The sequence below is a fragment of the Saccostrea echinata genome, unplaced genomic scaffold, assembly GCF_033153115.1.
Source record: "Saccostrea echinata isolate AGI-Se365-2 ecotype Australia unplaced genomic scaffold, CSIRO_AGI_Sech_v1 ptg000017l, whole genome shotgun sequence".
NCBI classification, from domain to species: domain Eukaryota; kingdom Metazoa; phylum Mollusca; class Bivalvia; order Ostreida; family Ostreidae; genus Saccostrea; species Saccostrea echinata.
In genome coordinates, this window is record NW_026889766.1 from 3924484 (window position 1) to 3996572 (window position 72089).

At 31.6% G+C, this 72089-nt stretch overlaps 2 protein-coding genes across 2 annotated transcripts; one reads left to right on the forward strand and one right to left on the reverse strand.

Moving 5' to 3' along the window:
- Window positions 1-1506: 1506 nt before the first annotated feature.
- Window positions 1507-2553, reverse strand: LOC133189247 (uncharacterized). The gene has a single exon (XM_061324650.1). The coding sequence runs from the start codon at window positions 2551-2553 to the stop codon at window positions 1507-1509; it is 1047 nt and encodes a 348-aa protein (XP_061180634.1).
- Window positions 2554-28652: 26099 nt separating this feature from the next.
- LOC133189181 (uncharacterized) lies at window positions 28653-33109 on the forward strand. Its single transcript, XM_061324590.1, has 3 exons — window positions 28653-29135; window positions 29992-30300; window positions 32655-33109. Exons 1-3 carry the CDS (start codon window positions 28784-28786, stop codon window positions 33107-33109), a joined length of 1116 nt encoding a protein of 371 aa, XP_061180574.1. The 5' UTR covers window positions 28653-28783.
- The last annotated feature ends 38980 nt before the right edge of the window (window positions 33110-72089 follow it).

Below are 72089 nucleotides of genomic sequence, written 5' to 3' on the forward strand. Positions count from 1 at the left end.
TTGCATGTGAAATTACACCCCCACCCATTTCTGTGACAAATTTTGAGATATTTTTGTTAATTCTTTTACGTTTCTTGTCTATCTTTTTTCCACTGTTCAATGGAGCTCCATGCCAATAACGGCGTGGTAGAATGTGTGACCACACCAGTTTAGTATTTGGGAGAAGAGCATTATATCGCAGGAAGCTGCACTGAATCTCTTGTATGAATTTTTTGCTAGTTAAGTTTGGAGTTACCAAATCGTTGGATCCTAGATGAATTACTAAGTAATTTGGGGGTACTTCATGCTTGATGAGCTGTAGGATTTGTGGGTCTAATTCCTGCCAGTGCATCCCCCTGCGTGATCTCCATAGCAGTGTGGCAGGGAGGTTCAGGCTTTGTCCCCCTGGGCAGTGTTTGGCTGCTTCCCCTGCCCAAAAAGGAATGGATGATCCTATGATCCATACTTTTAGACCTGCAATGCTTTGGGTTGGTTAGTTTTGGATTTTAAATCGACTATACACATGTCCAAATATCCCCCGCCCCCCCCCCCCCCCGGCATCGATGGGTAGATGTCTGTAGTCCTAGTAGGCATGGGAATGTTGTTGTGAACCAAGTTACATTATCCTTATGTATTTAAGAAAAGCTACTGATTTCCATCTACCAAACTTCTGAATTTCAGAATCGGATGTGCCCTGTAATGCAAGGTCTGTTGCCCTCCCAATTCGAAAGCTGTGTGTGCCAAAATGGCCTGGTGTTGGTATTATGTTTTCAATAGCCTTTTGAAGGACTGCGTTGAATTGGTATCTCGTCAATGGTTTTGTATTAAGATGAATTAGAAAACTATGGTTAACAGGGGTATTGGGCCTACACTCGATAAAATCCAAGGTAGCTTTAACTGGGCACAGGGTAGCAAGTGGCTGGCTATGGATTATAAAGGTGGTATTCTTACCAACCTGGTCAGTTTTGGAGTGTGGTATGGTTAACCTTAAATAGGGCTTGTGTGGATGTGCTTGAATGTGTTTGAGTTGTATGCAATGGGATGAATTCGATGTGTTTGAGTTGACTAAAGTGAATTCCCCTACACGAAGTAATGCAAAGTATGCTAATGAAAAAGCACATGTGAACAGTTTGACCTCGTAAGTGGAGCAACTCACTGACTGTAGCGATATAACAAGCTTTTCCAAAATTGGTAGGGTTATTGGGAGGCGACTGTCTGGAACAACTCTGTTGTTGCGCTTTAAGCCTTGAAGTGCTTTGTTAATTTGGAAGGACTTGGTAGGGTCAGGAAGATGGTTTATTTTGTGGAAGTATGACAATGCACTAATGTAAAGGGACACTGAATTGGCTGACATTTTTTGGATGGATAGGTAGGCTATAAAATATAGTAATATGTTGCTGTGCAGGGGCCAGGTTTGCTGTAAGCCATAAATGTTTAAAAATGATTGGAATTTATTCAGTGCAGCCCGGTAAGCTTTGTAGGTGTTTTGTGACAAGGAGCTATGAATAAGGCGTTTGGACTCAGCAATTAGATTTCCCATATCTGCTTGGGGAGCTGTGTGGGCCACATCTCTGCCTCTGGAGCCAGGTTGCGAAACTTTCCCCACTGTGAACGAGAAATACTGTCAGCTATTTTCTTCAGTTTTGTTGGGATGTGTTGGGCTTTAATTGTAATGTTATGTTGCAAAGTGAGGAGAACAAGTTTTCTGACAGTGTTCATTACCCTTGTTGACTTAGATGTCAATGTGTTGATGACTTGTACAACTGCCATGTTGTCAATGTGGAAAAGTATGCGTTTGTTTGATAACCATGGGTGCCATAACAGGAGTGAAACATATACTGGAAATAGTTCTAAGAATGTCATGTCACGAATAACGTCAGAAAACACCCAGTGGGTAGGCCATTTTGAGTGAGCCCAGCGGCCAGCAAAAAAGATTCCAAACCCCCCATTAAACCCCCCTGCACTATCTGTGAATAGCTGTAGACTGTTATCTGATGACCAAATACCGGAGCATCTGACTGTGACCCCATTAAAGTGTTTCAAAAATTGCTGCCATACTGCAAGGTCTGCTTTCATACCTTGATTAACTCTTATCATGTGATATGATTTTTTGATGCCAATAGTGGCATCAACTAGTCGCCTGCAAAAGGCTCTTCCAGGTGCTACTGTTTTGCAGGCAAAATTGAGGAGACCAATCAGTGATTGTAAGGCCTTTAAGGAGACCTTTTTACTTATCATGACTGTTTGAATGCTTTGTCGGAGAGAAACTAACTTATCTTGCGGAAGTCGCATTACCATGTGGATTGTGTCAAATTCAATTCCTAGAAAAAATATAGTTGTGCTGGGCTCAGTGGTTTTGTCAAGAGCTATTGGTATTCTGATATGGCTACAGATATTTTTGAAAAGGTCGAGGGTAGATTGGCACTGATTAGAATTTGGTGGTCCCGCGAAGAGAAAATCATCTAAATAGTGTAGAATATGGGGGTTACGTGAGCTAGATTGAATGATCCAATGTAATGCAGTTGCGAACTTCTCCCAGATTGCGCAGCTAATGGATGCACCGAATGGCATCATTTTGTCAAAAAAGTATTTACCCTGGAATTTAAACCCCAATAGATCAAAATCATTTTTTGGCCACAGGAATGAGCCGGAATGCAGATTTTATGTCGGATTTAGCTAATAAAGTACCTGCCCCCAGTGTCGAGATGATGGCTGCTGCGTCGTCCACTGATGCGTAGTGTACTGAACATGCAGCTGGATCTATAAAGGAATTGATCGATTGATGTTCTGGGAAGGACAGGTGATGGATGAGTCTAAAATCTCCATCTTTTTTGGGGACAAGTCCTAATGGTGAAATTTGAAGGGATGGGAATGGTGGGTATTCAAATGGTCCCCCTACCCTCTGGAGCATGAGTTCTTTATGTATTTTGTGTTCCACTATACTGGGGTTTACTATAGCACTTTTTAAATTTTTTGATTCCCTGTAAATTCTTGGGCCATTGTACTGGAGTTGAAAACCATGTAGGAAACCGTTTATGAGAAAAGATTTAGCACTGTAACCTTGTAGATAAGTAGACAAATTGTAGACATCAATTGGAGTTTTTCCTAAACTGTTGATATCCTCGTTAGAATCGTGTATTTCTATTCCTGCATTTGATTGAGGGGTGTGATCCGCCACATGAATTGCACGAGTGGACAAACCTGCAATTTGGGTAGAATTTGCATGACTTGCCTGAATTAAAATCATAACAGTAACGATTGGGTGCTGAATTTACATTTTTCTTAGCTGCTGGTATATTGGGCTGTTTATGTTGGGGGAAAAATTTTGTGTGGGAGATATGGGCTTTTCTTGGGCCTGCATGGTGTAATTGTTGGTGACATGGATCAACCAGAGTTCAGAGTTTATGATTCCCCAGGACGAGTGTGGGTCTGACACTTTGCAAAGCCGAAATTGTTCATCATATGTGAACCAACCATTCCCAGATCTGTCTGCTGCCATTCTTACATCCCTCATATATTTCAAAAATTCTTGGGCTCTAGATCTATATTTTTCTAACATAATACTTGTGAAGATGATGAAGGCTGAAGTCCATTTGTCAATTGACAAAAAGGTGTGGGGTTTATGCTTCACAAGGCACATTGTGCCGTTGCGTATTTGTATTTGGCCTTGTGTATCTAAGTGATCTGAGATTTCCCGCGCCGATTTTAGAAGTATAGATAGATCGACAAATTTTCCCTCCCAAATTTTTTGTTTAATTTTTAGTGGAACATGGGCGCTAATGGGATCTAAAGAACTGGGTGTTTGAGCAGGTTGGTAATCCGCAATGCTAAATGGGGGGCCACCGAATTCACTATTGTTTGTATGGTGTGTTAAGGCATCTACTGTGGGGAGCAAAATGTCACACTCACCCGAGATGTTGCTCAACGTCTCCTCGTCTTGGTCCTCCCGACGTCCTGTGGGTTCGTATTCGTAAGCCTCGTGTGTTGATTCCGCCACCGTTACTGTGGCTGGGGACGTTGATGTTGCAGTACTGGTCCGGTTTCCCCTAAGTCGTGGTCTTGTGTAGGTGGGATGTCCCGCCTCGTGTGTGGTCCGCTTGGATCTCCTTCCTCGCCCTCTGCCCGGCGAAACAAAATTACGATCGCGCTCCTTTCTGGAGCGTGAGGTGATCGTCTGTCTAACTGGCGGCATAGTTGAGTCCAGGTAGCGTGTAAAATTGGTTTGACTTCCGTCGGATGATTGCGATAATAATTTTGATGTGGATCTCCTGCCTCACCCTGTTGCTGGATGGCGGGAAAAGGAAGTGCTATCAATTAATCAACTCGTACCAATACGAGTCTTTTGCCTTTTGGATTATAACCAATTCATTCCACTATTAGTTTTAACGACATTGTAATGTGCTTCCGTCAATTAAATGAGATTAATTTGGTATAAGGGCAAATTAATCTGCCATCAATTACAAAGATACTCGGGAGTCATTCCGCTGAAAATTTTGTATAATGAAATGCATTTTATACATCAGCTTTTCTCAAACAGTGGTTTAGTAGAAGAATCAGGACTTGCATCAAGAATAATCCTGGGTGCCTTTGTTGTAATTTAAATAGTCTTTCCGTGTCCTGCTTGGATGCATAACCCTAAATAGTCAGACAATATTTAATAGAGGGTAGAATATAAGCAGTGTAAAATAGTTTTCTGGTATGTTGGGGGAGATTTTTTTTATCTTACGTAGGGTAAATATCTTATAGTTTAAGGTTTTGCAAACTGAATTAATATGTTTTGCATTTTGTAACCTATAAACAATATGTATGCCAAGAAGTTTCTCAGTTTCAACCATTTCAGTTGTTTTGTCTGAGGCATAAACTTGTAAATTTGAATTTTTTAAGTTTTGATTTTCTTTGCTGTGTACCCATTAGCATACATTTTGTCTTATGTACATTTAATACCATTTGATTTTGAGCACACCATTTCTCAATCTCGCAAAGATCTGAATTCAGTGTATTTTCTAAACATCTTGCATAATGATTAATAGAATACAGAGTTACATCATCAGCGAACATATCAATATATGAATTCTTTACATGTAATGGATGTTCATTTATGTACAATAAAAATAAAAGTGGACCCAAAATTGAACCTGTGCTACTCCTGCTGTGATGGGCGGAGTATTGGAAACACATGTTCCAATTTTAACATACTGGGTCTTGTTGTAAAGATATGACTGGAACTTTATAGCTGTATGGTCAAATTTGTAATGGATTAATTTCTCTAGAGGAATATCATGATTCACATAGTCAAGTGCTTTACTAAAATTTATAAATGTAATACCAATTAGTTCACCACGATCCATTGCATTAAGCCAACTTTCTGTTAGTTTTGTAAGTGAAGTTTGACAAGAATGGAGTTCTCTAAATTCTTATTGGGATTGCGTTAAAAGATGAAATTCATAAGTGAACTTTTGTATTAGATTAGCTACATGTTATTCAAACAATTTAGATATACTGTAAACGTCTTTAATTTCACGTCTCTAATATTTCATGATTTCCTATGTTGGTTCATTTCACGGTGGTTTTAATTTCAAGGACAGTTGAGCACGTGGCGCAGTGGTTAGAGCGTTCGCTCTAGAGTCGTGGAGTAAGCAGTTGATCCTTACGTCGCGGGTTCGAATCCTATTGTGGGATGTGGAGACCGGTCCTTCGGATGAGACAGTACATGTATAAACTGAGGTCCCGTGTCGCAGTAGGTGCTGGCACGAAAAAGATCCCTCACTGCTCAATGGCCCTGAGTGTCGAGTATAGGTCAAAATTTTTAATTCTCCTCCGGCAAGTGGTGGCGTCTCCATATGAATAAAAAATTCCCGAGAGGGACGTTAAACAATAAATAAACTAAACCAAGAAAAAATGTCACGGTCACTGAATTTCTATTTCTATTAATTTGCAATGTTATTATTATTATTATCATTATTATTATTGTGAAAAAAATAATTTACGTAAATTATTTAATATGAAGGTACCCAGTAACTAACGTTTGCCGCCTTGGTATTAAACTTGTGAATTTCCCAATAATTTCAATGAATTTTCCCCGAAAATTAACCCAACGTGAATATTGTTGACAAACCAATGTAGCACTCAATTATCCATAAATTTTAAATCCTGCTTTTATGTTTTGTAGCGAAAAATTCTTTTATCGCAAACTCAATGAAGTTAAAAACGCCGCAATGTATTCCACATTTCTAGTTGTTTTTAAAATGGAAATTTTTATTTTTCGTGTCTGCTTTGTCACCTTTCTTAAAAATAGGTGTTACTTTGGCTTGTTTTAAACTTGTTGGAAAAATAACATTAACTAGGTAATTTAAGCATTAATAAGACGTGTTACAGGCTTACGTATATATTTAGATGCGACTTTCAAAAGACGAGGACCCAAAAAGTTAATGCCAGCCGAATTTAACATGTTAAGAACTTCACTTTCCTCAATTAGATGAATACTAAAATAGGTTTAATCATTAAGCTTAGACCTAACAAAATTACATAATATATTAGGGTCATACTCCACGTTTGGCATTTCCAAAAAGAAGCTTGTTGGAGACATTTGTAAAGTAGTTATTAAAAGTATTTGCTATATCCTGTAAATTATCTAGAGGGAATACCAAATGAATCTTATCAATGTTCTGGGGATCAATTATCTTCCTTGTTTTTTTAATAATAATAAAGGAAATCTTCTTGAACCGAGAAATAACATTTCTCAAAGACTTGCAGTTATTTCCCTTATACATAAAAAGGGGAAAGAATTTCAAAAAAGACAAATTAGCCTTACTAACATAGACTATAAAAAACATGGCCTTCATTTTTGCATAGCATATGAACAAACAGCGTATATAAAGGGTGGAAATATAGTGATTAATGCCCACCCAAACTAAATATGCTTAATTATTGTTAATAAAAAAAAACACTAAAAAGATAATTTCGAGCACAATTTCTTAAAGTGAATAAAAAAACCTTGTGTAAGAGCCCAATATTTAGGTAAAAGCCTTATGGATGGATTTCGAAATCATGCAAATTGAAAAGAGGAATCAAGTAAAAAAATGTCCAATATCGGCCATTCTGTATCTTTTTATTGCCGATATTTTGTCGGTAAAGAATAAGGAAAATGAAAGTATATAACGTTTCCAAGCTGATTATATGGAAAAAGAAATAACACGGAATTTGCATCATGCTGACGATATGGCATTGACATTAAAAAACGTAGAATCTATTCAACATTCCTTGGAAACTGTAAAAAAAAAATTGTAATTATGCAGGTTCTAAAGTAAAAATTGAATGTAAAATGTAAAATGGAATGTTTTTTTCCCTTTTCTTCCTGATCCTTTAACATTTTGTTTTAGATATTGATAGAGCATAACAGTAATTGAGGAAGTAGAGCGTCTAGGTATTCGTATAGGTCACTATTAAATAGAATGCTTTGATATCTGGATAAATGTCTATCATGGGATAAAGACTATATTCCAATCTTGGAAGAAAAAGAAATAAAATAACAATATTTTGGAAATGTACTGTAATAAATTCATTTGTGCTGACAAAACCTATTTACATAGGAAATGTTTTGGAAACACCTTATGAAAGTAATATCTTTAATATTAATAATATCTTTTAATAATAATAATATCTTTAAATGTACTAGATTGATATTCAATTTCACATGGAATAAAACAGATCGGATAAAAAAAATGGTTGTTTTTTTTAGGATAGCGGTAAATGGGTTACTGATATCGAATCTAAGATAGAGCAGAAATAGCCACATGGGTACGTAGATTGAAATAAACAAACCACTGGATTAAGATTTACTTAAACACTTATTGTACTCTGATAAAAATAGATATTGATAATGTGATAAATACTATCGAAAATAAAATAGAAAATTACATAATTAACAAAGATGTCTTTATTCTATAAACAAGTATTCACCTGCATTAACGCATGCAAACACAAGATATTATCAGTGCTGAAACATTTCGTAAACAACTGATATAGTCAAAAATAAAAATTTCATGTAAAAGAAAAACAAATTTCTTTAAAACTTGGCTCAAGTGTAGGATATTGTTTGTTAAAGACTTACTTTTCCAAAAGATGGGACAATTGCATCACCCGACAACATCCTAGGAAGATTGTTAAGTAAGAGTAGTTGGTAATGTGAATATTAATACCACTGATTTAAAAAATGAAAAAAAAAATTCGTTATTTTCAAAAATGATATATACAAAGTCTAGAAGTGTATGTCTTTGAGGTGGATCAGTTCTTCTGGACCGACATGTACATACGATCGTACGTAGGGAGGTAAAATTAGAGATTCTGAGGTGCTGATAGATTTATCTCCTTATTAGAATTTCAACATATTGCTTACTTCCATATTAATACTACTGGTATATGGAATGAATTTCTTCATATTCATATAAAAGTATTTGTGAATTTAACATGGTAAGGTGAATTTTCTAATTGCTTATTTTTATGTTACATTATCATATTCTGTGAATTCTGTGAATTATTACTCAATAAAACTAATAGATACATGTATCTATAATGTTATACTTGTAATGAAGCTAAGTCAAGGCACAATATCTGGCAGCTGCTTACTTGTTAGTATATACATGTATATGTAAAGATAAAGATGTTAAAGAGAAGAGCAGGATGTGTGAAGTGCCTTTGAAGATTGTTTTTCTCCTTTTGTATTGAAAACAACGAAAACAGAACCCAAATGAAAAATAATGATTTTACAGTTTATTTAAATTTACAAATTTGATATTTTGACTGAAATATTTGAGTAATATCAATACAATGTTGTTTTTTTTTTCTAGCTGGTATATTCAACCAAAAGCTCAGAATTTAATTTGACAATCCATAAAAGCCCGACACAAGGTATACGAGGTATACACAGGGTAGCAAAGCTAAAAGTCAAGTAATTTCTAGTATCCCATTGCTTGTTTGACGGGTATTCACAGACCAGGAAGATTTGAATGAAACGCTCCTTCTCTCCTTTCTATGTTAAACTTTATTGATATAAAGTCTTATTTAATGTGTTATTCTTAATAACTTCTTTATTCTGACTCGTCAAAAAAAAAAAAAAAAAAAAAAAAAAAAAAAAAAAAAAAAAAAAATTGCACGTCTTTAAGTGCCTTGAAAAAAAAGACATTGCACTTGTGCCTAGTTTCCGTAAAGCTATTTTTAAACATATTCACCATGCATTCGCGTTTAATTAAACATCTGAGGATCAATTTACCGAATTATTTTTGCTATGTCTTTGTAATTTCATTGAAACAGGTTTATAAATTTAAGTTATTGTTTAGGTAAATATATGTATTTTCCATTTACTCAGTTATCTATTTTATTGTAGCTCATTTCCTTTAAGATTGATTTCAAAACCATTTCCTGATCAATAAATTTTGAAACATTCTTTTTTAAATAACTGACGTAGGACAAGAACTTCAAATACTTATGCAGCAATATACCTTCATCACCTGCATACGGGGTATATATCTCTCAGTTGATTCGATACGCAAGAGCATGCTCTACGTATGAACAATTTCTAAAACGTGGTAAATTATTGACAAACAAGTTGATGAAACAAGAATATTAGCTGTCTCGTTTAAAGTCATCATTTCGTAAGTTCTATGGTCGATACAATAACCTTGTCAGCAAATACAATTTATCATTGAGTCAAATGCTGACTGACGTTTTTCATACTAATTGTTAGGCCATTATTTACACACTGAATTGTCGACGGATTTTTCCGTTATTTCCCGATCATGATAAGGAGCACACGGCGGGTGTGACCGGTCGGCAGGGGATGCTCACTCCTCCATGGCACCTGATCCCACCTCTGATGTTTAGAGGTCCGTGTTTGCTCTGCTCCTATTTTGTATTGTTTAATGGACTTTTGAGCTTGAATACTGTTCGTTATCTCCATATATTTCATACTACCGGTTGCTCTTCATCTTTTCACAGATCGCTGACGAAAATTGTCACCTGCAAAGCAGTTTTCTTTCACAACACACACTGGGTGAATAAAAAAAAAGTTTTAATTCTGGTTTTAGCGAAAGGTGAGTTGACAATTTCATAAATTATGTAGGGATAGCTGAATTAAGCGTATAATTCTATCTACTTTATTTGGATAATTTTTTTTCCATTTGTAATAATTTGTACTTTTAGAGAGTACACTTCATGTCCATTGGTTATAAAATAACAAATTTCGTTAAACTCTCCATTTGGATGATAATATAATTCATATCGTATAAATGTTTACAGGAAATCAAATTCGTTGTTCATATTGTACCTTATTAAAATTTAGGCTTTAGGCTATACATAAATATTTTGGTTGTTTTTTATCTTTACAAAAGTTTTTTATGAAAACTTCAAAAAAAGGTTGTATACACTAACACCATCTACTCCTGATGTATGAGGTATTCAAATGCAATCAGAACAAAATATTTTGTAAAACAATTATTATCACCTTTCGAAATTTTAAATACCGATTGAAACAAGTGTGTATATTACATTTAAATTCCACAAGAAAAACGAGTATCTTGTAACTCAATTTTAAATTTGTGCTTCATTAACTTCTGATCGATAAAATGTTTAATATGGAAAGATAAAAATAAACATTAACATTGAATACTACGATGAAGTTACCAAAGAAGAATTTCACCTTATTTAATCGATCTACAAATCTTGTAGAAGTCTATAAAACTTGATATTTTTTTTTTAAATTGTCTCTTTCTGTATTTTTGTATGCACATGAATAGAAATATGTGATTCAATGAAGGCGAAAAAAAAAAAACAAAAAAAAAAAAAAAAAAAAAAACAAAAAAAAACAAAAAAAAAAAAACCAATAACTGATTCTATGGAATTCCATATACGACAGCCAACTGCTTACTGCCAACTGCCACTGCTCATAGATGATATTGCCTGTTTTGTTATCTTTAATACGCATGCTTAATTGAATAAACCCTATGATAGATTACAATAATAACAAAAATTGGCGGATTCAGGAATTTTTAATTAGTGAAGTCAAAAAAGGAATAAATAAAAGGAAAGAATATTCCCTCTAAAATACAAGACATCTAATTCCCATTTCCTTCCAGGCAAATAATTCAATAGATTTTTTGACGGGGGGGGGGGGGAGTATTAAAGGTTTATATACGTCAGAAAAAATCGTAGGGGGGCTTTTAGTAGGATCTTGGGTTACATTTGTTTTATGCCTGAAGTCGTACATCCCCATATTTGTTATTCCTTCAAAATTTGCAATAATGACTCTTAATTTGAATTTTAATTTTAATTACTATTATTCTGTCTTCCAACACTCTTTAATTTCCAAACGTACATTAAAAATCCTTTCCTATCTTTTGCATAATCTTTAAATATTATTTGTTGTAGCAAATTTTTACCAACAACTGACCTCTGTTCACTTTAATACTATTGGTTGCTTCCTCCTCCTAGCCAAATATATCTTTTGATAAACAAGTAACCAACCGCATTCCAATGCATCATTTTCTTGGAACCGTCCAGGTGAAAAGGTCAAACCCTAGTGGCCAGCATATATGTTTTTTTTTATCTTCAGAGCTTCGCATCTGTTATCTCTCTCAGCCGAATAGTGCAAATACACCAAAACATGTTAGATTCTTATTTTAATGCAATTTTTGTTATGATAAAAATCTTTAAGTAAAAAGTATTTCACCCATCTACATGTTAGTCAACCTTGGACAATATTTTTTTTTTACATAACCTGTATTCTAAAGGAACATCAAACTTAGTTTGTAATCAGGATTGCTTCAGGAAGTTTTAACTGAACTCGTTTTTTGAAGAGTTCTAAAAAATGAAAATAAAAATGTACGAACAATTGAAAACGAAAGTAATACAGTGTATTTCTGTCATTTCAAAATCATGATCTGTTTTGTTCCCTGAAAAAAAAAAATAATTCGATAATCAAACTTATCAAATTCTACGGTATATTACTGTTAAAAACTTTACTTGAATATTGAACCTCCATCTCTTAATTTCATCATACATGTAACTAGCATTAAATAATTTTCCACAAATCCGACTAAGTCTCTCGAGTTTACCTCATAGTTTGATGATTATCCCCAACCTGTTTTAATAAAACAGGGCTTCTCTGTAAAGCCAACATTGGGTGATACCTTAGCTCTTGATAAGATGATAGTTTATATAATTTTGTAATTTAAAATTTCTTTCAAGAAATTACTACAGCTATAACAAAGTTTGTCAAAAAAAAAAAAAAAAAAAAAAAAAAAAAAAAAAATACAAGCTTCCATAACCAAGAAAATCATTCAAACATACCACTAATCAATATCCTTTTCTAACTTTTAGCAATTACTAAATGTGTAAACATATATCATATGTTTGTTCCTTTGTTTGTTTGTTTGTTTGTTTAACGTCACAACTTGCCGGTGTATGGCTGCAAATTTTATACTTATACTCGGGGCCATTGAGCAGTGAGAGTTTATTTTTTCTTGCCAGCACGAACTGCAACACGGAACCTCGGTTTAAACAGTCTCATCCTAAGGACCGGTCTCGAAGTCCCGAACCTGCGACGTTTGTTTGTTTATTTGTTTAACGTTCCTTTGGAGAATTTTTCACTCATATCGAGACGCCACCACTTGCCGGTGATCGGCTGCAAATTTAGACTATACTTGGCTCTTAGGGCCATTGAGCAGTGAGGGGTCTTTTTTGTGTCAGCACCTACTGCAACGCGGGACCTCTGTTTATACAGTCTCTTCCAAAGGATGGGTCTCAACATCCTGCAGTATGATTTGAATCCCCGATGTAAGGAACAACTCTTAACACTGCTAGAGCAAACGATGTAATCACTGCGCCACGTTGGCGACAACCCGCGACGTAAGGATCAACTCCCATATATCATGTGTATATCTAGGCAAAATCCATCACAAATATTTCAAAAGTTTCAAGTGATTTTGTTCACTGGCATGTAAAAAAAATATGGTTTACATGTCAACGAAAAATAACATCTTCGATCTTGACAAAGTCTTGGCATATTCTTCTTACTTGTAACAAGATACTCAAATTAAAAAAAAAAAAGATATCAAAAGAAATTCTTTTTAAGTTATATTATTATATTAATATTAGAATGTTGACAATTTTGTAATACAAAATAAGACATAAAATCATATTGTTGCAAACAATTTAAGCTTACAGATCTGAAAAAGAATACGTTAAAATCTAGAATGGCCATAAAACGATAAACTCGTAACGTATTAAAAAGTTTATTCACTTTCTATTATTTAAACATATTCAATACAAATCTTAGATGAAAAACTATCAAGACATATGTTTTTTTTTCGAATTATTTATTATTCAAAACTTCATCTAGTATAATGTGTCTCAATAATACAAAAAAAAAAAAAAATTCTCTGTATTCGATGTTTTATATTCATCAATCTATGACGATTATGTATTCCATTACATCAGTATATGTATTGTGTATATCTCTTTCAGATTTCGAGTTTTTTGAGTGTAAGTATTAACAAAATATAGTTATTAATGTTATATTAAAAATGAAATGTTTCTTCCTACTATCAAAAAGGGTTGTTTTTATCCAGATTTTATCATTATCATTATCATCATTATAACATGTATTATTATCATTATAATCAGTAGGAGTAGTGCAGTAGTAGTATTGTTGTTGTTGCTTTGGTAAATACATGTAGGCTTATATACATATAACCAATAATGTTGATAGAGAACTGTTTTTGACTTTTTTAATGTATAGAAATGTTTGAAATAGTTACTGTGAAATCACAGTTTTCTAAGGCAGCTACTTTTCGTTGTATGCTGCGATATATGAATTCATATCCTCTGCAAAATATTAACATTATCATCCGAGATATCATTGTTCATTGTTTAGCTACCAAATCAACCCCCATGAACACAAACACAAAACAAACAAATAAACAAAAATAAAACAAAACAAAACAAAATCTTGTTAATTAAGAATTTATAGAAACTTTTGTCTGTTAATACGGAGACAAACTTCGAGAAAAATGCAAAGATCTACACAGGTTACGAATGATTTTTTCTTCAAACTCTGAACTTGGTATTCAAGTTTTAAAAACGGAAAGACATTTTATTTTTATATTTGTACCTTTTAGTGGGTGAGTAAGTGAATAATGATAAATAAATAATATATTTTGATCTGTAAGGTAGCTTGAAGGAAGCACTCACTTTCAAAAACTCTTTCACTTATATGGTTTCAAAAATCCTGATATAACGAATTTGAAGCTAATAGGTTTATAATAGGTATAAGGTTTCATAAATAATAAATGATAAGATATTCCGTGGAAGATTACGCTAGGCGATGGGCCAGACATGAACAAGAAGACCTTGACACGTTATCAGAATGGATGACATGTATCAGATCTATGTTAAAATCTCGCATTGAGGCACAAAATGAAAACCAACTATCCTTCTGTATTTAATCAAAAATATGGAGATAACGAACAGTATTCAAACTCAAAATCCATAAAACAGTACAAATTTTGGAGCAGAGCAAACACGGACCTCTTAAACATCAGAGGTGGGATCAGGTTCCATGGAGGAGTGAGCATCCCCTGCCGACCAGTCACACCCGCCGTGTGCTCCTTGTCATGATCGGGAAAAAAAACCCGGAAAATCCGTCGACACTTCAGTGTGTAAATAATGACCTAATGATTACTATGAAAAAGTCATTCAGCATTTGACATAATGATGAATTGTATTTGGTGACTAGGTCATTATATCGACCATAGAACTTACGAAATGAAATAATTCAGAGGTGGAAAAGGAATTAGATAGATTACACGATCAGTATGTACTGGTCTCCGCTGAAAAAAGCAGGTAACAAGATTGTCTTTTTCCGAAAAGCTCATTATTTAAATTGTATTTTAGAGGAACTGGGATTTAATTCTACGAGTGGTAATCCATCTTTTACCCATAGCTCCCCCATAGCTCCCTTTCTAAGGAGAAAATTCTTCAAAATCTTATATCAGTTTTAGATATTTTAAATATTTCTAACAAACAAAATGAATTTGATTTACCATATCTATATTGGATTCCGAAACTTCATAACAATTCTTACAAACAAAGATACATAGCGGGTTCCAGTAAATGTTCTACAAAGCCTCTTTCTTTACTCCTCACTAAAATATTAACTGTACTGAAGGAGAAACTTCAGGAGTACTGTGCAACAATATATTTGAGAAGTTGTGTAAATCAGATGTGGATACTTAAAAATTCCAAGTAACTTTTGGAAAGTTTTAAATCAAGATTTTACCAAAATCAATAGCATAAAATCTTACGACTTTTCAACTTTATTTACAACCATTTACCACGATGATTTAAAGTCCAGACTTTTTGACATCATTGACAGCTACTTTTTCAATAAAAATGAAACTTTACTTACCTTGTCACTGGTCATTTGCAAAAGTATTTTGTTAAAAACAATCAAATTGTTTTTAACAAAATATCTTGATTTTCTGTTTGACATCTATGTGGTATTTGGAGACCAGGTTTTTCAATGCAACAATGTATTGGAATCCCCATGGGTACTAATTGCACCCCGTTATTAGCAGACCTATTTTTGTATTCAAATGAAGCAGATTTTGTTCAAAATCTTTTACGTGAAAAGAAGAAAAAACTTGCTCTGGACTTCAACTTGACATTTAAATATATCGGCCTATATTGACCTATTGTCAATTAACAATGGTTATTTCTATTCTTATGTCGATACGATGTATCCCACTGAGCTTGAAATAAAAGATACCACAGAGTCTGACACATCTGTTTCATATTTGGATATTTTACTAGAAATAGACGTTAATGGTATTTTAACAACAAAGCTTTATTATAAACTTGATGACTTTAACTTTTTAATCATCAACCTCCCTTATTTATGCAGCAATATACATTTATCACCTCCATACGGGGTTTCTATATCTCAGTTGATTCCATACGCAAGAGCATGCTCTACGTATGACCAATTTAAAAAACGAGATAGGTTATCGACAAACAAGTTGTTGAAACAAGAATGTGAGCAGTCTCGTCTAAAGTCATCATTTCGTAAGTTCTATGATCGATACAATGACCTAGTCAGCAAATACAATCAATCATTAAGTCAAATGCTAACTGACTTTTTTCATACTAATTGTTAGGTCATTATTTACACACTGAATTGTCGGCGGATTTTTTTCTTTTTTCCCCGATCATGACAAGGAGCACACGGCGGGTGTGACCGGACGACAGGGGATGCTAACTCCAACATGGTACCTGATCCCACCTCTGATGTTTTAGAGGTCCGTGTTTGCTCTGTTCCAAAATTTGTATTGTTTAATGGACCTTTGAGCTTGAATACTGTTAATTATTACCATATATTTCATTTAGTGGATGTATATTAATATATGATTTCCAATTTTTTCCCCGTTGCTTTTGGTAAAGCTAATGGGCATAAAATCTCGTTTGTCTGTTTGTCAGTCTGTCTGTCACAAAAAAACAAAACAAAACTTTACATTGGTCATAAGTTTTGAATATGAAAAAGTGGGGCTTTCCTATTTCTTATATACATTATTTGTGACATTCCTTTACAGAATCTCTTTTGACCTCATGGCCTCGAAGTGTAACCTCTTTTTGAAAAATTTTAATGTTGATATTAACTGTTGAATGGAAAAATATAATACATGATCCGCATAGGTATTAATTGTAACAAAACTTTTCAGAATTTTTGTCTGATTTTTTCACCTACATTTCATTATTTGTAATAACTTTTGAATGAGAGAAGAGAGTAAAATGTTCTTTCCTATTTTTTTCACATATGTTTTAGCTGTGTCAAATCCTAACAGTAGGTAATGTGAATTATGTTTTGCCTGATGGTCTTGAATTTTGATGTATTTTCAAAAAATCAACTTTGGTCTTGACTCTTGCACCAGAAAAAATTAATTCTAAAATATGTGTTTTACATGTAACATGATGGACAAACAGAACAGGACAGACATGAATGTTACAATATGGAATCCTATCCCATAAGACCTCGAAATCGACGGACAGCAATTTTCTTAATTTCTCGGTTTTTTTTTTCCAACTCATTAAGTATTTAGTGTGCCAATAGTATCACACCAAAAGCTGTGGATGTTATTGCCCTTTTCTTCACATTAATTAAGATCAAGTATGTCATTTGTCTATTACAGTTCCCGATCGTTCAGACAGTAAGTATAAAAGTTGATATGAATTATCTTTTTGCTTAATAAAAGGGAAAACAGCTGCTGCTGCTTCCAACAATTCTATTTGAACTGCAATGAATGCATTCAATATTTCCTTAAATTATTTTTTTCAAAGTTATTCATTTAGAACGTCAAGTATGAGGAGATGCATGTCAGCTGCAACCCTTGTGAAAAATCCTTTTCCAGCACATCATAAATACTTTTTTCATGTCTCTTTCAGTTTGTCGGCTTACACGCTGTGAGTTTAAAACTTTTGTCACGGTGGCTTATTTTCCGTTCTATTAAAAGACAAGGAATTGTTTGTTTCTAGCATATTTACATTCTTATTAGCTGAAATGTAAGAAATGTTTTTAAGGAATCACTGTCTAGCTAGTAGAGTATGCCAGGGCATCATCGATAGATGGAAAAGTGGGATAATTTGCATAACAGGCGAAGCCCGTTATGCATAAATTATCCCACGTTTCCAACGATACCCGTTATGCATAAATTATCCCACGTTTCCAACTATCGTTGATGTCCCTGGCATACTCTACTAACTAGACAGTGATTCCTTATATTTCCATTTTATTGTGAAATAAAATTGTAAATTTAGATTTTAAAAATTTAGACTAATACATTTATATTACACGAGGCCTCACATGTCAATTTCAATAGTCCCCACCCACTGACGTCAAACACAAAGACAGCCGCACGAGAATTACGTGCATATTAGGCCTTCTTAGCTCTTGACCTTTCGCTTGGCGAAATTTGCATTCCGGTAGAATGATCAAGAAACCAACTCTCGTGACTTTCAAAGAGTTATCACAGAGAAAACAAATAGAAATGGAAATATTTCATGATAAACTAATTTTTGTTCTGCATTTTGATCATAATACTCACTGAGAGCAAGAAGTGGTTCAACTTTGATAAAATATGTATTGTTTGGATATTTTCCTGATATTGAAAATCATGGGAAAGGATTTTTATAATATATTGAACTAATATATATTTTTTCTCGAAAAGTGTTTTGCACTACTTTTACTGTATTAAGCGGAAAATTATCTACTTTTACTTTATAAACAGTAGATCATCTTTCAAGCTAGCCCTTATATAGAAAGATATTCAGAAATGATCAGAAGACAATCTGTTTTCAAAAATATTTATGTTCAGTAAATGTCCAAAATTCCGATACAATTTTCTAGAAAATATTTTTTATAAAGCATCCTTTATATACCATCTACAAAGATTTACTAATATACTATGATACAGTATATCTAATTTTCGTGGGGATTATTATCGTTGATTTCATGGTATGAAGAGACTTATGAAATCCTCCATAAAATTCCAAACAAATCATAAGGCAACATTTTGAAAACTAGGAAATTAAATCTCAACGAACCAGTAGCCTTTTTCACAAAAATTCTTACGACTAAGATTAAAATTTGACAAGTTTGTAATTTTTTTGTTTAATGAGGAAATTTATTATTTTAGAAAAAATAATTCACGATATACTATCATGTAATTAAATATAAGATTTTTTGTAACCTGCTACAATTTAGGTACATACAGAAGAATTGGAAAATTTTAATTTTAGTCGTAAGATTTTTTGTGAAAAGGTCTACAGATTTCTTTCTTCAAAGCACAAAAAATTGACTCACGGGAAAAAATGTTCGTATGGTATGGTATTGTAATTCAAATAAAAATACACTTTCTGTGTATTTCAGTCAGCTGAAGTTCAATTCGTGAGTATTAACATATTTGGATGACTTCTTAGGATTTTTATTGTTAAATTAAATTTTCATCAATAGTATGAATTAAAGAAAGAAAAAGCTGCTGTTTTTTTTTCTCTTCTTCGATAAATTGTATTGTGTTTTATTTTGTCTTTCGTGCCCAAGAAAAAAAAAATCATTCCAATAGCATTGTGAGACTTGATAAAATAAATCATGATTTTAAAGGTTATTTTTCTTGCCTGAGAGCTGAACATCTATGAAGGCATGCAATCATATGCTGAAAATAACATTAAATTTTCAAATTTAAGGAACGGTTTTACACAAGAGAGAGAGAGAGAGAGAGAGAGAGAGAGAGAGAGAGAGAGAGAGAGAGAAAATATTACTTTTGCCATCATATATAAAAATCTTTCATACTTTCTGAAAGAAAAGAAATATTTTATATTTTATTTTATATTATATATATATATATATATATGACCAAACACAAACTAACAGAATGGGGACCCCGAAAGAACCTCAGGCTCGTTTTCCTTGTTCGATTTGGTTCTGCTAGGGTTGGCCCGAGCGAACCCGAAGAGCACCCAAAGCGGGCTCAGAGCGAAAGCTGATAGCAAACCCGATTCCAGTAGCGCACCCAGAAAGCGCATCTTGTCATCCTTATTACGTAAGAGAGCTGTCAATCAAGATAACGCGCTGATCAATCAGCGCATCAACCAATCAGAAAGCCTGTTGACATCTGATGTTAATTATAAAAACTGTATACATGTACATTGTACGTACACGTACAGTTGTAAATTTATAAGCATTGCGTGTTTAAAAACAAATACTAGTATGTAGATCTACTTTTATTTGTCGTTGATATTTATAAATTATATTATTCTCTAGGTAATATCAATTGTTTATCAATTGACCAAATGATTTGGTCATTATTTATTGTTATGAATTATTTCTATAAATATTTAGATAATGCATTGTGATAATTTTTCAGACACGTCGTATGAAAAAGATAATAACAATGGTTACAAATTGAAAACACAATCACCATTAAACTTTTCTTTTCTATTTCATTGTTTAAGAAACTTGTTTTCATTAAATATTTTGTAAATTATATTTTTTTTACATTTCCCGGTCACGTTTATTACAATTAGATTCTTTTCTTCAAAGGAGAAAAAAAATTGTTTCTATTAATGCACTAATTATTCTTCGTAATTCGTATTCATTTTTTTTTAATCTTTACAAAAATACATAACTTGTTTTAGAGGCAGAGCATATTTTCTTCCTAACATTGAAGTCCTTTTCTTCTACGCCTTGAAATTTTTGTTCTTTCCTAAATTATATTAATTTATCCATTAATTAATTATAAACATTGATTGTTTAAAAGAATATGAAATGTCATCATGTATCAATATCATGAACCTGTTGAAGATTTATTTAGGGGTGCAAAGACATATTTAAATGTTCCTTGTTTTTTTTTATTTCATGTCATATTTTGTTTTATCTTGATCTTCATCAATTCATAATTAATGTGTTTATTTAAATATGCTGCTTATTAATTAAACTAGCGATAATGTTCCTCGTTTTTTATAAAGTCGGGGGTGGGGGTTAGGTGTGTAGGATTAGGTGTTATTAAACTGTTGTTTTGTTTACTCTAAATGCACTCTAAATGATTACATCGCTGCAGACGATAATTTAATCGTTACAAGGAATATGACTGAAAATGATGTAATTGAGCAAGTAAAAGAAAAATACAGTGATTCAAAATCAGTAGACCGCTACGACAGCGAGGACAACGAGCCAGTGCCCGACACGTGTATACGATCTACCCAGACGATCAAAGGGCATTTGTCCGAAATCACAACTTTCGTAAATTCATTTGAAGGTGTGGACGACAGTATTTTCTCCGCACTGGCAACTCGCGAGACTTTTGTTAATAAATGTCGTCAGGCAAAACAGAAAAACATTTCGGACTTTTTTAAATGATCTGACGATCATCAAGATTGTACAGCACTAAATAATTTATACATATAGTTTGTGAAGATAAAATGTTTTTGAATATTTATCTTTCTTAATATAAGAAAAAAAAACCCAAATAATACCTTTAAATCATTCATATACCTGTAAATCATTTATTTACATAATATACATACTTTTTAAAATATAAATAACACACTAGCGGTTTGAAAGTTGTACTGAGTACTTCCGGTCTCCGTTTATAACTACACCTGTTATAACGTAGAATATATCACAGTCTCTTGAAATACGTTATAAAAGATGTTTACTGTAAGTGTTTGTTATATATATAATTAATAGAACATAAATTATTCTATATCAATATTTCTTTCAAGGTTATGGATGTCTATGGTGATAACTTTGAACCTATGAAAACTTTGACTATCTCAAGTGAATACTATGAAAACTTTGATTTACTATGGTGATAACTTTGAACCTATGAAAACTTTGACTAACTCAAGTGAATACTATGAAAACTTTGATTTACTATGGTGATAACTTTGAACCTATGAAAACTTTGACTAACTCAAGTGAATACTATGAAAACTTTGATTTACTATGGTGATAACTTTGAACCTATGAAAACTTTGACTAACTCAAGTGAATACTATGAAAACTTTGATTTACTATGGTGATAACTTTGAACCTAAGGAAACTTTGAAATACAATAATAATTGCTATTGTACATGTTGTATTTAAGATAATAACTCTATACGTTTTATTTGATAATCTAAAAGAAGCCCATTAAATGATGTACTCTACTGATTTAAAAAAAAAAGTCAATTGAGATAAAAGACATACAATATTTATTTAAAAAATGTTATTCATTGGAGATAAAAAATCATAAAGAATAAAACTAAACATATTCGAAAAATGGATTGTATGCAAAGTGCATGGAATTATTGGAAATAGAAGACGTCAACATATATCCTTCGTAAATTGAGACAATATACAAAATTGGATAGTTGCAATATACCATGTTATGCAATAAATGACTTCTATCACAGAAAATTATTAGCTGTAGGAATAAAATTGAAACTTTGAATTTCTATCGTTATTCTCTTAAACTTTTTTTTCACCATAATGCTAACTTCAAAACTTTATCTATAGTCTGTCCCACGACCGGAACGTCACTACTTTTTGCAAGATATCTCAAAATATATAAATACCTTGGCTTTCAACCTAGGTTCGATCGGTAGATTGATTTCTTTCCAAACTTCCTGCATTTATACGATCCCTCGAGGTCACCCAGTGTATTGACACGGCGGCAAATTCAAAGTCTACGGGGATTTAACATGGTAAACTCGTCTATTAGCGTCTGGATTACGGGGCGGGGAACCTGTTTTTGAAGGGAGTAGTCGTTCTTTCCAAAGTAAAATTCCGAAAAATCTGAGAAAATCAAAGGACGTAATTTAAAGTGTTCTTATTGATAATGTGAGTATTTATTTGAATTAAAATATATTTTAATACTGTATAACGAGTTTTGTCATAAACGCCGAGAAAATAGTCCGCGGCCGAGTTTAATGCAGTACAAGTTGTGGATACAGACGTTGAAATGGCCATGATGATGCAAGAAAGTGTTTTTAAAAACGTAAGTTGTTTATTTTATTTATTTTTTGCTGTTGTTGTTTTACTACCTAATGTACACACAAGAAAGAAGTGTTTCCAAATTGTAAGAATATGCCAAAACGCGTGGTATACGTATATTTGGCATTTTAACAGTGCCCTATATACAGAAGTATGTGTTTAAAAAAACGTAAAAAGGTACATATGACACAATCAGCTGATCAAACAATTAGGAAAAAAGCATTAAAATAACACCAAGATTACATGAAGAAAATAACAGCTGGTAAAAACATTATTTTCAATATATGAAAGTCTATACTTTCTCTTTCAACATTTCATGCTTTTGACGGTGAATCACAATCTACACGATGTAAAATGCATTTTCTTTTTGCATTTATTTGTAGTGTCAACACCCTGGGGAATCAATATAGAATTTTCTATATCATGTATATATAACACATATTTTTGGCATTATTTTTTTTTATTGAATTTTTATTGAAAAATGTGTATTTTTTACAAGTTCTAACATCTAAAATATACCTTTAGCCCAAAGTTTTGTCAATTTTACAGGACCGAGTTCTAAGCGTCATTTATGTACATGTACTGATGTATAGCACAACTATCTTGGTAGATGAATATACAGAGTGTTTCAGCAATCATGTCCTGACTTTCCAGTTTAAATAAAAACATAAGCAAAAGAGGAAAAAGGATAAAAATAAATAACAAGTCATGTCTATATAATTTCATCAGTATAAACGTTAAGATAAAACTGAATCATTTATTCTGAATACAGACATTTTTCAAAAAAAAAAAATTGACATCAGAGGCAATTTTCCAATTAATGTCATGTGCCACATTCAGTGTTTCAAATTGCTGTGTTGTGTTTCTCAGGCAGCAGCTTCATTTTGTCTCCAAGTTCCCATACTGCTCAAATGTGGACTTAATTTGAAAAATCTGTTTCCTAGTACACTGTAGGGTGTCATCTGAGTATTTCTTTTTCAAAACTCTATTCACTGGTATATGCAATTTTTTGTTTGCAATAGTTTAGTGCAACAATGTTCATAAAGAAATCTTTTAACACCCATATGAAAGAATAGTTTTCTATTGTAATAAAAAATATATGGTAATTGTATCCATAGCATAATATATATTTTCTGTCGGGAAACCTACTATGAAAGAGAGTTATGTAAATATTTTTTTATTCAACAAAAATTTTAACTTCTAAATTCAGAACATTTTCAAATTTGATGAAATAGATGCCCTGTATATACAGGTATGGCACATTCTCTTGATTTAGCTATGTAGCTTGATTTAGCGATGAGGGTAGCAGATCAGAAATCATGGCAATAAAGCAACAAGAGGCCCATGAGCCACAATGCTCACCTGAGTCAATATGGCCCTGCTGTTCTTCGTCAGCAGATTTCTTCTCTTATATATTCATATGTAAAGCTTTGATCACCTGTTCTAGGCATACCCTACCCCCAGGTGCCATGTTTTGAATGAAATTGAATCTAACTTTCTGATGATGCTTCTATATTCATATAACTAATCATGGTTTTTCTGTTCTTGAAAACCGAATTTTAAAGATGTCTGCCACCCTACCCTGGGTGTGAGGTCATGATTTAAACAAACTTGAATCTACACTACCTGGGGATGCTTCCATATCAATATGACAAATCATGGTTTGTTGTTCTTGAGAAGAAGATTTTTAAAGATATTTCCTATATATATTCTTTTGTTAAACTTTAATCCCCCATTATGGCCCCACCCTACTACTGGAGGATGCCTTGAACAAACTTGAATCTATAATACTTGAGGATGCTTCAATATCAATATGACTAATCATGGCTTTCCTGTTCTTGAAAAGATTTTTAAAGATTTTTCCTGTATATTCCTATGTAAAACTTTGATCCTCATTGAGGCCCCACCCTACCCCCGAGGGTCATGATTTGAACAAACTTCAATCTACACTACCTGAAGATGATTCCATATCAATATGAATTATTGTGGCTTTGTTGTTCTTGAGCAGAAGATTTTTAAAGAATTTTCGTATATATTCCTATGTAAAACTTGGATCCCCCATTGTGGCCCCACCCTACCCCTGGGGGTCATGATTTGAACAAATTTGAATCTACACTATGTAATGAAGGTTTCACATAAGTTTCAATTTTTCTGGCCCAATGATTCTTGAGAAGAAGATTTTTAAAAGATGACACCAAATTTTCACCAATTCTTAATTATCTCCCCTTGGGAGAGGGCGTGGCCCTTCATTTGAACAAAATTAAACCCCATCACCCAAGGATGCTTTGTGGCAAGTTTGGTTAAAATTGACCCAGTGGTTCTGGAGAAGAAGTCGAAAATGTGAAAAGTTTACAGACGGACAGACGGACGGACAGACGAATTACGGACAAAATGTGATCAGAAAAGCTCACTTGAGCTTTCAGCTCAGGTGAGCTAAAAATGATTTACATAATAAACCAGTCAGACTATTATATAATGTCTAATATCTTCAAATTATCCTGTCTTTTAAATATTGAACAATCAAAATGAAACTTTTAAGCTTAGAACATTTCATGTCCACATTTTACAATCTTTTTCTAATCTCTCGTGTATTTTTTTTTATCCCTCAGCAAACTCAGTGCTTTCATTTTTCTCTTTCAATCAAGAGATTTTGAATATAAAATTTACAAGTCATTTTTCTTTATTCAAAATAAAAAAAAATTAATTTCAAGAAACATAATACTATGTAACTTACACAATACACACAAAAAAAGTAATATATCCTGATACAAAAACCTTATATATTTTTGTATATCGTGATACATAACATTTTAAGCCGTGTCATTTTTTTTTTGTTTTATCTTCCTATTGCAGTCCTAACTATTTAAAAGACAAGTCATTGATCAAAGAAATGTAATAATAACCAAAGCAAAAACATGTGATGATGCCTTTATTAATTACTAAATAACATTTTTGAAGGTATAATTAATTGGAGTGCAAAGTTCTGATGACAAGACAGTGTGACTTGGCTGAACGAAAGATTACAGTCTGCTAGTGGGTTGATCATTGGATGAGCCAGACACCAACCATTTACCACAGAAGTTTTAGTGGAGACAAACAAAAACACTCCTTCTCAATCTTCATTCATGACTTGTTTCTCACTATGGATTCTGAGTTACGACTTCTTTTTTCAAAAGCATGGACACCAGCAGCATTGGGCAATCAATTTTCATAATCATTTATTCTTCCAAGTTTGATCTGATATCTTTAAATAAAGGAAAGTCAATTCATTAACCATTTGCAATATTTTCTGTAATCTCACTAAATGTGTTTAGAGTTTGAAGCAATTCTATTTGATAATTTAAAAAAAAAAAAACATATATATATAGCTGTTAAACAAGCAGTAATAAAATTTTGAAAACAATTATCTGAGTTAGGATTAATTACTTTGCCCATTTCAGACAGGTAGCTTACAAAAACTGATTGACATCTACTGTGGAATCATCATTGTTTGTGGGGGACCAACATTCTTGGATTTTATCACATGGATCAGCTATACCCATAAATTTATATTTCCACAAACGCTTATTTTAACATTTTAATCAATCCATTAATTCCTTTGATTGTATTTTGGTTACATGTAACCTTATTTATGTCCTGTCCACAAAACAGCAAAATTATATGCCTGCCCACAAACACTGACCTCCACAAATTAAAATGATTCCATAGTATTATGCAATTTAGAAAAAATGTATATCAGGAAGCCATATGTACCAGGGAATGGAATAATGAATAAACATGCTTTGAAAATTTACAAATACATGAGGAAAAACATTTTGCCCAGGACCTCTGCATTGCACATACTTGTATACTAATGAGGTATTCTAACAACTAAGCTGCCCAGAATGCTCATGTATCTACAGTCCATATAGCAAAAATTACTTAGGATGTATCTGCAGCTACTTATGGCTGAATTTATTTTATGTACTTGTTTGTTTGTGCTTGTCTATATTCAATATGGTGTTTTTAAAATTTTAGGTGATTTTTTTTAATTGCCTGCATTTCTTGAGAGATTTCTTGAATTATAGGGTAAAAATGACCATTTTCAAAGTATATTGTGTCTTCACCGGGTAGCTATTTTGGTATCATGGCCCGGGGATCATGAAACATCTTAAGCTTAACTCAAAATCTTTATGTTGTACTAAAATGTTCTAGAAGTCAAGAGCCCAAAATTAAACTATTTTGCAATATTGCTTTACAAAAGAGTTGTTATTTGCAAAATTAGAGATTAACTCAATAAATGATAAACATTTTACAGGCAATTGAAAATATGACTTAAATCAAAGTCTGTTTCATGATCCTGCAGCCTGCAATTAAATTCTTGTTTCAAAAATTTTATCTATTGTTTTTATGAATATAAATTTTTTTTTATTATATGAGAATCAAACTAGCAGCTGGCTCTGACTTGTATAGAATGTGTCAATATATATAGATGTATAATCTTTTTTTTATGTAAAACTATTGAACTTTCTACCAAAAAAAAAAAAGATGATAAAAATAGAAAAGGTAAAAATTAAAATAAAAAGTAGTATAATCTTTTACACTTGTGTTGTGTAGTTTTTGTGTGTAGGATTGAGTATTTAATTTTTGGCATTCTGTTATATTTGTGGAAACACTAAAAATATATCCAAGGGCCTGGATTTACCTAATGCCGATATTACAGGAAGTTTTCGAAGGGCAAGGTCAAATTCCATTGGAGACGTAGTTTGATGCAGACAACAAAAGTTGTTTTGCACCGAGATTCAAAACATAATATTGATTGTGGATTTATGTTTTTAAAGTGTTGAAAGTCTAAGAAAAAAAAAACAGGATATACTGTGCAGTTACGGACATCAATTGTTCACATAGAAGTGATACGATGCCTCTTTTGACCATGTTTATAACAAACTATAGGGAGTTGGATTTATGTGGAAGGCCAAGGAGAAAGGTAAAGCAGCAATTAATTTTAATAATCTTAATGATATGACTACGCTTATTAGAAGTTAGATCTCTACGTTTTGGCAATAAAAGCAGTCATGTCACTTGAGCTAAATTTGCAGTTGCCTCGATTGTTTTTAACATGATAATTACAATCTTAGGATATATGAATTGAGTCATACCTCTTTTCTTTCTGCAGTGTATAGGCTAGCTGTTTTTAAACATCTCTGATCTCTTCTGTCTGGCCCTGGGTATGAAAGTTTTGTCGAAGACGTAATTTCTCCTATATATAGGCCTAAATATATACTTCGGGCTTTATAGCTTTTTGGACGTCGATAAGCACATTCCCGAACTTGCGTGACGTCATTACCTCACTGACGGCAATGTACGGAAAATTACGAATAATGATGGATCCCCTTCCGAAGTGGCTGCCATTTTGACAATGTTAAATCCCCGTAGACTTTGAATTTGCCGCCGTGTCAATACACTGGTTGACCTCGAGGGTTCGTATAAATGCAGGAAGTTTTGAAAAAAATCAGTCTATCGATCGAACCTAGATTGAAAGCCAAGGTATTTATATATTTTGAAATATCTTGCAAAAAGTAGTGACGTTCCGGTCGTGGAACAGACTATAATGGTTAACTTTGACTCTAATTAACTATAGTGATTACTATGACACAATGTGATACCTTTGAAAACTTTGATTTATTAAAGTGATCACAATGAAAACTTTGATTAACTTTAGTGATAACTTTTACATATGAACAATTTGGTTTACTATAATGGATACTCTGACAGCTTAAATTAACTATAGTGATAACTTTGACACTATTAAAACTTTGAAATACTATATTGAAAACTATTACACTATAGTCATAGCTTCGAAAATTTTGATTTACTAAAGTGATAACTTAAAAAAAATGATTTACTATAGTTTACTATTGTAAACTGTAGTTAACTATACTATTATTTGTTACAGAAGACATAAACCTTCTTTAGTTTTTACATGCAGATTCTTCAAAAGGGAAAGACAATTTGTTATTGGGATTCTGGAATTGGTTGACCAAGAGATACAAGACCTTAAAAGTTAAGCGACTATATGTTGGTGTAGAAAAAAATGGAACTTTCAGAATGAACACAGAAGTTATAGTCCTTGTTATTGACGATTTTAGAGTAATAAAAGAGACTAAGTTGAACTATTACCGAAATTCCTTTCCTATAATTTGCAAATTATTTCGATTTCCATCACCCGAAGGAGCGAAGATTACAAGCATGGAAAAAGATATTGAGTTTGATAAATCCCTTCATATAAAATTTAGAAAATGTATACAGCATATCTCATCTTTTCTTTATGAGAAACACTTAAATTTAGAAATCATCAGTGCGTCTGGATTTCGATCTACGAAAAATGGCGACGAAATTGTTCGTGAACCATGCATTGTGTTTTATTGTGCCTGTAAAGGGATAATACCGTTTGGAGAATCAGAATTCCCGAGGAATATCTACGATTTTAACACTGATGTTAGGGAGGGATTCTTTTATCAATTTCCTAATGATGGATTTTTCAAAAGGTCCACAGATGTTCTTGATCCGTTGATGATGGGTGGAAGCATAAGCTCAAAGGGTATTTCTTTTGCTGAAATCTACTGTGAAGATATTTTCATACATTAAGCCTTTGAATGAATCTAATTGTTTTTCAAAAAAGAAAGTTATTAATGTATTATGTTATTATTCTTAAACCTCTTTTGTTTGCTTAAGGTAGCTTGCATATGGATTAGAGGGAGCTTCAAGGAGTTTGGACATTAAGCTCCTTGTATAAATCTGGCTTAATGGTATCTTAATAGCGACTTAGTCTTTTTTGTAGACTTCTTAAATCATCAAAATTTACCTTTAGGCTACCTTTAATCACCCTATAAAGAGTTGGCGATGGCTTAATCGTAGCTAATTGATGACGTATTTTTTTTTTTTAAATTTTAAGATAGTTTGAGATGCTTAATGGTCATTTAAAGACGATTTTAATAACTACTTAAGCATCAATAAGCCATCTTTGATCCAAGCTTGTTTTCATCTTTTGATTAAAAATGATTCATAAATAAACTATACATGGATATCCATAACTTGCAAATAAAAACAATTGCTAGGAACAAAATTATACGTTATATAAAATATGCAATAGGAAAAGAATCAATGTAATTATTGTGAGTGCACATAAAGTATTATTTTGTGTACGTTTGAGTTTTCATTTTTAATTTATTACCATGTTTATCACAACAATTATTATGATTACAATATCACGTATTGTTTTTTCTGATATTTTATGTAAACTTCTATAATTAAGTTCATATTATGACAATTTTCTCTCTGGTTTATGTTCATATATATATATACGCACGCATCCTCGTTTTTTTTTTCATTTAAAATTTATGTTTCAATCAAACAAATCATTCATAAAAACAAATTCTCTGAATTGTTTTACACAGATTTTTCAAAAGGAGGAACTCTTGGAGGATTTGTAACTTTAAACAATGGCAATATAGGATTCATTACGTGTGCCCATGTACTCTTTGATTTATCACGTCTTTGCCGTGAAACAGAACATTTTGATGTCGTACAGCCTGCTTATACTTATAAAAATACCAACAACGTTTGTCGTATTCATGAATTATCCTGTTTCCCCACAACACCATTCAAAGGCTGCACACTTGACGTTTCACTTGTGAAACTTACAAATCGAATACCTGAGAAAGGACTGTTTTCAGATCTAAGCATTGAAGACCTGCTTGAGAATGGTAGGAATTTATATATCACAACATTAAAGCTCTAAATTATAATTGAGTTTTCATTTATTTATTTATCTTTTAATTAATTATTTTATTTTGTTTCCTTATTTTTAAAACTATAACTTGTATTCTTCTTGGTAAAATATACATTTCTGCATAAAATACGAGAAGAAAATGTGAATAAAATGAATCTCAATATATCATCTAACTTTCCTTCGATAATTTTTAACTAAACATTATTTTTATTGTTTAAAATGCGTATATACTTCTATGTATGTAACAATACTGCACATATGTCGACTTTCTTTTTCAACTCATTTTAATTTCTTTAATGAATGTTTTAATGAACTTTCATTATCTCAATTACCCCTATAATGTAGATATGTTTGGACATTGCCTGTGGTATACTTTGCATGACACATGTTCACAGCAGGGTAAATTGCAAGTAATGTGCATTGCTGATTAATAGGCATTGATTCAAATCGATGACAGTAAAAATACTTAAGGCAGTAAATTTACTATAAAGTCATGGAATGTAATTAATCAAAGAAAAATAATGATCAATTTTCGAAAAAAAGAATTGGATTATTCCAGGACAGTTCCAAACACAGGTATAATTTAAACCTTTTCAAAATTTAATGAAACTTAAAAAAAAAGAAGATAGTTGAATGATTATTTTAATCTTTGTTTTATGCAATGCAAAAATCAATCCATTACAAATTTGACCATACAGTTATAAAGTGGTTTAAGTCATTAAGACATATCTTTATGACAGAACCCAGTGTGTTAAATTTGGAACATGTGTCTCCAATATTCTACCCGTCAAAGCAGGGCTCAATTTTGGGTCCACTTTTATTTTATTGTACATAAATTACCTTCCATTACAAGCAAACAATTCAAATATTGATATGTTTGCTGATGATGTAACTCTGTATTCTAATAATCATAATGCTAGATGTTTAGAAAATACACTAAATTCAGATCTTTGCGAGATTGAGAAATGGTGTGCTCAAAATCAAATGGTATTTAATGTAGACAAAAAATTGTATGCTAATGGGAACAGAGCAAAAACCAAAATCAAAACTAGATAATCCAAATTTACAACTTTATGCCTCAGACAAAACATTTGAAACGGTTGAAACTGAGAAACTTCTTGGTGTACATATTGAAGATAAGTTACAGTATGCAAATATCATATTGATTCGGTTTGTAAACCCATAAACTATAAGTTATTTACTCTACGTAAGTTAAAAAATTTTCTTCCCCTACATACCAGAAAATTATATTACAATGCTCATATTCTACCATCTATTAACTATTGATTAACTATTTGGGGTAATGCCCCCAAGCAGGACATGGAAAGACTATTTAAATTACAAAAAAGGGCAGCCAGGATTATTCTTGACGCAAGTCCTGATTCTTCTTTTAAACCACTGTTTGAGAAACTTGGATGGTTTACAGTTTATGATCTAGTTGATCTATACAAACACATATTATTATACAAAGTTTTCAGCGGAATGACTCCCGAATATTTTTGTAATTTATTTGAATTTCACTCCTCAGCTTCTTATAACCTGCGATCTGAAACTAATTATGACCTTAGATTACCAAAATTCCGTACAAACTTATTAAAGACCTCTTTTCAGTACTCAGGTGTACACCTATGGAATAAACTTCCCCAGAACATAAGACTCTCTCAATCTCTACGAGCATTTAAGTGTAATGTAGAAAATTACATTATCAGCTGTCGTACAATTATTTTATTACAGTAAGATTTTGATATCCTATCTACATCGTAGTTCATAGTTGTATGTACATATTACCAGATATGGACACTCTATTCGTAATTCTGTGATTGTAATTCCTTAGGACTGTTACTGTTATATGCTGAATTGTATATTTACATGTGTACTTGTATATCTTTGTAATTGATATCTGGAAGGCCCTGGGGAAGAATAGTGCATGCACTAACAAGGTTACCTTCATTAAATAAAGTTTTATTATTATTATTAACGGAGGATTTCATATCCTGGTGTGAGAGAAATCAAATATTACATTTGGATTGCCCTTTCGAAAATATCCAAGAAAGTTGGGATTCTACTGAAGGGAAGAAAAAAGATAAAAAGAATTTTTGTAATTAGGCTTTATGATCTGTAGATAATAGAGAGGAGTTTTTTAGAACAATTATGTACATGGATATTATATTCACGTACCAAACGAACATTTCACAGTGTTGTCATTAAAGTGCAGGTAGAATTTTCCTTTAACTCTGAACCAAAGTTTACTTGTATGCAAATCTGTTCAAATATTTACTCCAATAATCAATCTATTACAATCATTTATATTAATTAATAATTTTACAGGGTTCAACATGGAAAATATTCCTGAATATACTGAAGGTACTATACGGGATTATCGCCAGGATCACTTTGCTCATCTTAGAGACCCTTGTTTCAAATGGGGAGCAAAGACTGGGTTCACAAGAGGTGCGCTACGTCTAAATGGAATATCTGTCAGATGGTTCAACGATGTAATAGATCTAGGACAACCACCATCCAGGTATTCATTTGTGTACCATTCCCAACTTGAATGTTTGGGAACCGGTACATCTTTTGCCCTTCCTGGAGATTCTGGAGCACTTGTTTTTCAGCTTGATCCGATAGCAACAAAAAACGACCAACATCGCTTTCATTGCATTGGGATGATTGTAGGCGGTACATCAGATTACAAAACAGTAGTAACTCCTATTGGACCTATACTTGAAGCTTTAAACGTAAAAATGCACACTTTTCCTCAAGAGAAAATGGATGAATCTTAACATGCATTCTCTGTAAGCACCAAAAAATCTTGGAAACGACATCTCTCCGATTTTGATGAAATTTGCACCACAGGTGCATCTTGGCACAAACTAGTAAATATGGTGTTAGATGTTTGACACGTGCACCCAGTTTGCCATGGAGACGGATCCATTGAATTTGGCCATTTTTGGCCCTTTTTGACCAAATAAAAACATGAAAATTGAGGAAATGTAAATGCATTTTTATATTTATGTAGTAAACTCAAACATAAATCATTGTATCATAAGAAAACATCAACTTTTAAGGTATACAGGGCATATAATCGGTTATTCCAGAATTATTCCCACTCTAAGAAAAAGGTCCTGTAAAATGACATTGTTTCTGAAAATGTGAAAAATGGGAAATTTTAGTATTTTTTGAGAACTTTAAGGTTAAATAAAAATATTGTCTACGGAAATTTTTCAAATCTTACATGTGATTTTATACTTCAGAATTAGGAGTGTCACCTCATGAAAAAATTGGAGTGGGATCTCAATACTATTTTTAGTAACATGTATCTATAAATAGACATATTTAGAAAAATTTACAAAATCAAATTTGGGCAAAGATTAAGATACCATTGTTAGGTATTTAGGAAATATACTGTAAAAGTCAATATGTTAATGACAGAAACCGGACACCAATAACTACTATGCAAATTATTTGAAGGGAGTTCCGTTTTCTATTTATAGCTTCAAATGCCTTAAAATAGACATGTCTCATAATATGTGTAGAAATGACTATTTTCTATCATTTAGAAGCTCCACTAAAACATAAGTGATAAACTTACTGCTCTCACCAATATTTCATCAATTAGAACAAGGGATAATACAGCAACTCACACATTATTGAGGATAGGCTCTCATTTCTATAAATAGTACAAATGTCTAAAATTAGACACATGGGAAATTAACGACGAAATGTAAATTTTTGCACTATTTCTCACATTAGAGATGAACAATTTGCATACTAACTGTCATTAACTGTAACTGACATAATGTGACTGATAAGTACAGGAGAGCATTAACTGAAATGCAGAATTATAAGTGGAGGTTTCCATTTCTATTTATAATAACAATTGTTTAAAAATAGACATTCTACAAATTATCAAGAAAATGTAGAATTTTGCACTATTTTCTCACATTAGGGATGGACAATTTGCAGACAAACTGCTATTAACTGTTAATAACATAAGGGGAACAATTAGAATTAAAATTAAATAACAATTTAAAAAGAAAATATCAATATAAAATTGGAAGTTAGAATAAAAAAAAAAAGAAATAAAATCTAAATAATTTAAAAAAGAAGAAGTTAGAATTTAAAAAAAAAGGGGGGGGGGTATGTGGCACTGATGCCCCTCCATAGTTTCTCATAATCAAAATTCGACAATCATGTAGACTTTACATTTGTAGACTTGACAATTGTCTTTGTGTTTTATTCAGAGCACGGAAATATAAATTCCGGAAAACAAAGTTTACAACATCAAAAATACACACATTCATAGTATAAGCTTAAAGACAACACAGTTGTATGTTCAGAACTACATGCTAGGATGTCGGAATTACTTACTTACATATGTATGCTATGAAACTGATAAGATTACAAGTTTGGATTTACAAACTTACAAGTCTGGATTTTTGAACACGATCACTCTCCATATGAGAAAGCATTAACTGAAATGCAGAATAATAAGCGGAGGTTTCCATTTCTATTTATAGTAACAAATGTTTAAAAATAGAAACACTGCAAATTATTAAAGGAATGTAGAATTTTGCACTGTTTCTCACATTAGGGATGGACAGTTTGCAGACTAACTGTTATTTACTGTTGTTGACATAAGGCGACTGACAAGAGATAGACAGCATTAACTGAAATGCAGTACATTCAGTGGAGGTTTCCATTTCTATTTATAGTAACAAATGTTTTAAAAAGACATACTGCAAATCATAGAGGAAATGTAGAATTTTGCACTATTTCTCACATGAGGGATGGAAAATCTGCAGACTTATTGTTATAAAGGTTATGTATTCGACAAGAAAAACACAGCGGTAACTGAAAAGTAGAATAATCGGTAGAGGTTTCCATTTTTAGCTCTTCTGAGCCAAAGGCTCAAAGAGCTATTGCTATGGCCATTAGTGCGGTGTGCATATTCTTTATAGAATACGGGCCATAACTCAAGAACCCCTTGGCCAATTATTATCAAATTTGTCACAGGGTATTCTTGGCCCAACGGCTCCCATTTTTACTAAAACTAGGGTTATGACCCTTAAACAAGGGGATATAATTAGGAAAATAGAAACAAAAGTACTGGTTGCTAAAAAATCTTCTTCTCAAGAACCATTGGGCAGATTATCACTAAACTTACATAAAAGGATGAGGATATGTTGTAGATTAAAATTTGCACGGGGAATCACCCAGGGGCAAAAGGGGCGTGGTCTCAAGGTCACTTCAAAGTTGACCAAAAATTACATTTTATTAAAATGTTGATATTTTGCTTACTATAAGTACTAGGATCATCAAATCCTGTCAGTTGATGCATCTAAGGACCATATATCATGTTGACTCAAAAGTAGGTCACGGTGACTTACTTTTTAAATTTTGCGGCCATTCTTTTTCAAAATGATTTAGAGGCATATTTTGAACAATTTAAGGCCTATGATCATTAAACTTTGTCAGTTGATGTATCTTGGGTCCTCGGAATTCGTCGACTAAAAAGTAGGTCACCTTGACCTACTTTTTGAATTTCATGGCTAATCTTTTTTAAAACAATTAAGGTCATTAATTCGAATACTCTTGGGGCCATAAAACATATTTATTAAAAAGTAGGTCACAGTGACCTACTTTTTGAACTTTGCAGGCATTCGATTTCAAAGCGTTTTAGAGGCATAATTTGGACATTTTAAGGCTTATGATCATAAAACTTTGTAAGTTGATTCATCTTGGGTCCTCGAAAAACGTCAACTGAAAAGTAGGTCACCATGACCTACTTTTCAATTTATATCGCTATAATTAAATATTTTTGGTTCTTATTGGCTTAGCATCATCAAACTATTTTAGACATGTTTCTATAAAAAGAATGGACAACCCATTCTCAATAATGTGTGAAATAAAGTGGAGATTGGTAGAACTGTAAAAAAAAATTTCTACGAATTTTCTAATTGGTGTAAAATTGTCATTTTTAGCTTTATTGGGACTTACTTTTAATACTGGTAGCTATTAAATTCATTCCTTATTATTTAATTTTCCATCACCAAGTGTAATTGATTGATTGATTACTGTTTAATGACATTATTTCAGCCATATATCGGCGGGTACTAAGTGTGAAAAAATAATAATTTCTCCTTCAAATTGTACATAATTAAAATGTAACATCAAGCGGATCGATACGTTTTTGACTTAAGTCAGTGTGACCTAGGCAACACAGGTTATATGGTATAAACTAATTTTTTAGCCCACCTGAGCCAAAGGCTCAAGTGAGCTTTTCTGATCAAAATTTGTCCGTTGTCTGTCGTCGTTGTCGTTGGCGTTGTCGTCGTTGTCGTTGGCGTAAACTTTTCACAATTTCAACTTCTTCTCCAGAACTACTGGGCCAATTTCAACCAAACGTGGCACAGAGTATCCTTGGGTGAATGGGATTCAAGTTTATTCAAATGAAGGGCCACGCCCTCTTTCAAGGGGAGATAATAAAGAATTAGTGAAAAATTAATAGCATCTTTTAAAAATCTTCTCAAGAACCACAAAGCCAGGGAAATTGAAACTCATGTGGAAGCATCCTCAGGTAGTGTAGATTCAAATTTGTTCAAATCATGACCCCCGGGGGTAGGGCGGGGCCACAATGGAGGATCAAAGTTTTACATAGAAATTATAGGAAAAACCTTTAAAAATCTTATTCTCAAGAACAGCAAAGTCCTAATTGGTCATATTTATATGGAAGCATCCTCAGGTAGTGGAGATTCAAATTTGTCCAAATCGTGACCCCCGGGGGTAGGGCGGGACCACAATGGAGGATCAAAGTTTAACATAGAAATATATAGGAAAAACCTTCAAAAATCTTCTTTTCAAGAACGGCAAAGCCATGATATGTAATATTTATATGGAAGCATCCCCAGGTAGTGTAGATTCAAATTTGTTCAAATCATGGCCCCCGGGGATAGGGATGGGCCACAATGGGGGATCAAAATTTTTTTTACATAGGAACATATTGGAAAATATCTTCTTCTCAAGAAGTGAAAATCATGTTTTGTCATTTTGATATGGAAGCGTCCTCAGGTAGTGTAAATTCAATTTTTTTTTTTTCAAATGATAACCCCCAGGGGTAGGGTGGAGCCCAATGGGGATCAAAAGTTTTACATAAGAACACATAGAAAACATATTTCTTCTCAAGAACAGAAAAGCTATGTTTAGTCATATTTATATGGAAGCATCCTCGGGTAGTGTAGATTCAAGTTTGTTCAAATGATGACCTCTGGGATAGGGAGGAGTCACAATGGGGGATAAAAATTTTACAAACGAATGTATGGGAAATTTTTTTTTAAATCTTCTCAAGTACAACAAAGCCATTTGTTATATTGAAATGGAAGCATCATCAGGTAGTTTAAAATTCAACCTCCATCCCCAACCCCCAGTAATCTTTTCAAGACTGAACTGATTTGTGACTAGCTAAAGTGCTCAGGTGAGCGATGTGGCCCATGGGCCTCTTGTTATCCAATCAAATGACGAGTAAAAACCAAAATTAAATCCTATACAAGTAGACTGCACTTAGATACATCACTCTGCTTATCAGTTTTTGGTTTGATGAATGCCGTTGCTATGGTGACTAAACTTTAAAATTCTTGTCAAATTCTATCAGGAAGCTTCTTCTACAGATTTGATCCGATTCCAAGAAGACTGCACTAAGACACATAATCCTGTACATCAGAATTTAGTTTTAGATAACAGTGTTGTCATGGTAACCAACAAAAAAAATAGGAAATTTCTTTCAAAGGCTACTCCTATTAAAGTTTTTGACCAACTGCAATTTTGACACAAAAAGAGACTAAATAAGGATATTTTTTTTTTATTTACTGTCAAGTCCAAGTGCTACCTACTTTTCTCTTCCTTTGTTAAATAAATACCAGTAGAGCTACAGTCTCGTCAGAGCTACAGACTTCTGGTTCCTTATATGCTGAGGGGTATGTTTTTGTTGATGTTTATTGCTATAAATAGAAATGGAAACCTCTACTAGTACTGGCAATTCTGCATTTCAATTAATATTGACTAGTTCTTGTAAGTCACAATATGGTTATGACAGAAAATCTGCAAATTCTCCACTTCTTATATTTGAAATAGTGCAAGAACCTACATTTTCTAAATTATTTGAGATACTGTAAAATCATTAAATTTTGTGGGTGTTTTATGGCATAGAGAGACCCACAAATATATGTCCTCCACGAAATGTAAAATTCATATATATAACAACCAAGCTTTTCTTCATTCACAAAGAAAATCCCCTTTACCAACTAATTTTTTCTGCAAACCACCAAAAAAATTACCCCACGAAAAATAGGTGATTTTACACATGCTTACCCCTTTATCCCGTGGATATCACTCATTGGATATTTTTTTTTGATATCCCACAGTTGTGACGTCACAATTGGGTTTTAGCGTGAGAGTGGAGAAGTAAAATGAAGTAGATTCCTACATAAAAAAAAGTGTAAAACATTGATTGTGATGTATAAAACATAGGATAAAAAGAATCTCCCATGATTTGTGGTTGGATATGAATTTTATCCAACTCATTGTGAGTTTTTTTTTTATCCCCTTGCCAAGGCTCGGGAGTAAAAAAAAAACACACAACTGGTTGGATAAAAATCATATTCAAGCACAAACCATGGGAGTTCCTATATATACATTACATATATTTTTAGTTTATTGTTACTGTAATAAAAAATGGAGAGCCTATGCTCATTAATGTGTGAAGTGTTGTATGACCACATGTACTTGAAGATGGCATATTTTGGAGAGCAATGTTATTTTAAATATTTTTGAGAAGGTTGTAATTGGGGGAAAATTTCATTTTTTTTTTTCTCATATGCTGAGACATATGTATTTTTAAGTATTTGGTGTTATAAATAGAAATGGAAATAATCTCCGCAGATTATTTTGCATTTTAGCTAATGCTCTCTTGTTCTTGTCAGTCACATTACATTAATAATAGTTAGTCTGCAAATTGAGCATTCCTTATATTAGAAATAGGGTAAAGATCTATATTTCCTTGATTATTTGCAATATGTCGAATTTTAGACATACACGTATGTTGCTATAAATAGAAATCCTATCCTCCGCTGATTATTCTGCATTTCAGTAAATGCTTTCCTGTTCGTCATTCATCTTTTGTCAATAAAAGTTAATAATAGTTAATCGGCGAAATATCCATCCCTATTGTGCGAAAATCTATATTCCCTTGATTATTTGCAATTTGTCTATTTTTAGACGTGTGTTGCTATAAATAGAAATTGAAACCTCCACTGATTATTCTGCATTTCAGTTAATGCTCTCTTGTACTTGTCGGTCACCTGATGTCAATAACAGTAAATAGCAGTTAGTCTGCAACTTGTCCATCCCTAATTTGAGAAACAGTGCAAAATTCTACATTTCTTCAATAATTATAAAACGTTTGTTACTATAAATAGAAATGGAAACCTCCGCTTGTTATTCTGTATTTCAGTTAATGCTTTCTTGTACTTGTTGTTCCCCTTATGTTATTAACAGTTAATAGCAGTTTGTCTGTAAATTGTCCATCCCTAATGTGAGAAAATAGTGCAAAATTCTACATTTTCTTGATAATTTGTAGAATGTCTATTTTTAAACAATTGTTACTTTAAATAGAAATGGAAACCTCCACTTATTATTCTGCATTTCAGTTAATGCTCTCCTGTACTTATCAGTCACATTATGTCAGTTACAGTTAATGACAGTTAGTATGCAAATTGTTCATCTCTAATGTGAGAAATAGTGCAAAAATTTACATTTCGTCGTTAATTTCCCATGCGTCTAATTTTAGACATTTGTACTATTTATAGAAATGAGAGCCTATCCACAGTAATGTGTGAGTTGCTGTATTATCCCTTGTTCTAATTGATGAAATATTGGTGAGAGCAGTAAGTTTATCACTTATGTTTTAGTGGAGCTTCTAAATGATAGAAAATAGTCATTTTTACACATATTATGAGACATGTCTATTTTAAGGCATTTGAAGCTATAAATAGAAAACGGAACTCCCTTCAAATAATATGCATAGTAGTTATTGGTGTCCAGTTTCTGTCATTAACATATTGACTTTTACAGTATATTTCCTAAATACCTAACAATGGCATCTTAAACTCTGCCCAAATTGATTTTTTAAATTTTTCTGAAATATGTCTATTTATAGATACATGTTACTAAAAATAGTATTGAGATCCCACTCCAATTTTTTCATGAGGTGTCACTCCTAATTCTGAAGTATAAAATCACACATAAGATTTGAAAAATTTCCGTAGACAATTTTTTTTATTTAACCTTAAAGTTCTCAAAAAAACCAAATTTCCCATTTTTCACATTTTCAGAAACAATGTCATTTTACAGGACCTTTTTCTTAGAGTGGGAATAATTCTGGAATAACTGATTATATGCCCTGTATACCTTAAAAGTTGATGTTTTCTTATGATACAATGATTTATGTTTGAGTTCACTACATAAATATGAAAATGCATTTACATTTCCTCAATTTTCATGTTTTTATTTGGTCAAAAAAGGCCAAAAATGGCCAAATTCAATGGATCCGTCTCCATGGCAACCGGGTGCACGTGTCAAACTTCTAATACCATATTTGCTAGTTTTGTGCCAAGATGCACCTGTGGTGCAAATTTCATCAAAATCGGAGAGATGTCGTTTCCAGCCCTATAGTAAATTTTTTGGTTCTTACAGAGAATGCATGTTAAGAGTATAATATTTATTCGTGTGGGATGAAATTGGATTATCACCAGTGATTTTAATATTCGTAAACTGGCGCTTTTTTTCAAATTCGAGTGAAACTTTTATTCTGACCTGAATCACTTCACTCTGACATAAACATCTGATTTAGTGTACTAGACTAATTATAATGACTCTTATGATGATCAGTAGTAAAATCCATGGTAGTTTCTCTTAGCTTAAGCTTTGTACAATCAGTTGAAATTATGAAAACACAACTTTCTGGGAATCTTAGTCCGAAACTTCTGTTAAGGGATTATATGAACCAAAATTTTATGAACAGAAAAAAAGTACTCAGCTAAAGACCAAGTCCTGACAAACTTTGTTATCATTTCGGATTGTCAACAATGGTTTTAGCTTTTACAAGATTTATCTACCTGTTTTGTGTTTAAAGTATCTTTAGCACTATCAACTCTAGCAAAGTAAACTGTAGTCGGAAAAGATCATAGGTAACCAGTTTTGGCTGGCTGGAAAACACGTATATTTCTAGAAGCAGTTTATTCGCGTCTGTATATCGATCACATCGACCAAAATATATAATCCTGATGTTCTATCTTTATTTTATTTGATTTGAGAAATATTTTCAATTTCAGCTAAATTTTTAATTCTACGTAAAAAAAAATCCTCTAAACATATTCAAAACAAAGTTATCTTGTCTCTTAATAAAAGTATTTTATAACTGCCTTCATTAGAGTATGCTTTTCCTCTTATTTGTAATTGATTGAAAATAATTGATGTGAATTGATTTGTTTTTTCAGTGGTGAAATTCTAAAACGGTAAAAAACTTTCAATCTTAAAGTAAATATAAATAGCGAAAAACGAATAAATATGGCATTTAAGTTTTAACAACAGCTATCAAAAAGCGTAATGAACAAAAAACTATAATCAAGCATCATGCTCAAATGATGTACAGAGGTCTATGTCATGTAAAAACAGTCCGGAAAAATTATTCAATAGTTAATTTTGTTTCTGAAATTTCAAAGTAAAATTTTAATAAAATTTGTTTGAACCCGACCTTGGCATTTATGTTTTTATACAACTTATTAATGCTAACAATTTCTAATTATGTAAGGCAGAAGGGTTGAATTATCTGTTTGTAAACTCAAGAAAATGGTATACCCTTAAACAAGAAGTGTTCAAAAATTGAATTATTTTAAGACTTATATTGGGATTTTTTAAACTTTCACAGATCACTTTGCATTTTTCAACTCTCCTAATGCATTATGAAATGTTATCTTAAATTTTCTGCATTTACACATCCTGTCACGAATGTTTATAAAAATATATAAATAAAGTTTGTATGCCAGTTGTGCATGTTATCCCTAACAAAAAAAAAACTATGAAAACTTTGATATACTATAGTGATAACTTTGACACTTTCATTTACTATAGTGAAAACTTTGACACTTTGATTTACTAAAGTGATAAATATGACACTATAGTGATCACGTTGAAAACATTGATTTTCTATAGTGAACACTTTGACACTATAGTGATCACTTAGAAAACTTTGATTTACTACAGTGATCACTTTGACACTTTGATTTACTATAGTTAACTATAGTAAATTATTGTTAACTTCAGTATTTTTTTGTTAGGGATGAGTAAATGTTCATTAGGGAGTCAAATGTTCACTAGTCTTTATGATGCGTTCATATGAAGAAAACAATTCGAAGTGCATGAAAATGTTAGATGCAGGAAAAAAGTTTTTATTATCAAAACATGTCATCATTGAGTATATTATGTCCTTTAGCATCTGTAATGTAGAGTGGCTAATTAAAACTTGTAGGGTAGAGACTCCATTAAATAGAAGAAATGTTGGAATTTTCTGAACTTAACGATTGGAAATTACAAATGTGGTTTTAAACTATTACAAGCAACCAGAAATAATAGAAAAGTTAGGTGAAATGAAAAATCTGACCCATATTTCATTTTTCAGTTGTAAGAAGATATTACATGTAATGAATATCTTTGCAAAATTTGGAAATCTATTATTTATATAGAGGAAAATAATAAAACATGATTATAAACATGTTTATTATGATATTGGCGATTGTTGGTCGTGGCATTTTTAAAAGCAGCAAGGGGTCGCCAAGCATAAAGGGCGACCCCAAATAACAACAAGCAGCAGCAGCAAACAACATGAAAGCATGTACATATACTATTAATAAGCATACATATGACCGTTCCGGTTATACCGCGAACGGTAATTAACTTTACAATTATATTTTATGTATTTTACATAAACTTTTCATGTATGTTACTAGAGTTATTGTTCCGGGTTAACCACGAATGTTTCTCAACATATTTTAGCAAGCAAAGCAATGCATGAGTTTGTTGAAAGCAGTACACATTTTGCACAGTAACTGAGTTTGTTTTAAGCAAGCAAAGCAGACCAGTTCATGAATTTGTTGAAAGCAGCACACATTTTCAAAGTGAATAAGTTTGTTTTAAGCAGCAGCAGCACAATGAATTATAGCATTAGTTGAAAGAAAAACTGTGATTGAAAGTATATTTTTTTTTTAAATTTTATCTGCTACAAAATTCGTGTACCTTTCATTTTTGGATCCAGGTCAAAGAGGAGGAATTTGAGATATTCCGATCCCGATCTAATTAATTCTAGCTAACCCAACACAAATAGCAGAAACTAAATTTTCCTAATAAAATAAGCGCATCTATTCTTTAAATTAATAAATGCTATTATATTTCATTACATGTCTCTTCATTCGGAAAATGAAGTGACAGAGTTGCACTGCTGTTATGAGGGTGATTAATGTGGTTCCCTTAGTCTTTATTAAGGCTCAATAAAGATTTAAATTCGCTAAAATCCTCAGTTTTGACCATGGCCACCAAAACACAAAGCATTCATATCTTGTTTTTAATATGTTTTGGTGTCATGCTTTAGCAATAAGCAAAGTTTCGTCAAAATTAGTGAACTTGCCGAAAAAAGTTTTAGTGGTTAGAGAAAACAAAATTAAAGAGTAAATCCAGTACCTACTTGTTCAATGGAACAAGCGGCAGCCAACAAATCCAAGAAACCTCAGGTCAAACCTTACCGAGCGAAACGCACATTTTAGTCTTTTAAAAAGTAGAACATAATTTTTAATACGTAATTATATTTATTGATTGACATACCTGTCAAATCACATTAGAGGTGTGCTGATATTATAAATGTGCTGAGGCAATTCAGTTGGCAATATCAAGATTATATCTTATCCCCGCTTTGAAGGTAGGTTGCCATTAACCACAACAAAATTTTATTATGAAAATAATATCGATAGATTTAAAATCATAGCAGAGGGAAATGAGCTATGAGTATACACGTATCTCATGCATATAACTTGAATAATATATGTATACTGAGAGGAGTGTGGGTACATCGTAAAGAAATAAATAAATAATCTTTATTCTTAAAATCAGTTGGTTCTACAACAATTCAAAATACAAATTTTACAGTAAAAAAGGTATGCAAGAGCATGCTCTGCTTATGAACAATTTCTAAAACGAGGCATGCTATTGAAAAACAAGTTGATGAAATAAAGATATAAACAACCCAGGTACGTTAAGGCTTCCCAGAGAATATTGCAGTGTAGTCTGTGCCTTCACTTCTCTGAACTACAAATGTATGACGTCATAATTGAAAATACTGCAAACTTGAACTGTTATGATGGGAAAAGTGTCATAAACTTTACACCTTGTTTCAATCTGCATATAAAGTGTCAGAAAGCGAGTGTAAAATGAACGTGTTTAATTTTTTTTTTAAATCTTTTATATCCGAATATTTCAGATAACTTTTACTATTCTTGTTTAAAAGTCAGCATGTTCAAAATATATACAAAAAAAAAAAAAAAAAAAAAAAAAAAAAAAAAACAAGTTTGACATTTACCCTTTTTTATATCCGTGGACAGAGGGAGAATGTATAATAAAAGAGCCTGGCGGAGGTGATTAATGAGGATTTATTTGAGATCTTATGTGGAAATCTGTCACTGGAATTTCCATTCTATTTGAATCTTGCTTGGGAAAAATATGATGCCTTTGTTTTAATACAGATGACGACATTGAGTGGAATATACTCTCAATTTTGTCGGCATCTTGAATTAATTGTGAATTATTTGGTAACAGAAAAATAGTATAACTTTTTCCAAGCACACTTCGGATTCACAAGGATCCGACGAGTTTATTTATAGGACAAAAAGTTAATAATAATTGTGTTAATCAGCTGCGCTGAAGCAACTAATGTGAAACACTTTAAAAATTATAAATGACCGTCACGTGATCAACAAAGGCATGTGATATCATAACAAATATGTTTGTATATAGCTAAGAGAACCCTTTATATAAATTGGCCGTACTTAAGTACATAACATGCAATTTAAGATCAAAACCGAATTTGCAAAGCAGTGTTATGTTTTGAATGCATTTAAAGGTTCGGGAAGCCTGAACATTGCTGCGAGTCTCCTTTGATGTCATCATTTTGCAAGTTTTATGGTCGTTACAATGACCATGTCAGCAAATACAATCCATCAATAAGTCAAATACTGACTGACTTTTTTCAATATAATTGTAAGGCTGTTATTTACACACTCAATTGTCGACGGATATTTCCTTTTTCCCCGATCGTGACAGGGAGTATATGGGTGTGACCGGTCGGCAAGGGATGCTCGCTCATCCATGGCACCTGATCTCAATCTGATGTTTTAGAGGTCCGTGTTTGTTCTGCTCGCGATTTGTATTGTCTAAATGCATTTTGAGCTTGAATACTGTTGATTATATTCATATTTCATTCCATTCAGAACAACGCAGGAAATAATAGGACACATATAGATTAGGGGTGTTAAAAATGAAACTGCATTCTATAATTTGTGTTATTTTTGTAAGAAGCAAGAAGCGTTTATTGTCGACTGACATTCATTCATCAGTTTCTAGGATAAGTTTATTATATTTTTCACCGATTCTAAATATGTTTATTTTTTTGTTTTATTTTTAACGGAAGGAATCTGAAATGAAAAAAAAAAAGTATTCCTGTTTTTCTGTCTTTATTTCAAGAGTTGAATTGTAAATTTAACACATCTATATTTAAAATTAATTCAAACTTTTAGTTGAAAATCGCAATGCTAAATTTCAATAAACATAATTGATTTAAAAAGCAGCTATTAATGTATAAATTTTACCTAAATAAAGCTTGCAGATATAGTGGAACAGCCATAAATAATGTATAATGTAAAAAAAAAGTTTAACAAGAACTAATTAAAGTACTATTAAAAGGACTGGGGAATCAATTGAATGTAAGTTTTACAGGAACTATATGTATTTAATTAATAGGCTATGCATATAGATTTGTCATTTCATTCTATGGCAAATGTTTTTAACATGACAACATCTCAGATTAGTATTAATCGCCATAAAGGGTACCAGCTACAAATATTTATTGCCTTTTTGGCTTAAATTTGCTAAAAATGATGAAAATATCCAATTCCTTAAATATCAAGAGATTGCTGATTTTCAGTGATGTTCAAAATTGTCACCTTTTCCCGTTTCTTTCATAAATGTAAATAATTATATCACTTTATAATACATTATTTAAAAAAAAAACCTGAAAAAAGACCTTATGTGGCTAAGCTTTTTCATCTTACTTGTTAAATATTGATTTTGTACCTATTTACAAGAATTTCGATAAAGAGTATGTTTTTAGCAAATGGCCTTAAACTCTACGAGGCTAAAAAGTACGAACTAAATATTGATGTAACCAGTTTTCGAACCTGTTGGTCTCATGCTCCTCTTTAATTGCTCCCTATGGTCTCTTCACATCTGTGATTCAATTGCGCCTTAAACAGAAATATTTAAGTAGCTATAAATATTTTGATAGTATGGTGATTTATAAAAAATATGACGCCGTATTCAATGAGCGTTAATGGGCTATAGAGTCTAATTGTAACCTTTTTGCCTACATGATTTAATTAATTTTGAATTCTGCTAAAATTTTTCCTACTAGTGATTAGGTATTCCTGTACGAAAAGATACGGTTTCATCAATTCAAACCGAGATTGATATCGCCGAATCAATGAGAAATGATTTCTCCTCAATTTTTTCATGCACCTAATCCAAATTTTGTTTTTAGAATTCCGTGTTTTTTTTCTGTTCCCGACTTTAAATGCTTTAAATGACCTTTGAGATTGGTTGCTGTTCGTTAACTCCAATTATAGCATTCAGAGGTCTACAAGAAAAATAGGGGTAAACGTTTGGACTGTGCAGCTCAGACATGAGACTTATAACATGTGGTTTTCTATTCTCTATGTAAAATCGATCAAGAACTGTATTAGATACTCGTTTACATTGTAAATGAAATGATTATTATTTTACTTGCGTATTTTGTACATTTTTATGCATGAAAAACATGCTATATTGCTCTAAGTCTTTTTACGTAGATATTACTGCGCTGTGTGATTAGGTCACGTAATGACCTATGACCTTCGAAAAACTTCATATATGTATGAAGATATTTGCTCTCTGTATGTTTATATCATAGAGAGATACCACAAATGCATATATTAAGCTTTTCAGATATAAAATCAGGATCTTTATGTGCAAATAAAATAGCACTGTCATCAGCGTATAAAATAAGTTTCCAATATGCGTCAACACAAGTTACCATGTCATTGACGTATATCAAAAATAATTAAGGACCTAGAATGCTGCCCTGAGGTACACCACATGTAATAATACTAGCATCTGATGAAATTACTTTTTTCTTTCAGACAAATAAGATAAAAACCAAGCTACAGATTGAACAACAATTGTTTTGAGTTTTTTACAAAGTATATCATGATCTACTTTGTCAAATGCCTTTTGCAGATCAAGCAAAACCATTCCAGTATATAATCCCTTTGCAGTATTATCTCTAATGAGATCAAATAAATGTACCAAACAAGACTCAGTGGAGTACTTACTTCTAAAGCCAGATTGGAACTCGTATAAAATATTATTACAATCAGGTATTTTGCAAGTTGCATATAAACAGGTCTCTCTAAAAATTTTGAAATAACACTGAGAATTCTAACTGGTATATATTACTGTCACGACAGCCGTCGTGTTCTGTTCAGTCAGACACAACAAGATTTTTTTTTCTATTTACATTTTTTTTTATATATAAATAAAATCAGTATTAACAATATTTACACCATATTTATACAGTTATAATTTACAATATGTATATCTTAAAAGTCTCTTTCAATCCACGTCATCCTGGTGTTTGCTCACAACCACGCATACGTCCAGACACGCCCCGTTTCACGACGGACTCCCGCCAACTGGCTCCCAGTGGGTCTCCGGTCTGTTGAACGTCATTGCCAACACACACATGACTAGATATTATCAGGATTTTATCAGGAACCTTTAAATTAAATAACATTTTTAAGTCACAGGTTACGTATACCTTTAAAAAAAGACTAGTCACCATTGACTATCATTGCACAAATGGCACACCGTACAAACAGTAAATCTAACCAAACACTGTTATATATGTAGACAGCGTTAAGAATACACAATTTCTTAACACAAGTGGTTTTAACAACTAAACCCACGACACCGACTGTATAAGCGGCAAAAAAAAACCCAAAATACATTGCGTGCGTACATAACTTAGTACATGCACAAAACCAGAACATTACACGCATGAGTAACTCTACTCAGCAAAACGTGTATACGTAAACAGTAACAAAAACATTACTTAACCCGTTTTCTTGCAAAGTTAACAAATCTTAATGCAATATCAAAACACTAAATAATAAGAAAATTTAACTTACCCCTCATGGAGAAATGGTTACCGTTGTAAAAACTACCTATCTACACATCTTGGATTGTACGTCAAGCATGTAAAAAGTATGAAAACGTGGACCCCGGCTATCTGGTCAGCAATGCAGCGATTTAAATACTCTAAATACAATAGGCTGTAACTGACCAATGCCTGCAATTTCTAAATTTGAGGTTCATTACAGGTAACAGAATAAAGAGGTCCCGTAAAGGAAAAATAATTAAAAAAAAATCATAAACATAAATAAAACAATAATCGGGATTAAATTTTGATTGTGACAATTACAAAATAGGAGCAGAGCAAACACGGAACTCCAAAACATCAGAGGTGGGATCAGGTGCCATGGAGGAGTGAGCATCCCCTGCCGAGCGGTCACATCCTTCGTGTGCTCCTTGTCATGATCAGGAAATTACGGTAAATTCGTCGACAATTTAGTTTGTAAATAATGGCCTAACAATTACTATGAAAAAAGTATAAAATTTGGTGCGAATATGATGTAGAACTAACTGTTGATTTACGTAAGGTAGTAATGAATCAAAAGAGACATCGTGTATTAAAGGTTTATTCTAAGACCATGACTATGCTTACGTCTCTGTGTATGGTTAAAAAGTCCCATCACGTTTACATTGTTACACTGTGAACTGGAAAGATTTCCAACACTATCGACATTGTCATTACATAATTTTCACAAAAAACAACAAATTAGCAAAAATATTTACATTTGCTGTGTTTTTCTACTTTACCAACTATGGAATTGATATGAATGTAATTTTGTGTGCGGTCACACGCAGAAATACTACTCCTTGTATTGATCTAATAAAGGTAATCTAATAAACCAAAGCTTTATTCGGTCAATGCCCTAATAAAGCCTCGTGTATGTATTCCGATGTTCTAAAAGCATTGTGACGTCATGAATATTGCAATGTTTACGCCATGGCGTCTTAGTTTCAACTGCAGAGATGTACCTAAATCGGTTGAAAACAGCTCGTTTTGAAGGTCCTATAAAAATGTGTTGCAGGATAAACAAAATACATGGAGACTGTCTTGAAATATAAGCGATATTTGGGCTTGGGTCGAAAACGTGATAGAGGGCTCGGCAAGCCTCGCCCTCTATCACGTTTTCTTACCCTCGCCCAAATATCGATTATATTTCAAGACAGTAACCATGTATTTAATATAGTTCAATACTTATAAATTAAAACAAAAAAAGATCCACCGCATGAAATGTCGGGTTTACTTTTACCTTAAATGCAATTTAAATGCTGCGGTTATTTAATGTTTAACTGCATAGTATAGCATATTGTGGGATCGTAAACGTTAGAAAATAATAAGCATTTAATACGAGTTTAATAGAAAATTAAAAGAACAAATTTAATAAAGTTTGGAAAATTGTAAACTTACTAATACATTCAGATTTAAGTCTTCCGTAAACAAATGTTATACCTTTAGTATGTAAAATGTATAATTATTATTAAACATGCACATAAAATAAAGTTTTATGTTTATATTATATTGTTTGGTTAATAAAATTTAATGTAGAGTTTTACCTCATTATTTGTTCTTGTTTAATTCACACTTTACCTTGTAATACATCCCAAAACTGAATTATATACGGAAAATCGTAAACTTACTAATACGTTCAAATTTTACTCTTTCATAAACTAATATTATACCTCTTGTATATGTGGTGAAAATATATGGATTAAACCTGCCAATATCATAAAGATTTATGGTTGTTTTAGATAAAATTTAATATAATTATTTCATCATTCACGATTCTTCTTTACTATATATATATATATATGTCTGGCTTTATAATTGTGTTTTCTGCAATTATTTTACAATCACACACAAATCCACTTCTCATTCAATTTTATCACATGTTATCTCAATGGTGTACAAACAATGAATTCTAACAAAGTATAAAATATTTCAGAATGTATGCCTAAATGACAGAATTTAAAATTTAAAAATTTACAATGTCAAATTAATGCTTTTATTTAAATTTTTACATACTAGTAGTAAGTACTAAAAATACTGAAGTAAATGACAGAATTTTGAATTCTACAAAACACTTTTATTAATAAATGGAATTCAAGTTTTAAATTACCCTGACAAAAATGGGTCACCAAATAATTCATGTCCAAACAAATCAATAACAATAATTAAAAAAATAGAATTGTATGTAAAATTTAAATCTATTGGCAACAAATCAGAACAATAGGTCAAAAATGCAGTCTATCTGGACTCTAAAAGAATCCAAAATCTACAATTGAAACTGCCCCTATAAAACTACTGCATGGGTTTGTAAATTATACTAAAACTACACTTAATACATGTGATTTCAAAAAAAAATTCTAATGTTTTCCATTATTGAAAAGTGCTTGGGCAGAAGAGAAAAGTACATTATGACCAGACAAATCAGTAAACATTTTGAAGACAAATGATTAAAAATTTTGGAATATATAAAGGAATTCATTTATTTAATTGACACAAACATTGCAAGGCAAACAGCAAATGATTGTGTATCAAGATCTAGAGGAATGGTACATTTATAACATTGAACATCCTTTGCTGTTTCTTTTTTAAGAATGTCAATAAACAAAACAGTCAATAAACAAAACAGGTACACAGGTACAAGATTACTACATTAAAAACTACATATATCCTATTAAAAGCAATTTCAGATTGGAATTCGAAAATGAAACATAAAATTACTTTTCAGTAAATATTCTTCTAGTCTATGCCTAATAAGTCCAGAAACAAGATCTGGCATATGTCTGTACAAATTATTATGCATTAGTACATGTATATGTACACACAATAAGAATTCTTTAACTCATACTTTTCATAAAAGGAAAAAAAATTGCCCATTCTTTTTCTTACAAGAAACATCCTCTTAGTCTATTTCTTACATGTACATCTAAGACAAACTAAGCCACTGACAGAGAAGCCTCACTCACCCACAAGCAACAGCAAAAGGATCGGTCTTAGACACCACCTTTCTCTTACTTGGGTATCAAGATCTGCAACTTACTGCCAGCAAAGCTCTTTCAGACTACCCTTGCTTTGTCTCCTAATTATTGTCACAATAAATATCCATGCACTAACTTGTAAAAACATGGAAATAAGTCGAAGATTAAGAATGTTTGGCATGTGTGCTACACAATAAGCCAGTTGATCTGCAAACAATAAAAAAATATGACAGCTTTTCAATCATTAACCGAGTACAGTAAACATTTTATGTTGACTGTGAAAAATACACCATCAAGAAAACTTCTTTTATATCATGGTTATGTGAATTCAAATTAAGGAAAAAGCATCACAATTACACAAAACAAATAACAGCTGATAATTTATCTCTAATAGCCCATTTCTGTTCAATCGCTACATCATCAGGTTTATCGCTTGTGGATTGAAACATAGCATATCCTCATCAAATCAATTTTACATTGGAACATAAGACATTTTGATACCGATATTTTCAGTAAATAATCTTCTAGTCTTTGCCGTAAAATTTCACGAATAAGCTCCGAAACGTACATATAAAAAGGTCTGTATAAACATATGTACATGCAAGTACATGTTACAAATTTTTTTAGCCTTACTCTTTAATCTTAATGCAAAAAATTCTGGTCTTAAACTCTTTACTTCAAATGAAAGGAAACAAATTAATTTCTTACTCTTGCAATATAATATACATTAAAATCACTATTTACCCTATTTACTCAGAAATGTCTTTATCTGGTCTGTTTAGTCTATTTTTACATCTAAGACAAACTAAGCCACTGACAGAGAAGCCTCACTCGCCCACAAGCAACAGCAAAAGGATCGGTCTTAGACACCACCTTTCTCTTACTTGGGTATCAAGATCTGCAACTTACTGCCAGCAAAGCTCTTTCAGACTACCCTTGCATTGTCTCCTATTTCTTTTCACAATAATTGTCCATACACTAATTATTTAAGTCAAACTTGTACATAAATGTAATTTATAAATCAAGATTAAAAATGTATGTGCATGTGTACTATGCAAAATATGCGAATCGATCTTCAAACAATAAAAAATATGACTGAGTTTTAATCTGTAATCAAGCATCAGAAAACACTTTAACTGTCAAGAATACAACACTAGGTATATTTTTCTTATATAACATTTGAATGTGTCAATTCAAGTTAAGTAAAAAAAAGCATCACAATTATGCAAAACAGTAGCAACTCAGATATTTGATCTCTAATAGCCCATTTCTGTTCAATCGCTACATCATCAAGTTTGTCTCTTTTGGATTCCTTATTTATCCTAATTCTTCTGATGCTCTGCCTTTTAGACAGCTTTGATTTGTGAGTGGCACTTTTGGTGTCTAGTTCTTCGAATACTTTTTAACATTCATCAGAACGCCACTTTCTTTGGTACATCACCATTCTTTGCTTTAATGGAATCAGCTTTTCCAATCGGCGTTTCTTCGTCTTGTATGGATTGAAAGTATATGTGTATTGCACCTAAAATATGACATTGCAGCAAAAATTAGCAAAAGTTACGAATGTCTGAAATCTTTAGTAAAATACACTATCTAATAAATGATTATTAAGATTCTTTTTCAAAACTTGAGATTACAATCACACATATATCAAATATCCAAGGTTGTAAAGTAAACCCACAGCTAGAGTAACATATACCCTTTATTGACTGTGAGCAAATTAACATTTGCATTTATTTAATTCTAGACATTAACAATGAAAAAATATAATGATAAAAAATTTTGAGCTCTGTGTCCAAGTCTTTTTTGAATTTTGCACTTGGTTGATCTCTTTCAGAAGTTAACAATTCTTTTCTTCCACTATCATCATATGAGCAATGTTTGAATTTTTGACTTGCAAATCAAATAAAAAATTACATGATTAAATTAAAGTATTTTTATATAAATGATACCATCATTCACCAGATGTATTAAATATTATACAATTATGGACTCTTTTGGTGTTTAAAGTGGTTTGTTATTCACCACTCACCAGAAAAATATCAATATTGACTGAGACGAAGCCGAGGTCAATATTGATATTTTTCTGGTGATTAAAAAACTATATTCAACACCATAAGAGTCCATAATTATTGTTTTGTTATATAGTCCAGATTTGAATAAATAAGATATTGAAGGCTGCATGACGACACCATTTTCATTTAAGAACGATGCTGCTGCCTGATTTTGATTGGCTAATTTATAATTATGTATCGCGTGCGCGTAGAGGGAAAAATCATTTTATATTAGATAGGCCTATTTGATTTTTTTTATTATTATTTCTCAAATTTTAAAAGGAAAGAAAATTTAAAAAAAAGATTTTGATTTAAATTTTTTGGAAGGGCGGATAACTCTATTATAAGAAAAACTGAGCCTGAGGTGTAAATGACATATTGATGATTTTTTTCCTAATATTTAATTAGATATGTTAAGTAAATTAGATTTAAGTCGTCTTTAAGAATTTTAAATATATGAGCATTTATAGATAAATACAATAGTAAATAACAATCTATGATTATTAAGAGTGTAGCACAGTCCAATTTTTACAAAATTCGATATTTGCAAATACAGCAGCGATCACAGTATAAAGTAAAATCTCTTTCGAATTAAATCTCTCTCTCTCTCTCTCTCATGATATTCTCCTGAATCAAACGTTATATCAAAAATTCAAATATCTTTATTCATTTGGTTCATAATAAAATGGTTAAAAATTCAGGGTGGGGCACCTGTTTTTAAAGTATGTTCTACCAATATTTTTGATGACAGTGGTCTATCGCCAGAATACTTGAATAAGTAGTAAGTCTTGCGTCATTCTCAAATTAATTTTTGTACGTTCAAAGATCTGATTGAATTAATATTTTATGCAATGCGTTAAGTAAAGGCTGAGAGAGAGAGAGAGAGAGAGAGAGATGATCCTTTGAAACTGGACAATTTTGGCTACCAAACGGGATCGAGTAGGTTTTAGAATAAACAGCATCAAAGTAAACAGAACAATTTGGTCCAGTTTCATAATACATTTTTTTTTCGACAAATCTAGATCTAGTACTACCGTACTAATAATATACATTGTCAATATTAAATTATTTCAGAGTTAATAAAAAGCCAAACAAAAGCGATATATATATAGGATGCTTTAATGTAAATGTTTTTGTCTTTTTGCAATAATAAATATGTAAACAATATTTATTCTTTAAAAAATAAAAAAAAATTATTGACACATTATTTATCACATATATAAAATACCAAAAACATACTTAAACTTAAAGTATAAGCGGATTTACTTTTACATGTCGATTTTCTTAAATGAAACGTATAATTTCTTCTATTAAACTATATTACTCTCGATGTTTTTTGCATTAAATCTGATTATACTTATTTGAAAAATGTAGTAAATTATATCACAATATATTTTATATATAATGTAACGTTATACATAAATTAAATTCAAAACAAGAAATTTAATTAAGTAAACAAATTTATTAAATTATATTAAACGCAACTTTTCATGCAATGCGATCTCGCAATGACATATTATGTTTTGAGCGCGTTTAAAAGCTTCGGGAAGCCTTAACATAGCTGCTCAGTTACTATGTATATTTGTCATCAAGTGTTAGAGAACGTAATGAAAAATACCAACTCTACAAGACAGTGTGATTTATAAAGCAATAACAATCCCAAAGCTAATTAAACATTTCTAAACAATACTGCCTCAATATTACGGAATATTAACAAAATACACTTAAATGGACATCACATCGCAGTACAGTTAAGATGCACACTGGTAATATTTTTACGGATATAAAATGTATTTAGAAGAGGATGAGTGGTTCATATTACTTAACGGATGTAAAAAAAAAATAACATATTATTGACGTTTAGATAACCTATTTTTACGTTTCACGAGATGAAGCAATCGCATGATTTTGACAAATAAATACAGTACTTAAGCAATCTATAAATTCCAATATTGCAAGGACATAACCAAGTTAAAAACTCAAGGTTAGTTTATTAATATTTTCAATATGTTTTTAAAGCTTTGAATGTTGGTAGAATATGCTTTGTTACATCCAAAAGTAAAATAGATTTTTATCAAATTTTCCATGGCAATAAAATCACTTGCTTTGGCATATGTTGGCGGAAAATTCTTCTAAAAATTGGCAAATATGCCAAATATGCCAAATTTAATCTAAAATAAATAATAAAAAAAAGAATTATATCACAGTTTTATTGATTCCTCATTTAAATACAACACAACTAGTTACTTTTCACAATTAATCAAAATGTTGTTATGTCCAGAAACTTATTCTAAGGGGTTGATTATCCAAACATGCAAACACATGAAAATATCATTTTTTTTTAAATTTCAGTATCAAAAAATATAAATAGAAAAACCCTTATCCAAATTAAAAGGCTATTTAACTGTCATAGACAACATACCCTGTAGCAAATAAAAGAGTAAAGACATTTTTGTGTAAATATTTATAAATATAATTCAAAAACTATGGATGAGCTTTCGCACAAAAAGAGCAATTTCACTATTTTGACAAAGTCCGTCATATGCCATAGATATATGCATGTCAAATGAAATTGACATTTAAAAAATAATTCTTTTTATGACCAACTCCAAATATAAAACAACAAGCTACTTTTTATAATTAAACAATATTTCCATGGCCAGAAAGTTGGTCTAATTTTAAACTGAAAAAGGGGAAATAATCAAATGTACAAAACCTCGAAAATATATATATATATATATATATATATATATATATATATATATATATATATATATATATATATATATATATATATATATATATATATATATATATATATATATATATATATATATATACATTTTTTTAAGGATTTTTGGCTATCCAAAAAAAATAAAAAAATAAAAATAAAAATTAAAAAAAAAAAAATAAAATAAATAAAAAATAAATAAAAATATAAAAATCAAATCAAAAGTCCATTCTATTTTTATAGACATCATTCAAAAAATAAAACATTTCTGTGTAAATGATTATTAATATATAAAAATTATTTTATAACTTTCATACAGTAAAGGCAATTCTTACTACTTTAACAGTCTACTATGTGTTATATAATATGCATGTTTATGTATTTTAGAAACTTGAAATTTCAAAACAACCTTTACTTTCCATATCTTTTAAGCCATATATTATTATTTTGGACAAAAATATCTATAAAATATCTATAAAAAATCACATAGACAAGATGACATGTTAAATAAATGGAATATCAATTTTATAAGTCAGTTTGTTTAGTAGCTTCTTATACTGAAACATATACAGTTCACGGTAGCCTAGTCGGTAGAGCGCTCGATCGCTCCGTGATCGGGAGGTTGTGAGATTGAATCTCGGCCGCGACTAACATAAGTCGATAAAAAATTGGGTAGAAACTGTTCCTTCGGCATGCGCTCGGCACTTTGAAGTGAAAGTTGCGGGTCCTTCGGATGAGACATTAAAAAACCAAGGCCCCGTGTCACGACAGGCGTTGGCACGATAAAGATCTCTCACTGCTCAATGCCCCTGAGTGCCGAGTATAGGTCAAACTTTGAAGCCCTTCACCGGTATATGGTGACGTCTCTATATGAGTGAAAAATTCTCAAATGGGACGTAAAGCAACATACAATCAATCAATATACTGAATCATTAAAATGTAATCTTCAAGTGCTTAAGATTCATGGGAGATGAAAGTCACTGCCTGATTATTTTTTATTTTCAAATTTTGAACCCATTCTCTGAAGTCCAGTCTTTGTCTTGTGAAGGCTGTTATGATTTTATCTTCTGATACCCTTCTGATATTCTAAAAATAATAATTCAATTAAATATCGCCAAATAATTAAGATAACCTGTAAAAAGGTGTTCAAGGTTCATTTTGAAATTATAAATTACGTTAAACATGCAATCTCCCGGATCAAAATTAAAGACAAAGATTGTCAGTAAACATTAAATTATGAGACTCGTATTCAGCCTGTGAATCACTATCATAAGTCAGTAAAGTACATTTTTTTTAAAAAATAGAAATGATGAAACCTGTTAGACGTATCGTGTCACAACAGATATGCATTAAACAAATACATGAACAGACCTGCATATGTAATGCAGTTTTAGTTGCTAAGAGTAAAATAAACAAGAATACAAATTTAATAAAGATATCAATCTGTTTTTAAAGAGTCAATTTCTCGAAACCTTTGCGTGTGGGTAAAATTAAGCATAAAACTATATTTGAGCAGTACTATATTCCAGACACTGTCCAATTGAAACTGTTCCAAGCATGAAATAAAAAAAATACTTTATCTCGTTTTATATCAAATTGAAAATGTTTTAATTGAAGCCGAAAGAATCACATATTCTCTCAGTACCCATGGTACCTGGTATAAAAACTTTTTTAGGTCTTATCTTGTGACCCTTACCTTTCAATCCAATGGGCTCCTTTTTGGTCATTAGATGAAAAGAAAAGGAGTTTTACACTTTTTTTTACAGAAAATAATTTTAAAAAATAATTACAAAAATTTAATACATACTCTGTATCTAATGAATGAGACACACGTTTAAAGCACAGTAAACTGTGTTCCAACGAGACTAACTTGATACAGACTAAGTTGGGTCAGCAAAATTTAGGTCAGCAATAACCTGTTTGGACAAAAAGAGTTTTCAGTATAAAACAAATAATAAAATCTTGGTAAAAGGTTATCATCATTTCAGCAATCATGGTGATTTTTTTAAAAGCCAATTGAATATTTTTTTCTGAACAAGATATGTTTAATTTCATTAATTATTTACAATTTTAACATAAGTTTTTCAATGATTTTCATACCATAGTTTTTGGGAGTCCATGCTTGGTTCTGTTATTTTATAGCCATTTTCTGTGGGGGCTCACTCTTGGATTCTGCCGGATGGTCTTGGAAGTTTAACTTCTGATATCGACCATACTAATATCAGTGGTATGGCCAAATTGTCAAAACCTTGATCATCACGAGGACAGTAATTCCATAGTTATACACAAATTGTCATGCAAGCTCGCCTTCTCACTTTACATATTTACTTAGGTTTTACACGTACAAGTATGCCTAACTTTTGTTCTCATACAATCCTTTAATGTAGTTTATATCAGTTCACTCAGATTTTCGCGATGAAAAACACGTATTGCATCAAAGGACTTTACAGTCTGCCATGGAGGCTGTTTTTTTTTTTTTTTACAGCGCCACCTTTATAAATGTCTTAAGGGAGATAACTTCTACCAAGAATTGTACCATAAATTCCATGATTTAGTTACAATTTATCTATTCAATCATTCATTTCAACAAAATATTTAACATATGTTTAAGTACTTTTAATTTCCATGTTCTCTCTGTACTGTAATTAGGTATTCATTTTTCGAAATCCACTTGGGTTTTTAGTAATTATTTCATGAAATATGCACAATTTACATACAATTTATACACAGCATATCACCTTGAGAAATCTATCCCTAGCTGTGTGAAAATAGATGATTAATAAGAAAATAATTACTTATGATTCATTCTAGACCCAAATAAATACATTAAACACAGTTTTAAGGAATTTGCAGATTTTGCTGTATCGCCTAATTTGTCCTACCTGTCTGATCCTTACGTGAATCTGTACTTAAACATAGAAATAGCCAGGTCATTTACATGATTTCATCAGGATCTCAACAATTGCTTTTTTAAGTACATTTTGAGTATATGTGTAAAAGCTGACCATGATCAATTGTATATATGTCCTTGCAATATATCGATTTTTTAGACCCTTATATTACTCCCTGTTTATTCTGCATACAAATATATGGCAATTTAACTTTATTAGGGAATGTAAAGAAATTATATGAATAAATTCATTTAACAGGCATTGCATTCAAAAAGAGTCTTAAATATCTGCAAATCGTGTTTTATTTAACTACAAAATATAAATTTTGTTGTGAAAATATTATCTGATTCACCTCTTTTTACAAAGAAATATAATCAAATTTTACAATTTGACCTCACGTTGACAAGTGAATTGCGATCAGTAACTTGCATTGTTAATATCTTGGTATGTGGAATTTAATCAACGACAAAACTTCACAAAAATGTTTTGATGAAGTCATCCTACAGTTTAAAGTGGCAAATCTGTTGAATTTTGGGTATTTTCAAGAATCGTTATTTTGTGTGATTTCATAGAAAATACCTTCCGTATTTATACACAAATTACGGAAATAATTGTGAGATTCTCAAATTTCTATGTTTAAAATTTCAAGGGCTTACTCAGCATGTTAAGGAAGGAAATGTAAAATGCAATCTAAGTACCTTCTTAAAATGTATCATTTTAAAAAATTTTTATAAAAAAAAGAACTGTTTACATGTAGGAAATGTAATATAGATATCCATAATATATAGGTTTGGGTCCGCACCTAATACCATTTGCATCGCATGTATCAGCTGTGTGTCACGTGAATGGTATAAAAATAGAATTGTTAAGCTGAATGTAGAAAATTACGCTAGTGCAAGGACATACGCATGTTTTTGGAGAGAAAAAAATGTTACACATTAAAAAAGATTTACATCGGCTACACGAAAAGTGCTTGAAGCTAGTATGAACTGTTTTGGAAATGCTCGTAATTTTGCTGAAAATGCGTGCAATAGCTAAAAATTACCACTTCACTTATATTCTGTCATGAATAAAAATAATGTTACGCCGACCAGAATCAGCTCCCAGCACTTCTTAAAACATACATGATATAAGCAATCGATATTCCGTATTTCATCTCAAACATTCTACTCTATGCCTTGCACTTTTGAGGTTAATTAGGAACACAATTATCGTGTTAGCGATATTCTTTAAATTCTCTGTCGTTTTGCAGCTCCATAACACCAAGATAAATTGATATTCTACATGATTGTTTTAAATGAACTATTTCCTTTCAAATTTCTTGATTAGATTTAAACATTGGCGATGCTTTTATATTTATTTTAGCATTTTTGTAATTATTAAACCAATGGATCCACTCCTCTGGATCACTGGTATTGCGTCAAGTCAAGGCTATTGACGTCATTTATGACATAAGATTAGTTTTAATTACGAGCCTTTTCTTGAAATTAATGAATAAATACATCATGTTCCTACTTGTGTTAAAAAATGTTTGATGCCACCAGTTTTTGAACTCTCTCAGTCAACCCGCTAATCAGTTTCCTGTTGTCTCTTAACAGTGTTGGGTTTTACACGGAAGTATCTAATTAGCTAGATAAAAAATGTAATTTCCAAACAGTTTTCGAAAAAAGTTTTCAACATATAACAACATCTAAGCCTGGTTTTATTCGGCTATAAAGACACTCTTACAAACAAAGTTGAATGCATGAATTGATATTTATTTTTATACTTATTTTGGCTGTAAATGATTTAAACAGGAAATTCGTAAAATATTAAGAAATCGCAAATTTTCTTTGATGTTCAGAATTATCACTTTTGCCGTACTCCTTATGAATGAAACACTTTTTGTATCATCTGAAGAGCGTTACAGAAAAAAAAATCTTTTTGAGTCAGACTAAATTTCAATTTCTCTCAAATAAACATAAATGTTGTACCTATTTTAAAACCCATGCTTGCAAGAAGTCGCCTTTACTTCTAATTGCTACTTCAGTATTTACATATTGAAACATCGATAATGTCAACTTTTTACAGGACCATTTCTAAGACTTGAAAAACCTTAAAATGTATTAAAATGAATGAAATGTTTCTGATCCTTTTGATTGTAAATAAAATATGTTCAAAACAAAAAAACAATGAAATGAAAAACTGCTGCACGAAAATATTTCATTTTAAAGCTTCGTTCAATTTGACACTTTTTAAAACATATTATGATTGTGCATTTTTCATTCTGAGTACTGTGTATCCATAAACAATTGTTTTTAAAAATACTTTCCTTTTTATTTTATTTTTTTTTACTTTTGCTTAATGTCACAGTCAATATTTTTCGTATAAATTTGGTTCACCTTCCTTATGTACCCTTCACATCGATGCTAAACAACAATGTTCTGAAATAGACGTACCTTTTTTCTTTTTAAAAAAAATCAAGTTGTACAATGATATGCTTTATGAAGACAGTTGCATAAATTTGTACATTTAAAATCAAAAGGATTTGTGTTTGAAGAAGGAAATACATCTTTACAAATCCACAATTCAGATCAGAATGAAAGTTGGCACAAAATAATTATTAAATCCCTAAAATATCATTTTCTTTAGACTTTAAAAATTAAGATATGATAAAAGGAAGGTGCCCATACATGATCCACATCAAATAAACGACGCATGGAAGAAAATGGAATAGGGTTGGGATAATCACCATGCTCATTCTAGAAAAAAAAAATCTTATCCACCCATCCTATTATCGGGTCTTAGCCTATTTATGTGATGAAAATACATGCATGGTAAGAAATATAGGTCTCGGAAAAATCTTTCAGCTGCTGTGAATAGAACGCTACGGAGCACGTCACGTAACTGCCTGGACCACGTGTTTTGCGCACGGACAGAACGGTGACAGATATCCCTTAAAACCGGATGGGACTACAAAAAAAAAAAAAAATAATAAACATTAAAACCTAATCTGATTTCTTTTATGGAAGAAATTCAATTAGTTTTCGAACTTTTTGATCATCCTTCGTAACATTACTTTTGCTATTGAAATAATACTTAAAGTGACACTGTGACGGACAAACGGGAAAATTGACAATAGTAGAATTTTTGCATGACACATGCAAATTTTGTTCAGTTCTTGAAGATATTAGGTTTCAGAAAATTACAGGTTTCAGAACCTAAAATATCTAATTTAATGGAGAAAAATAAAAGTAAAAAAAAATCTTTGTATAACCCATCACAAAAATATTGCTTCACTTCTTCCTCTTTATTGCACGCATGCGCTGATAAGTTGAAGAATTTACCATGGTTTCAATTCCTTAGATATAAATGTCGGATGACTGAGAATTTTGATACAATCTTCAAAAAACATGACCATAACTTATTCCTTACTTCTGCTTGTCCCATTTCAATGTTGTTTACAAGTTTCACGCTAAAAATAAAGGACGCGTGACCTTGACATTGTTGACATTGACGATAAAAAACAAGGCCATAGATACAACATTTGTTTTTCCGGCACTTATATTTTGCAGTTTTTTTTCTTGCTTTACAGTGCAGTTGAGTTGTCAAAACTTCGCTATATTCATATTTCACAGAAATCTTTTGTTTTGTGATACAATTTTCTTAAAAGAAACACACGGTTTTGACTCATTATGCAACTTTAATATGGTACTAATATCTCATTGATATATTTATGATATACACAAAAAATATTCCTGTATTTATGATTGTGATCTTTGGTTTTATTGATTAATAGTTTGTTTGGTATTTGTTTTGTGTCATATTTGATGCTAATAGTTCACCACAATCTGTAAAGCAATGAATAATCAAAGGTTTCAACAATTAAAAAATAAATTGTAGACGCGCGTGGCTTTACAAAGTTAAGGTACTTGGCAATGTTACGGTTAAAGAATTGAGGCGGAGCCTTGTTTATACAAGATATTTTACGTTTTCTTGTTTAGAAGAAGGAAAATTTCAAAAAAAATTACAACCTCGTAGCAGTCATTTTCCGACTACATTAAATTTGCACAAAATTTACAAGCCAAACAGCATGACGTAAGGATCGACTCCTAATTTCGCCACTCGAGATCAGACGCTCTAACCACTGCGCCACGCGGGCGATAAAATATCTATTGAAGTTCAGTCAATATGTACATCAACTTAGGGCACTAATTAGCACCTGTTAATCTTTTCTTGGGAAACTTAGGATTAGAGGCCATTGAACTAGGTATTTTAACTGTCAATTCATAAACAATTTGATCAAAATTATTAATTTCATTTGTAAATTAAACATAGAGAGATTATTTTGATTCAAATGTTTGAAGAAAATGCATAAGAGGAAACAGCAAGTCACTAAAACGGGGATATATATAAATTCCTTTTAAAAATTAACCATCAAAATATTTTCTCCAAAAGTTTAGTTAAGTTTTCTTGAATAGTGTGTGTATGGGGAGGGTGAGCTATTTTTCATTCATTAAACATCAGTTTAATTGAGTGTTGTTGAAAGTAATTGTAAATTAGATCCTTTTAGCGGAATTAATTAATCAAATTACAGTTACATGTAATTGAAAATTAGGCCAATTACACATGACTTTCAATAACATCGAAATTTGTAATTAATTACTGTCAATTACCATACACCTTACCATTACCCGATCCCTGAATATATGCTCCTTCTGAGCATATAAAATTGATCAAAGAAAACATATTGGTGCGTAGTAAAGTAAACTTTTACAAAAGAAATCATCAATATTTGCCCTAGAAAATTTGAAGCGTACTTGTCTGTCGCCATCCTGGATAAGGGTAACGCACTTTACCCTAGTCCGTTTCTAGACAGTTATTTTTGAACTAATTTCTTTTGTATGAATTAGTTCTTATCAAATGCACAAAATTGTCGTGTACTATACCTATTGTATGTAAATCCTACTTTTATATCCTATGAAAACGTCTTCGATTTAAATATGGAGAGAAATTTTTCTTGTTTTTTTTTATTGTTCTACTCTTGGCTATAGGTTATGTTGATATTATAGCTGTCATCATACAAAAGAAATGAAGCAGTTCTCACTTTATTAAGAGAGCATGTATTGTAAAGTTAAAGAGCTTCATCTCGGGCAAGAGTAAAATCAATTTACAAATATAATTTATGCATATTATTTTTTTTATTACTCATTCAAGAAGTTACTAAGAAAAAAGAAGCATTAAATGTAAAAAACAACATTTTTAATTAAAAACAGTTTTATCTTTCTTATGATTTTCAAATGCACATTTTACCGGGTATATACTGGATTATTTATGTTTTTAAAGGGGGTTTGATGCAAGCAGTTACCATGTCTATTTCTCTCACTATGATCATCATAAGACTAGCTTATTCCCTATCCTACAGTGACCACAAGACGTCACAATGACTCCCTCCCTCCCTACCCACCCCTCCTCACCCCCACCATTATTATCACGATATAAAATTAATGTTACCGATATGGATTAAAACTACTAATTCCAACAAATTAACAAACTTCAGATAATCTTGAAAAACAGGTCAAAGTTCAAATGCTCTTTGTGAATATAATTTTATTTAATTATTTTTCTCTATTGTTGCCAGCTATCTGACTAGATCATATGATCAAGTATATAAAAAAAAATCTTACAAACTTGGTGTTTCTATTTTAAGCAATAAACCTGCTGTTTCTTAAATTGGAATAGAATATAATTTTTAAAAAAAATAAGATATTACACAATTATTTCTGTTTTGGAGATGATTACGATGACTTAGACACCTGAGGAGTAAAGTATTCACCGAGCCGGAAGGGCGGGGTGAATACAAATGTATTGTACTTCGAAGGTTGCTTAATCATTGTATTGTCTGAAAAAACGGAAACAATTGTTTTATCGTTTGATACATTAAGATAAAATGATGCATTTTTATATTTCACTACTGGACGAAAAAAGTGCTGAGAATCCCAAAATTTACTGATAATGTTTGATAATTACTGATACTGTGCTGTTCTTGCTGATAAATACTGATATTTACTGTTATTCTTACTGTTGTTACTGATAATTTTAGTTGTTTCTGATAAATACTGATAATTAATGTCGTCTTTACTGTTGAGTCTGATAAATACTGATAAATACTGTTGATGTGCTGTTGATGCTGAGATTTACTGATAATTACTGTGGTCATTGTTCTTTAGCTGAGAAGGTGCTAAAAATGCTTGAGTGATGATTAATTATTTTAAAGAAAGTATTTTATCAACAAACTTTATTACAATCTACTTATTAGTTAAATTCTAAATGAAAAAGTCACTTGAATTATTTGTTTTCACATTTCATTATTCATTTAATAGATTTATTTTTTATTATTATTATTATTTTTTTTTTTTTTTTTTTTTTGCATCTTAATGTTAAAATTAGATCATAAATGTTGATGTTTTCCTTTATCTTTATACTTCTCCTTTGTTGTCAATATCTGAAAGGGGGGATAGGGTGTTCATGCAGTTGTTACTCTACCCATGCAAAATGTACTAATGTACTTTTTAAAACAATATTTTATTCACAGAGGTTTTAAAAAAATCCCATCTCATATTTTTTTCATCTGTGATACAGTCAATGGTCGCAATTAAATTTATATTTTCATGTAGAGGATCTGAATATTTGACAAGTAACATGGGTTCCGTCTGCTCTGTTAGTTGAGACCTCCCCCCCCCCCCTTTACAAACCATTCTCCTTTTAACCTTTTAACAAGGCAGTATTAAATATTGCTCAAAAAATCTTTTCATATAACATAGACTATGCCCTTTAATGAAGAATGTGACAGGTTCATATAAGATTTAACCATGATCTTAAATTTGTTGAATTATCTCTTTTAGCTAGTGCGCTCTAGTTATATAATTTGTGTCCTCCTCGCCATTTTTTTATTATCATTTTGTGGTATCAAGCTATCTATCTTTCGGGGTTTTTAAGCCATCAGGAACTAGAAATCTTATGCAGTATGATTTTCATTCAATGAAATACGCATCTTTCTTTCTTCGTTAGTACGAAGTACATAATTATTGGTAACAGCTAGATCAATCTAAAAAATAAATAATCTGCTTATATGCGGTCATTCAGTTAAAAAACAAATTAAAACAAAACTTGAAATTACTCGGTTGTTCTAAAACACCGTGTAAAATATTCACATGTCCACTCCGTGTAGAAGTTTCTACTATCGTTTTGAGAATCGGGTCAAATATTAGTACATTTTGTACATGTATTTCTTATGATATGCATTTAGTAAAATTAGTAAAATTAGAAATAACCTTGTACAGAGAGTATAATATTTGTTGTCCATTCCATTTCTCGTTGTGCGAGACCAATGTACTCAAAGTACACGCGACATGATTCAATTAATTATTCAGACTGTAGAAGAAAAAAAGGGGGGGGATGAAAAACTAAGCTGATAGGCGCAAGGTTGATTCTTTAGTTTTAAGTTCCATAAGTTATACATGTGTACATGTAATAATTACTTAATATCTATAATATACATGAATAAATTATTTTAGAGAATCAAGGAGCAATGCAAAATTCAGCTATTATAAAAACATTTATTTATGAGTGCGATCAGCATGTTACTGACATTCATAATTCATATAACGGATTTTTTTCTCGGATTCAGCGATGTAGAGTTTTCGCGTTTCTGAATTGTGAACAGTTGATGCTAATATCATTACACAAATTGCTAAATCACTAAACCATCTTTTAAAAAAAAATCTCGTATAAATTTTGCATAATTATTTATTAGATAAAGTCGAAATCTTCCTTATCAATTTCTCGTCTCCGTTTTACAGGCCCTTAAACACTGTTAACAGAGATTCAAATGAATTTACATGTAGCACCCTCCCCCCCAGATATTCTTTAAACGTTATCTCAAGAAATGTACGTAACACTGGCAAATGAAATTAGATACTAAGCAAAGATCTACGTGAATTAAAATAAATTTATTTTATTTTAACATGTTTAAGTTACTTCATTTAATTAATAAGTTTGTACAATGTATATAACTTCATTTCTTTTTCTTTTTTTTTTTTTTATTTTGTACTGTGTCCTATTTTGCTAAACATTTTTCTATCAATTTAATTTGTCAACAAAATCGATAACAATTATTAATTTTTTGTGCGTCCATAAAGATTGTTCCTGCTCCAAGTAGCAAGTACATGTACAGTGTAGGTTCATTTGTTTATTATTAACACCGGTGGCCGCAGACGCAGAACAATAGGTAATTAGTGCCCATTGTTACGCTGGCCACTACAACTTACATGGAATATACATGTTGTACCCCATTATGCCCCAGTGCCTAAACATGTACACAATAAAGCCAAAATCACGGGTTGATCTTCGATTTCTGATCAATACAAATCAATTTAAACGTGTATTCCATTCAGATCTGTGACCTTACAATATAAAAATCGATCAACTTGTTTGTTTTATTTGAACCAGAGACATTACATCTCATAGGTATACAAAATATGTACATAAATATTTTTACAGAAGCTTTGCACAGGATAAGTGTAGTATATGCTATACAATATACATTACATGTGGCAATTACATAAACAATAGTATTTAATGTATTATCACTTAATCATCCATTATTTACATTTAGTAGGTCCCATTTCTTATTTTCCATTCCATAAAATTAAATTAAATGACTAAGATTTTTAAATCTTATTGAATAAAAATGTTTTATGTGTCACTGGTGACTTGTAGAATTGTAAAGAGACCAACATCAAAATTACATGTACACGTGTATACCATTGCACTTAGAATAATTCTGACAAATAATTTTTCATCAGCCCCCATATGCGGGTTGCACATGTTTAAACATGTAGCAGAGTTATATTCTGGGACTATCTACGAATGCTTATATTACGTATTCCTAAAAAAATAAATAAATAAAAAATGTGCCTCCAGACGGAACATATTCACCCCTATTTTCATCTCTCAATTTATTTTAAAAAAGCATAAAATTTATCAGTTTCGGGCAGATTTTCAGGGGGGAAAAAGATCGGAAAGACCGAACATTAAAAAAAATTAAAAAAAATAAAAACTAAGCATATCTTTGGGAAAGAATAAAAAAAAAAGGCTATCATGTAAGGCCATCTTTAAAAAGAAAATGATTGTTTGTCCTCTCTTGACCGAGTGAAAAAAGGTCCGAATCATTTTTTTTCTATTCTGCTGGAATTTTTTTTTTTATTTCGATTTTCCCCCACCCATTAATATCTATTTCCACTTCAGTGTTTTTTAATGAAAAAATTCACCAACCTCCTTACCCAAATTTCTTGAGTCGGGCTATCAATCCTTTATATATATATATATATATATATATATATATATATATATATATATATATATATATATATATATATATATATATATATATATATATATATATATATATAAGCCTTAATGTTTTAGTATTACAGTGACTTATGTTAAAATGAAATCTTCATGCAAAAGGAAAATTCCATTTGTTCTGCTTACAGACATACATGTACAATTTTCACAGATTTTTGGAAAACATTTGCCTTTACGCTGACAATTTTCTTTAATGGTTAACTTTAACTATAATTGTCAAGATTTTCACCACCGTGTTGTAATTGAGATCAATGTCATAATTTTTGTCACAAGCAGTAAATATAAAGAAACATGAAAATGTTGTGAAAATTAAATAAAAAGAAAGTAATGATTGAAGAAGGTTTTAACAACCCTAAGCTCTATTTTAGCACCTTCTCAGCTAAAGAACAATGACCACAGTAATTATCAGTAAATTTCAGCATCAACAGCACATCAACAGTATTTATCAGTATTTATCAGACTCAACAGTAAAGACGACATTAATTATCAGTATTTATCAGAAACAACTAAAATTATCAGTAACAACAGTAAGAATAACAGTAAATATCAGTATTTATCAGCAAGAACAGCACAGTATCAGTAATTATCAAACATTATCAGTAAATTTTGGGATTCTCAGCACTTTTTCCGTCCAGTAGTGTTTGCTGTTGTCCTAGCCAAATCAATGAGAGAAGCTGAATTAAATTAAACATAACCAGTTGTGCATGTATTATTTTAGAATTCAAAAAAAAAAATATTTAAGGTGCAATATAGAAAAAAATAAATGTAAGGCACTTATAAAGTATCGATTTTTAAAAAGGGGGTATTATAATGGAAAAAAAAATGACAACTCGTCTACAAAAAAAAAAAAAATCCTTGACTAGTCCCCCATCCAAAAAGAGGAGAATTCTTCCAACTATCTTTTTTTTTATTTTTGGAGGGGGGGGGGGTGATAAGGTTGATTAAAAGGGGGCACCAGCCGTTAAATGAATTTTATAAAGAGGTAAAAATTTGCATTTTTTGAAAAGCGTGAGGATTGGGGCAGATCTCCTGCAACAGTCCTCCCCTCCAAACCCACCCCTTGTCCCAAATTCTATGTTCCTGAATAATATTTTGGAAGTCAGGTGTCACTTTACTTGTAAATTGTAATTCATTTCATCTCGTAAACTTGTTTACTAGTATGAGTACATTTGTTAGGTTTTTTTCCTCTATTTTCTGCTTGTATTAATCTATTTATGTTTTTTGTTTGTGTTCTTTGCTTAAAATTTGAATAAGAAAAAAAAAAATGAAAATACATATAACATGATGATGACCATGATGACCAGAACAATAACACATTGTTTTCAGTTTTACTCTCAACTTTTTTTAATTTTAAAAGAAGAAATATCACTTATTCAGAGAATCTATAAAAACTTCATCTCAACTCAGATAATGATATGTATGTATAATACTGATACCCATGCATAAACACATGATAAATAATCATACCTACTTTTTAAAGGTACAATCCTTTTTTTCCTCACAAAATATTTTGATGAGGGCAGGCAAAACCAAGTATCATTCTCTGCAATGAAGAATAACGAATGATTAATTTATAATTCATAACCCAGAATATGTCATACATACAATGTAAGTGCTGAGTTGGCTTATAATTAAGGAATAACTGTCTTATTTTTTGGATTCATGATGTGATCAAACGAGTGGCTTGAGTGATAATTTGCATAAACGCCGAAGGCGTTTATGCATAAAATTATCACGCAAGCCAATCGATTGATCATCGTCATGAATCCAAAAAATCTGACAGTTATTCCTTATATTTACATGCTCCTGATTCTGCAAATTCCCGTGCTAATAGCCCCGCTTCTGTCTCTATTTGTCCCTCCCCGCACGTGATTTTGTTTTAACCGCGCCTATCGATGAACCAGTAGATTTATGTAGAAATAAAGTATTTTTACAATTTGTAATTTTATCTCGGACAAAGTCATTGGAAATGTAGATATTACAATTTAAACAGTAGTATAAGAAATGATTCTGTCATTACTTTATTATAATTGCACTCAAATTAAAAAAAACATTTTCTAAACCACAGTAGGGAAATAATATAGCAATAACAAACTGAAAAAGGCATAATACATCTTATTGTTTTAGAACACATTGAATCATGACAGAGTATTTGTAAATTTTTAACCCCCTCTCCTTCCTACACTTCCTATTTTTCCACCCCCGATTTTTGTAATAGAATAAAATTTTGATAGCTCAAGTCATTAAAACATTGTTTAAAGGGCGGAAATGCATACACATGCACGCATGTACCATGTGTAGTATACTTACATGTTCTGGAAACATCTATCGATCTGTTCAAGTCCGCCGTTGACGGTTTGCGTAGAATTATCCAGACAAACAGAGCAAATTAACACAGATACATGTTACTGAACTTTAAAACAAGTAGGAATTGGCTTAATCATCCAAACATGCTGAAGAAAATAAGATCTCTTGATGTCCGAACTCTTCGTTGTTTACCCGGGCTTTTCAGCCGACTACGATCGTCCTACTATAAGGCTACCATGACCAGCCTATCCAAGTTTAAAAGTTTCCACAAAAGAAAGATGAGTTATTCAGGATTTTCTGGTAGAAAATAATAAATTTTGAATTTTCTCCAGATTATATATTTTAGCTAGTAAAAGATACGTTATCTGTTCATAATGTATCGTATCCTTTTGATGCATTTCGAATAAATTCATAAACCAAATGAGATGTTCTACGGATTATATAATCTTTCTTTTTTGTGCGGTTTCCTCAACAATACTTTAAATAGGAAAATTCTTCTTGCCATCTTGAATCCGTCCCTTGTATAAATGTGCTTGCATTAAGCTAGAGAAACCCCAAATTTCGCGTACATCACAGTGATAAGCACAAGTACCGTTTATTTTAATTTGATTTAATTATTTAATTTTAATAATTTTATAATTAATTATAATTATGTACTTGTGTTAATGTTTTTTTTTTCTTAGGGTAAACATATACATGTACTAAATACATCTAAAGCTATTAGCTGAATTTGAAATAATCCTTGGAATACTATTTTTTAACAATTTCTACCCATTTTTTATCGACTTAGGTC

Coding starts and splice junctions, on each gene's coding strand:
- LOC133189247 (XM_061324650.1), bottom strand. CDS start 2,553: ATGATGCCATTCGGTGCATCCATTAGCTGCGCAATCTGGGAGAAGTTC.
- LOC133189181 (XM_061324590.1), top strand. CDS start 28,784: ATGGAAAAAGATATTGAGTTTGATAAATCCCTTCATATAAAATTTAGA. Junction 29,136..29,991: donor TGGAAGCATAAGCTCAAAGG/GTATTTCTTTTG, acceptor TGTTTTACACAG/ATTTTTCAAAAGGAGGAACT. Junction 30,301..32,654: donor TGAAGACCTGCTTGAGAATG/GTAGGAATTTAT, acceptor ATAATTTTACAG/GGTTCAACATGGAAAATATT.